The sequence below is a fragment of the Orbicella franksi genome, chromosome 6, assembly GCF_964199315.1.
Source record: "Orbicella franksi chromosome 6, jaOrbFran1.1, whole genome shotgun sequence".
Taxonomy (NCBI): Eukaryota; Metazoa; Cnidaria; class Anthozoa; order Scleractinia; family Merulinidae; genus Orbicella; species Orbicella franksi.
Window position 1 is genome coordinate 31861978 of NC_138150.1, and position 70128 is coordinate 31932105.

At 39.2% G+C, this 70128-nt stretch overlaps 6 protein-coding genes across 10 annotated transcripts in view; 4 read left to right on the top strand and 2 right to left on the bottom strand.

The window, feature by feature from the left end:
- LOC145490392 (transcription factor SOX-9-like) overlaps positions 1–7328 on the top strand; it is a 9438-nt gene extending 2110 nt beyond the window's left edge. Inside the window, exon 1 of the mRNA XM_081469520.1 lies at positions 1–7328. This exon is cut by the window's left edge and continues 2110 nt beyond it. Coding sequence (XP_081325646.1) covers positions 5351–6685 — 1335 coding nt within the window. The 5' untranslated portion in view covers positions 1–5350 and the 3' untranslated portion in view covers positions 6686–7328.
- A 13948-nt stretch (positions 7329–21276) lies between these two features.
- LOC145490395 (N-alpha-acetyltransferase 60-like) lies at positions 21277–27782 on the bottom strand. The gene is made up of 5 exons (XM_081469526.1): positions 27553–27782; positions 25783–25912; positions 24834–24930; positions 23935–24169; positions 21277–23410 (listed from the first exon to the last, which is right to left on the bottom strand). Exons 1-5 carry the CDS (start codon positions 27654–27656, stop codon positions 23266–23268), a joined length of 711 nt encoding a protein of 236 aa, XP_081325652.1. The 5' UTR covers positions 27657–27782; the 3' UTR covers positions 21277–23265.
- A 134-nt stretch (positions 27783–27916) lies between these two features.
- On the top strand, positions 27917–30574 carry LOC145490393 (putative polyglutamine synthesis accessory protein MT0602). Its single transcript, XM_081469521.1, has 3 exons — positions 27917–27987; positions 28123–28230; positions 28508–30574. Exons 2-3 carry the CDS (start codon positions 28135–28137, stop codon positions 29630–29632), a joined length of 1221 nt encoding a protein of 406 aa, XP_081325647.1. The 5' UTR covers positions 27917–27987; positions 28123–28134; the 3' UTR covers positions 29633–30574.
- A 78-nt stretch (positions 30575–30652) lies between these two features.
- LOC145490391 (coiled-coil domain-containing protein 57-like) lies at positions 30653–42092 on the top strand. 2 transcript variants are annotated; one of them, XM_081469517.1, is made up of 15 exons: positions 30653–32012; positions 32953–33068; positions 33580–33715; positions 34170–34463; positions 35211–35350; positions 35487–35645; positions 35794–35956; positions 36528–36894; positions 37249–37446; positions 37940–38040; positions 38159–38359; positions 38723–38846; positions 39416–39601; positions 39810–40085; positions 40389–42092. In XM_081469517.1, exons 1-15 carry the CDS (start codon positions 31644–31646, stop codon positions 40859–40861), a joined length of 3303 nt encoding a protein of 1100 aa, XP_081325643.1. In that variant the 5' UTR covers positions 30653–31643; the 3' UTR covers positions 40862–42092. The 2 variants fall into 2 exon arrangements, with proteins under 2 accessions (XP_081325643.1, XP_081325644.1); XM_081469518.1 differs by having other exon boundaries at positions 39810–40079; positions 40389–42091.
- A 14-nt stretch (positions 42093–42106) lies between these two features.
- Positions 42107–50995, bottom strand: LOC145490394 (uncharacterized). 4 transcript variants are annotated; one of them, XM_081469525.1, is made up of 5 exons: positions 50357–50995; positions 45240–46039; positions 44177–44374; positions 43407–43464; positions 42107–43052 (listed from the first exon to the last, which is right to left on the bottom strand). In XM_081469525.1, the coding sequence occupies exons 2-5, from the start codon at positions 46018–46020 to the stop codon at positions 43019–43021; spliced, it is 1071 nt and encodes a 356-aa protein (XP_081325651.1). In that variant the 5' UTR covers positions 46021–46039; positions 50357–50995; the 3' UTR covers positions 42107–43018. The 4 variants fall into 4 exon arrangements, with proteins under 4 accessions (XP_081325651.1, XP_081325649.1, XP_081325650.1 ...); XM_081469523.1 differs by having other exon boundaries at positions 45240–49069; positions 49101–50995; XM_081469524.1 differs by having other exon boundaries at positions 47692–50995.
- Positions 50996–56166: 5171 nt separating this feature from the next.
- On the top strand, positions 56167–65342 carry LOC145489358 (nuclear distribution protein nudE-like 1). The gene is made up of 8 exons (XM_081468321.1): positions 56167–56419; positions 56515–56668; positions 56846–56994; positions 58339–58384; positions 59317–59407; positions 61115–61404; positions 61766–61866; positions 61994–65342. Exons 1-8 carry the CDS (start codon positions 56310–56312, stop codon positions 62061–62063), a joined length of 1011 nt encoding a protein of 336 aa, XP_081324447.1. The 5' UTR covers positions 56167–56309; the 3' UTR covers positions 62064–65342.
- Positions 65343–70128: the final 4786 nt, after the last annotated feature.

The window sequence follows — 70128 nt, forward strand, 5'->3', positions numbered from 1 at the left end:
TTAGTTTTATACTCCATTGCGTGTCGTTTGTTAAACTCTCTTGTCGGTGTTTGGAAATGTAATCAAAGTTTGATTCATTACTTAAAGATCGAGGTTGATTTTCGGAATTTCCCAGACGAAAGAGTGCTCATTCAGCACCAGACAGTACTTTATAAAATATTAAATCAGCTTGCTAGGGTTATAATCACCTACTGTGTACAGGTAACTAGCTTATGGCTTATCATGAACGCGCATTAGAGTTTTTCATTAGCTGTACACGTAATACAAAACCTTTTAAGCACTGATAACCTCGTGTTATTTCCTTTTTAAAATTTTAACTGGCAAATTTAAGGAGTGAAGTAGTGAACCTAAAACTTCTCAGTAAAACTGAAACATAACACTGTATAAGGCGAAGAAGACTTCACAAGTTGCAACGAGATAGTAAGGAGATTATTGACTTTGGTCGGGAAGATCACTATATAGTGGGTAGTTTCTTTCCTTCCCGTTCCGAGATAATCCATCCCTGAAAGCAAATTAGTGTAGTATTTAAAAATGAAAGGCCTTAAGTCAAGAATTATTATCATACTTTCCAACTCATCCATACATGTTTTGCATTTCTTTTCCCAGCCGGGAAATTTTTACCCTCTCTCGCTCTGCAAGGCGTCCTAGACCGCCCAAGATTGAAACTTCAAGGCCCATGATAAGTCAATCAAGCATCACAGTAGGTAGCAAATTATCTGTCTTATAATCAGATTTACGAGTTTCCCCAAGGTATGAGTAAGAATTCCCCCGGTTATTTGCCCCCCCCCCCTCCCCCTCCCCTCTTATCTTCCCGTCGAGCTTGATATGAAAGGTCCATGTATAGCAAAACATGGCGAAGACGTAGCCCTTAGATTTATTGACCCGTCTATCTCATTCAATAAGAAAAAAGGTCCGCACCGCTAATTAATATCTTCCACGTGGAAAAAAAAAAAAAAAAAAAAAAAAAAAAACTCCGCAGCACATCTTCCATGTAACTGCGAAAATTTAAGTGTAGTATTTTGATAACTGTTTCTCTGTTCTTGCTGTCGTTTTTGTTGTTGCTGATTAGTTTACCAGTAATCTCATTTCCTTGCTTTCAAGTAACATCTGTTTCAGTTGTTGAATGAGACCTACAGTCTGTGAGTACATACCTTGCACTAATCAGTAATTTTACAAAAAAAAAATAGATTTTGCAATTCAGGTTACGTAGGTTACGAAATCTCATTACAGTCCAGTAACGATTATCACACACATTGCATTAGGTTCAAGCTGTGATCATTGAGGTCTCAGTAACTCTCTTTAATTCTTCAGTGTAGAGGTGGTTTCACTGATCTAGCTTTTTCGACTGTGTCTGGGTTTAGCGAACTCTCCGGTTAACACTTTGAAAATTTTATATATTTGATATCTTAATCCTGTGTTCTATCAGTGCTACTGTTTCATTTCGGTGTTATCTTTCATCACTTCAAAATACCAAGGCATTAGCAGACGTTATAATAACACGAAGCACTAATAAGTTGGACTTTGTTTCTCTCTACTTGCGAGAAATTTTTGACACCAGTTTTTCATTCCTTCTGCTGCCAATGTTGCGACTGAAATGTTTGTGACAAGTGTAACATAATTCCCAAAGAGGTCAAGAGGTTTATTAACAGGTTAATAACGTGCTTCTGAAACGTGAAATTTGGAGAATTTCGTTGGAGAATTCCGAACGTGTGAACTCAAACAAGTACGTAAGAGCAACGAGTTTTTTCCGCATTAGAGCAAAATGATCGAGTGGAAACGTTTGCAAGCTTGTTTCTAATTCAGTGGAACGTCTTTGGAACTACAGATACATTTGCGTGTTTGCCGATACATATTTAAGAGAGGAACTACCTTGCATAGCAACTCGTTATCATAAAATCTTAATTAAAGAAGATTTGTGTGAAAAAAAAAAATAAAAAATAAAACCCCGAACTGAATTACAGCTAGAGTAAATCTGGTTTTGTTATTTCAGGAATATTGACCTCGCAACTCTTTCTAATTTTACGAGCTTCTTTAGGGCATTCCCAGTTTTTTTTTTTAACGTTAAGCTTTAAAAAAACCAACAACTATTTATGATGAGGAATTGAAATTTTTGTTTCTGAGGTGGAGGGTTCTGAAGTCGCGCTCTCTGAAACGGATAATATCAAGGATTTTCTAAATTCTTTAAGAGTATTAACGGTTGATATCAATGATGTTAACCGATCAAGCATGCACTCAAAGAGAAACATTTTTGAACATTTTATCTGTTAATTTCAGCTTTGATTATAACCAGGGAATTCTACTCCTCAGGAAAATTTTTAGATATTTGTCCTAAGAAGTGCATGTTATTATCGCAATTGTAGTACCGACGATATGGTGATAAAAAAAGTTAATTGTCGTGATATTCAACTTATTTCCCTGCTACAAGCGTGCAGAGAGTTACTCTCTCACGAGGATCACTGATTTTCGGCAGTTTGGAGTGGATACCCGCGGTATAAAACTCTTATGCAGTCGAAATTAAGCACGAAATTTCTAGAAAGTCCAGACTAGACAGAAAATTAACACCTAAAAAAAAATGGGTGCACCCCAAAATAGCCGCCCACAGCGCGACCTGTAGACTGCAAACATCGCAGCTACATACCAACCGCAGCCCAGGTAGCGCAATGATCGGAATACACAGCGATTGGCAGACGTTTTATGTCTTTTGAGGCTGTGTGTGTACTTGTGCGTTTGGTTCTTGTAAATCAGACAGATACCTTGTAACTCAATGGTGCTGAATTTATGCCTGGAAACCTAATCGTAATCGGTAATAGAGAGAAACAAATTTTAAAAAAATGCTTAACACTACTCACTTCTTGATTCTTACTGCAGCGCACGAATCATTTTAATTTCATCTACCTTCAACATCTATATAGAAGTGAATTATTCTTTTCAAGAAAACTTCGGAGCTGATAGCTCTCTTGTTGCCAACTAGTTCAAGTTGTCTCCCTTCGTGGCCTATCGCAAACAAGTTATCAACTGGCTCACAGGCAGGCTGCATTTGATATGGTGCTTTTAGCACCTACAACCAAACTTGTTTTAAATTATGGCCTTCATTTCTGATGAAAATATTAAAAAGCACCATAGGCATTTTCCTTGGGATGTTTACTAGTTTTACAAAGGAAACATCAGAAGACTTAGTTCTAATTATGGTGGATTTAATCCAGGGGTAAGAAGCCACCGGAAATACACCCCCGTACTCTGATTCCCCCCGTGCCGGAAGTGCGTCACATGTCCCCGTTTCGAAGCACGTTTCGCTGTAAAGTTTGTAAACAACTTAAAAACATTGGGGTCGCGATTTCCTTGCTCCAAAAATAGTGTGTACAAAAAATATATTAAACCACGGCAAATATGCAACTGAAATTTGGAAACAGCTTGGTACTAATTGTCACACAAGTGACTGATAAAAATGCTCTCGGTATCTCTTTTGGTGACCTTAGAAAAGTAGCACTTTTGATAAACAATCAAACAAAAATGCGGTTACGCAGTGATAACACACTCACAGGGACTGCGTTTAAAACAAACATAGGTCCCGGCTTAACCCTGACAGCGGTAAAGATATTTTGAGATATTTCGGTTCGTGGTCACGTCGACTTGATATTTCATGACCACAGTTCTTCAAGCGTAGCTGAAAAGTTCACGCAGCGTTGGTCCTGGCGGTTGTTATCTATTTATTTAGTTGGAATATTTTTTGGGCTTATAGCACTCCCTGGATTAGAACTGAGAGCAGATATATCGCTAGAGACCGCAACACCATGTGACGGAGTATAACATGACTTCAAGACTAGTATCGGACTGCAAGTGTGCGGTATTACATTTCGGAAGTAATGTCATTAGTGGTTACAAATGCGTCGGCCGCGAGCCCCTCGTTTATGCATGTGAGACACAGCAAGCACGCGGCGATTCAATATAACATTCACGCTCATCGGTTTGTTTTCCAAATCTTACCCAATTCATTTTTCGTGATTTTAACCCGCGTTATCTCCTCACAATCTCCGTGTAATCCAATCAGTCAGTTATTATCGCTTGTTGCTGACTCTCATACTGTACCAGCTCGGCCTATCTTGATTTTGCCGCTGGAACGTGGAGATAATGGTGCGATGGCCTTTGGGTTATTTCGGGTGGATATATGTTTCCCGTCTAGTCTCGGTCTGACCCCGAAAGCATCTGCATTTGCTCTTAGCTCGAAATACTCGCGAATGTCGGAATAAAAAACGCAAATGAGGTTTGGCGAGGCGAAAAAGGAATTGCTCTCGACGACATGACGTGAAATTTTGCGATTTAGCTTATTCACCGTTCGTTTAGTCACTCGCTTGATTTTTGCTCTCTCCTTGACCCCATCTGGGGTTTATTAATCTTCACACATGCAACCGTTAATGGCGTTGAAAACGAGACTCTGGTTACGTCGGGTTTGGCGATCTTTCTGAAATACGTTGCCTTGTGAACTTGTAATTTAATTATGCCCTGCTAACAGGACCTATTTTCCAGAAAGATCGAAGTGACCTTGCTCGCAGGAGATCTGAATTATGGACGATTTTATCAAACGGTTCGTCTAATTATCAGCGCCCTTATCAAACACGCGCGCACACTTCTTCTACAAATTGATATCTCCCACGAGCGCTTACGACATTTGTTCCAGCTAAGATATTTGTCGCCCTTTCCTGTTATTTTCCTCTTTTGTTCTCTACCCTTTCCCGAACGCAAATCCTTTTTTCCCAGCTCCTACGCTAAAATGTTGTCTCGAAAAAAGACTGTCGAAGTCGCATTTCATGATCTCAGACGGTACCAATGCAACTGTAAAAAAAAAATATCTCCCGTGGCTTAACTTGATACTGTTTAAGACTCGCCAAAGATCACACCACCGTGTCGTGCCAGTGGATGGCAAGCGTTTGATTTGAGACGGGAGAAGAGCGCGCCAGCTCTGTCAACAGTACGGCGCGAGATAATTATAGAGTGCGCGCACGGCATGTAGTTTATTTACTCTCACGGAATTGCTGTAGCAGCGTTCGAGGCCTACGTATCCTGCGAAAAGGAAATGAGTTCCAATCAAAATTTTCCTCGCCTCCAGAAAGACAAAAAAAGATAACAGAGTTGCTGAGGTTTTGAAAGTAACACTTCGACGCCCACGTGCTCTGAGATCCCTTGGCGATGGCCAATAACAGAGCTTAGTTAAGTGGTTTCAACACACCTACATCCAGCGGGTGTTTATGTCCTTGACACGAGCCATCTGATTGGCTGCGGTTTTCGGCTCGACCAATCAGCGAGAGAGGTAACATAATATGTTGTCTCGCTTGATTGGTCAGGATATTATTATATGTGTGTTTTGAATATCTATACGCCAATATACGAATTGGCACGAAGTTCGATTTTTCGGCTGGAGAATTCTCAGTCCTGGTTTGAAAGCGTTAGAAAACAACTGATTGCGGTGGTAGAGATCATGACGGAACAAACGAACCCCGAAATTAAGAAGAACGAACCGGACATCGCTCAGGCGAAGAATATGGATTTAAGCAGCGCCATCGCAACTGCGGTAAATCATGTCTTAGATGGCTACGACTGGTCTTTAATTCCGCTGCCTGTTAGAGTGAACGGAGGCCATAAACACAAGCCACACGTTAAGAGACCTATGAATGCCTTTATGGTTTGGGCGCAGGCGGCGCGGAGAAAGCTGGCTGATCAGTACCCACATCTTCACAACGCTGAACTGAGCAAAACATTAGGAAAACTGTGGAAACTGCTGAATGATGCGGAGAAGAAGCCCTTCATCGAAGAAGCCGAGAGACTGCGGCTGAAACACAAGCGAGAGCACCCCGATTACAAATATCAACCGCGGAGAAAGAAGCAAAAAGGCAACGGCGGTCCCGATCAACCGGAGGCAACAATCTCAGCCGATGATCTGTTGAAAGTCCTGAAAGGCGATACACAGCTGGTGCCAAAATCTGGATGCCAAGAGGGCAACTGCGCGAGCCCAGAAAGCAGCTTAAGCGAAGAAGCTAGCAGCCCGGGCTCCAGCAGTTCAGCAACTTCGCCTCCAACTACCCCCACAGCCACGGTCAAGTTGGAAGGTGGACTGAAGTTCTCCGAGGCGAGCGTGTCAGAGTCTGACATCCCAGGTCCTCCATCCAGCTTTCCTGCCTGCCCAAAGAAAACAGAGCAGAACAGCGGCAACAGCGCGATCGACTTTCACGTTGAAATGGGCGACCTGACCACAGATCTAATGGTGGACACGACGGAGTTCGATCAATATCTGCACTCGTATACTCAGCCGCTGCTGTCCACACCACCTTCAACGGCCTCGTCCGTCACGTTTTCCTCTCACGGCTTCACCCAAACACACGGAGCGAACAAGTTCTTGTCGAATAATAATTCCGTCTCATCCAGTTACACGGAGTTTATGGAACAGCTACAAAAGCTTCCCTCGTCTTACCCTCCGAACCAAGTCGCTCCGTCAGCCCTGCAGCAGAGAAACCAGCCTGAAAACGGTGCCTTTCAATTCCCGTTCGGTGAGCCTGAAGTCAGTGGTAATACCTCACGGGCCTTCGCGATCTCCAATGTTCCTTCTATTGTTGTTCCTGCTTCAACACCAACCACTACCGCACAGAACCCACAGTCACCTCCCTCTCGTCTGCACACACTCGTTTGGAAGTGAACGATTTCAAGGATCAGGAACATTATTGACGAATTAGCTCCTATGGAGCGAGGATTTTAATTTAACTTGCTGCCATGGGCAGCTTTCAGCTAGGAGAACAAAATTTCGCATGGCTTCGATTACAGAAGCTATAAACACGCTACCACACACGGTTTCTTGTTAGCGGAATCGAAGCGATGTGCCTCGCAACCCGATTTTACTAGAACACAGCTTATTGTAAAATTCACGGAACGATTCATGCGCTTGAAACCGAATATTATTTTATTTGGAGCAGAATTTTACAGTTCTTGTTTTCCCTTTCCGCGAAAAGCCAAAAAAAATCTCTACATGCCAACTTTTGTGTCTGACACATCATCTGACAGGCGGTAGAAAAAGACCAGGTCGCAGTGTGTTATGTTGCAACAGAGCTACCAAGTTCTTAATTTATAGCGTTCCTCTACATTAGAGTGCTTGCCAAATGAAACTTGATTTACGATTCTATCCTCATGTAAATAAGAGATCGATAGAGATGATAGCTTTTGTAAACGTCTTGCGGTAATAATCAGAGAAAAAAAAAATAGTCATTCCTGTTGTGCCTTGGGCTGAAATCGCGTATTTGATGTTTCCATTTTTTGGCCAATAAAATTATTTTTTCACGAGATAATGTTAAGTGTGCTTGGTTTGTTCCTTCGGGCAGTGGGTTCCCTTTGGATTTACTGTCACACTTGGATGCCTCCCACTTCAACAATGGACCTACAAGGCAAATGTGTGTTTAAGAATTTATACAACAGTTCCAGTATCTCTGAGAATCAAACTAAAAGTAACTGGCAGTTCAGGGGGACCAAACCTAAACTTTTAGCCGGGAATCGAACGAAAAATCCCTGAGAAATTATGTAACTTGGGAACCAGATGAATCTGCAGTAACTACAAGTTGGCACATTAAATTGGCTTTTTGTACGTGCCTACAGTTAAATTTACATAACAGTGAATCAGGGTTATTTTTGACAAGTTTTTCTAAAGAATACAATGCATTAACAACGCTCTGACTAAAGTTTAAGCTGCGCATTTTGGCCGTTTTAGATCTTCACTCGTAGAAAATATCTTGGAACGGATATGAAGGCGAAAAGGTGACCTGGGCGTCATGGCCGGACATCAAGATGTGTCAGTCTTGTGTTAAAATTTCTAAAGCAACGCGCGGTTCGTTTTATTTGCAAATGATTAGAGCACAACAGGGAATCAAAAACAAATGCATTGGTTTATAGGTTTCTTGAGAGCAGTAGTGCTAAAAAGTGATCTTTGATTTTTTATGCAAAGGAGCGATGTGCAACTCAACACCGTGAAGGCGGAGTGAAATTTTTCAAAAGGGCAGCGAACCGGAAATTATAGTGACCGGTGTTTGACATAAAAAAAATTATCTTCTCCACTCGTGAAGCTTGACACTTGGACTAAGTAAAAACAACAGAGTTTGCCCGACACAGATCAAAACTAACCGTAGTCGCAGATAGAAATCTACCCTTAATTAAGACGAGCAAAAACGGGAGGACATACACAAGACGCAAGCCGATACGATGCCCTATTCACCCTGCCAATTTTACGCATTGCGATAAAAAATGTGTCATTATATTTGTCTGGTCTTGTCTAGGTTCCACTGCGACTTGAATTACCAATGTAACAGCTTTTGCGGACGTGAATTAACTGGGAAAAAATGTATCGGTATGAGAGTGGTGAAAATCCCGTGTCACGAAAAATAACGCTGAAGCGATCTGCAGTATATCGTGCTTGTTTCAATCAAGTTACGTTCGAATTTCAGTTTCGAAATCACGAATTCAATGTGTTGTCACGAATGTTTTGTGAGACCCCCAAGAGTGTTTCAGACAATTCTCGGCAGCATCCGTTCGAGACAAGATATTTATTTCTCATGCTTAAGAAAATCAAACTGAGAACTGGAGGAACCTGCGAATTGCTTCGCCACTTGCACGGTCCTGGATTTTTCTCTTCAAGAATTTAGTTTCGCCTCAGGCAAAAAGCCGGTTGATTTAAATAAATAATATTTTGTCTCAGATTTTTGTCTAAGGCTGATTTCACGGAACATAGTTTTTTCACCGCTCGGGTTATTTTGGTTTGTTAATGTACGGTACAAAAAGAGGTGGTTTAATGTTATTTAGACTCGACAGTTAATGGGTTTTTTTGTCAAGTAGCTCGTAACTTTTATGGGCCGTGATGGGTATTTTGAGATTTATAGCTGTTTGAAGTTTGAAACCGTGGACCGAAAGGGCAGTTGACACATATTCGATCAAAGTCACTGAGCATTGGGTAAAAGGTTAAACAACTACAGATCATCAGCATACCCTATTCTAGTCAAGTAAACATGAACGAGTTTGTTTGTCAAGTGAAATTCTGCCTTTCTCGTTCATACTGTGTCAAAAGAAGATTTTAAAAGGTCGATGTGGAAATTGAACTGTTTCTAGTTTTGTAGCTTGAGTACGGTCGAGATTGACCTTTCAAAAATGAAGAACTGTGCAGACCAACTGCAGGAGTTCAAAAAATCTTACTCAATCTAATATAAGATCCGGTTTGGGGAGCAAAATAAAAGTCATATTGAAATATTGCTCTTGAATCAGGTGACTGAAGGGGAGACGGTTCAAAATAATTATCTATGTGGCGGGATTCTTCTATAAAATCGCTATCTTCGTTTCTGTTGCGAGTGGTAATCTAAGAACATATCTGACAGTTTTAAGGCATCCTGCAAATGTTTGCCCGTCTCCCTTTCTGAAAACAGCACCGGAATATCACATCGTTAAATTTAAAGTGAGTGATCATTTGTCAAACGAAAGCTCTTGAATTTTGTTACACTATTCAGCTAGGGACGTTCAGCATCAAATCTCTTAACAGCATGAATGACTGTGTCTGTGGAATGACGTGTTTCTGCACATGTCGTTAGCAGGCTGTACCTAAACACAAATTTTATTTTTTGGTCTGCAAACCGATGCAGCGAATTCAGCTTCAAAGCAGCCGAACTAAAATGCGGGAAAGAAAGACACTTGAATATGTTTCCTTCCGTTTTAGAAATGCTACAAAAGGATTAGCAAGTTAACACGATCGCGTGATTTTCTAAAGGGCTTGAAATTTTTCAATGCAATTTATATCACTTTAAACTCATCTTCCTCGTGGGAAAAATCATAAGCCCGATTACTCCTACCCGCCAGACAACACGCTATAAAATCATTAAGTTATTTTTAGTTCTGGGTATTATTATTATTATTGTTATTATTTTTAATCCGATCAAGGTCCTTTTTTTTTCTTTCATTTGCGAAAAACAGACCAGGCATAAAAACAACATTCACTGTCATTTTCAGAGCTTGAACACGCGCTCTCGAGCTCGGCTATATAAATGAGTTCTCTCTCCGTATGTATTGCACTTCTCATTTTCTAACTGACCCATAAGAATGAAACAACCGATGATTGCCTAGTTAAGTAACTAAACTCTCTTAATGAGACATGTAGAAAATATTTAAGCAAACATTGAGAAGATTTTTTGATGTTGAGCGTGGGACTCAAAGCGAAATAAGTTCCCTTTTTTCCGCTTCCATTTTTCCTTTCGTTTCCTTTCTCATGTTCAGGTGAAATAGATCGCTGAATTTCATCAGTCATGGAGAAAAAAAGTAGAAACATTATTTACGGATAACATAAGAATTCAGGGTCATCTTCATTGATATACTACACTCCTTTTTTTATCAGAAGTACATTTTAGAAGAATATCGAGACTGAAATTTGCGAAATTTAAAAATATCTTAAGAATAAACCCGAGGCTGAGATTTTAAAAAGAATATAAGTAATGAGCGTTGAAAGTTTGTAAATACAATACAATTATATGTTTTTAAGTAAGCTGTATAAAACTCTTCCTTTCTCTGAACGGCAAAACTGGCCAAAAAGTAACAAAAACAGAAGTAGCCGTATGATCAATGCTAATAACATTTCTGCAAGACGTTATGTGCCTCATAGGCTGGTTCCAGAATTACTTTAAGATGATTAAGATGATTTCAACAGAGCATTGGAGCAATAATGGCAAAAATTAAGTTACCAAAAAAACCTCATGGTTGAATACAACTGAGAAAAACTTATCGAAACTTCAGCTCTCAAGCTGACCCCGTGAGGGAAATTGACTTGAAGTTATCAATATTTCAATTAACACATACGTTTCGCGCTAGTTAAAACCGCAATAACACACACATTAAGCCTTCTTACGAGGTTTGACATTAACTTTCGAGAGAATGCTTGAGAATTTAATGGCGGGTCGCTTAGAGAAATGAACTAAAGTGAGTTGTTTTGAATAGTATTCCAAAGTTACCGTGCTATGAGTAGATTTTTAATAAATAATTTTTGCATTTATTGCTCGAACTTGGAACGGAACCCGTCTTAACACCATCCAGACACCAGATACTTTCGAAAACAGATATGTCATATGCTTTAATCTAAGAATAGGGCAACGGCAACGTCGCTAAATGAAAGGTTTGATAAGGAGAACAATGGCTGTGCACGTGCGTTATAATTCTTGGTACATTTCTTTGCCTTACTCTGCAAAACAACAACGTCAAATGACCAAATTCTGCGTTGCCTGGAGAACGTGAACCACAACGGCTTATTTTTAAAATTCTTATTTGGAATTTATCGATGTGTCCTAGATTCAGTTTCGTGATAGCTTTGACAGTGATAAACAAAGTAAATGGCTTTAGGTACCGCGAGATTCGGAGGTGAAATATGAAATTATTATTTAACAGACGTTGTCTTCGGCGCCGTCGTGGTTTATTAAGCTCCCTAATATTTACAATAATATTTTAAGCCGCTAAAACAATAGTCTTATAAAAAAAAAGAGTGTCTGTAGCCAGCTTGCTTAGCTTCTGTATCGACTACCGAGCTCTACGTGTAACCATAGAAACACACACCTACACTGTATTACGCGTCAGCCACATGAAACAACTACGGAGCTAAACGAACGATCAGAACAGGAACAAGGTAAACGAACTGCGAAGACGATGCTGCTACACTGAATTATATACATTACTGTTTCTATGTCTCAGTATTGAACCGTACTAGTAAAGTTCATGTCTAGTACAGCTGGCAAAACAAATCACTAAGAAAGAATTTCCTTCATCATTTCAGTGTCGATTCCCTACAATTTGTCATGTTCTTCGTGTATATTGGTTCTGGGAGCTAACGCTAAAAGAACTATGAAATCACGCTATTTTATGCGATTTCGTTACATTCTGATCTTGGTCACGCCATTTTGAGTGATTACTCCCAAAACCAGGTCACACTATTTTATGCAGTTCCGTTACATAATGATCTTGGTCACGCTTTTTTGGTTGATTCTGTTACAAGCAAACTAGGTCACGCTATGTCATGCAATTCTGCTAGACTAAGTCATGCTGTTTTCAGTGATTCTGTTTACATACGAAATTAGGTCACACCATTTCTTGCGATTTTGATCTTGGTGGGTTAGGAAGGCTATTTTATGTGATTTCTGACATACTGACGCATGCAATAACATCTTAGGCCTCGAGTTCGTAACGCAACACTGTTTTAAGATGATCCCATTAGACAGTAGGTCACGCTATTCAAGGCGGTCACATTGTAGGTAACGCTGTTCCTGGCATCCTCTCAGTCACGCTATCTTTTTGGCTAATCATTTACAATCTGATTATAAAGGTTGATAACCTTCTATCAAACGCTTTTTTCTGTAATCAGCTCTTTAAACGGCTAGATCACGATATTTTGAACAAATATGTTACACTCCGCTCTGGATCACGGGATTTTGAGTTCTTCTGTCACGCTATCATTAGATGATGTCCTTGCAATCTGATTGTAAACGGTAAATCAAACTATTTAAGGTGATTACGTCACAAATGGTATTCATAAGTGATAATGTTTAAATTTGCTTATATTCGTTAAGTCACGCTATCTTAGACGAGACTGTTACAGTCTGCTCAAAGTCACGCCATTTTACTCGATTTTGGTACAAACCGGTTTTATAGAGTCGCGCTATGGTTTTCAAAGATGTCGTTACAACCTCAGTTATAAAGGATAGGTCACGCTATTTTAGTTTATTTATATTTATATTTTTAATTTTATTTCAACAGTACACTGTTAACAATTCTTTTTTCTCTTATTAAAGTACAGACCAAAATATAATTTATATGCACGCTACTAAGGTCAATACTAAAAAATAACGCACACGCACACTACAAGCACACACACAAAAAACTAACGCTAATTTCAGACTTATTTTATATCGGAAAAAAGTTTAGGATATACTACGCACAAAAAGCTATATATATATAAATAGTACAAGAACTCGAAAAATAAAACAAATATTACACCTTATGCTATTCAGTCACAAACCTGTAGGGTCGTCCTTATGTTGTTTAGATGAAGGGCTTCGCTACGTTGTTTTTAAGCTATTCTGTCACAAAATGTCTTATTGCTTCACCTTGTTCAAGAGAAGTTCACGCTATTTTTGGCTTTCCTGTTGCAATCTGCCTTAGGTAATGCCATTTTGGCTTATAGGATCACCTTCAATGGTGTTTAGGTGAAGGGTCAGCTCACGCTAGGTTTGGTTTTTCTGTTACATTCTGCCCTAGGTAACGCCATTGAAGGCTATTCTGTCACAAATTGATTGTAGATGCTAACAAAGGGTTGGTCACGCTAAGCCTGTTAGGGTGCTTGTGACTTTTCTAGGTGATATCGCTACAATCTGCTTATAAAGACAAGGTCACGCTATTTTAGGCGCTCTTGTCACAATCTGCCCAAAGTCAGGTTATTTTAGGTTATTCTGTGGCACAAGTTGGTCTTGAACTGGCCAGGTCACTGAAATCTGAAACAAAAACTCTGAAACTATAGAAGCACGTAGAGAAAGATAAGATACTATGGAAACCACAGATAAATAGCGTCAGAATGAGCTACAATATTGTCCACATGGACAAACTGAGTGCCAAACGCATACCTTGATTTGTGTCGGGTCAGTTTCGTGAAAAGAATAGTTTAGTGAAGGTTTAATTTAGAAGTAATTCAGGCTCAAATGTTAAAATACATTTTTAAGACTTGGACAGTTGCGTGGCTTCTAGTGCTCAGAAACCACCTACGTTTTCTGTGAAGTTCAGATCTGACAGCTCGAGGAGACTGAAGTACAGTTCTTGCAATCTCGCTACAATGAGCACCTCTTTGTATACACGACTCGCTGATGAAACGAAATCCAGACATTTTGAAAGGGAGCGTTTTCTTTACCTTCTGAAGGGACTTCTCTTTCCATAATGGCTTTTCTGATCAAAGCTCAAGAAAGTAAGTCTCCTTATTGGTTTCCATACATTAATTTTAATGTTGGTTCTGAGAACTTGTACGGCTACATCAAGACGGTGAATAAATATCTCCAAATTGTTCATTTTGCCATATTCTTTCTTTTTAGTTCTCTTTGTTTTAATGCAATGATATCGAAAAACGAAATTCATCTTGATTACTCTTGGGAGTAACATCTTTCTTACATTATATCTCATTGCCCAAATATTTTCACAGCTAATCCATGGAATTAATCCATACTTTCCAGAAGAAATCATGTTCGATGGCTCCCAGAGCTGTATTGATAAGCCATCAATCAAAGTTCAGTTGATGATTTAAAATATTATTTGGGTTATAAAATATATTTGAAATAAATAAAAAAAAAATGCCACACCTTCTACGCAAGTTCTAAGAATCTCCCTAGATTCTTACTGGCCTTTAAATTAAATTTGAATATTGAAAAGGAAAGCAGAGGAAAGTGATGATCAATTGTAGTCGTTGAACACAACCTTTAATATGAACATCTTAGTTATAACAAAACATGTCAAGACAAAAACGATTTTGGCTGTTGGTTCCTTATTCTTGTCACATGGCAAAAAGGCCACATATTCCGCGTTGGCCTTTTCAGCAACCGTTCTTCAAAGCGGAAATTTTATTTCGTAATTTAAGCTCTTTTTCGACCTTTTTTGCGTGTAGAAATCGTATTACCGATGGTATATTGCTTCGTTTACCTCACGAGCGTATTTTTACGAAAACAAATTTGATATTAGTCAAGAATGAGAACAATCAACGAAAGATTAATGGCACTTGGAAGTGTTCTAGAAAGTCTTATGGTTTCCTGAACTTTGGTCATAATTAAGGCCTCGTTTTCTGGTTGTTTCTTTAATAGTCCCACAAAAGCCTTCGTGTTGTGGGTAAGAAATTTTTGAACAACTTTTTCACTTAAGCAACTAGACGAACTAAAAAAGTAGAGTAAATCAACTTGACAATTTGAAATCTCTGCGACCTTGGAAAATGTTACACGAGGCGAACTTCCAACCGGAACTTTTTATTCTGCACTGTAATGCCAACTCCAAAAACAGCCTAAATGTAATTTTCCGACTTCAAAGTGAAAAACCATCACCTATTTTGTCTTTGGTCTTTAGTTGTTTTTGTCGTAAAAAGAAGTTACTGCAATGACATTATTGCAGAATCCGGAGAGAGAGAAACGAACTGTTTTGACTGTGATTTTTTTGAGAAAGACAAAGGAACAATACAAGTGAGACAAATATGTTCGTACCTCGCTAAAAACAATTCAATATATCTGGAATTTTCTCCGAAAACCTGAATCGCATGAAAAAGCTCAAAGTATAAAACCCACATTTTACACTCGTAAGCCAACGTCGTGCAAAAACTCCAATATTAAATACTTCACAGCGTACAATACCCATTTGTAATTCCGCTGTCAGTATATTAATAAACTGTTCGCTGGCTATTTTAAACCTTAGAATCAACTTAAAGGTTTAACAGTGAGGACAATTATTTGCTTTGCGTACCTTGGGTCAGAGTGATGTTGCAATCAATTCCCCTCTCAACAGCGTTGATAAACTTCCCGTTAAAGAAACTGCATGTTGTAAAGTTACATGTCGCACGCAGTATAAAGCAAATAAGACGTGGTGAGTCTGAATGCAAACGCCGCTAGCCACTTTAACGGCATTTGCCGCACATTCTAAGCCATTGGGCGATCAGCCTAAGATTTTTCGTCCAAAGGGAAGTCAGTCGCTATCGACATGTTCGCTAAATAATACTTTCTACCACCAGTGGAACAACGAATGATGACAACTTATTCCTCCCACGACGGAAATTATCCGCAGAAAAACAAACGTGGATTGGCCGTTTAGTGTATATAATAACATCACTGACATAACTGAAATACCGCAAAAGAAAGCCCTTATTGTTAGTCCGACCATCAATAGAAACTTTATTGTACTCCGAGAAGCCAATGTTGCCATGGTAACCACATTCCAAACCAAAGCTGCCCACGCACCGTTGCCATATTTGGAAAAATCTTGACAGCACTTTTCAATTTCCCGCGCCTAGTGGTAACAGTTTTTAAACTTTTCTCAGTTAAAAATTAGTGAGACGAACTGACTTGGAAAGCCTTTGACACTTGCACTGTCTTTTTCGTGGCTTTGAGGATCGCTCTCGAGCTAATCTGCTCTAAGGCAGATTGTTTGTTCATTACAGACTCGAATATATTTAACAAGGATTGTTATTTTAGCATTTTTGACATTTGTTTTCCTCAGCAGTTTGCGAGTGTGTTTCCAAAACGTAACTAATCATTTTTTTCCCGCCAAAGCTGGGGATAGCTACTTTTTTGTTTCCTTTCTGTAGACCAGAAAATGCTTCACCGAAACTGTGACTGCTATTCACAAAATAAGAAAAAGCAGTAAGACAACAGGTGGGGTTGGTTAACACGAGCATTCCACGAGCGCCCCTGAACAATAAAAAAATCGTAGACTAAACACTGACTTTAGCCGATAAGGAACAATGGTTTCAAGCTTATTTTATCTTTCGGGAGAATGGACCATTGAGAAAATTAAGAGGTTGACAGTTTATAAAGTGTCTGATCTGAAGTTAGAGAGTGTGCGTATACTAAAAGGGTTAGTGACAGTGCTTTGTTTTCCAATGTGCTACCTTGTTGGGAGAAGGGGCAGTATTCCTGAGGAAACCTTGAAACTGGTTGTTACAAAGTCATTTTCATCGAGAACAACTTCCTCTAGTAAAAGCTTACAGTATCCGATACTCATTTGTGTTCTATGGAAACATATCTTTAACACACTAATCAAAACAAACTAGAGTTGATTGCACAGTACTAACATGCCCCTCCATCCTCATTTTTCTGTATGACTAAGGTCCCCCCCTCACGTTTCTTATAAAGATTTCCGCCTCAAAGATGATGTCTTTGTCAAGAAAGCGTCCAGTTTTTTTTTCACTTGACCTAACTCATGCTGTAGCTGTACCTTTCATTAGTGAATGTTTACGTTTTGGCATTAGCCACGATAATGAAGAATGCAACTGAACACAAAGTGTCTTAGTATTGCTCAGCTATTGGAAAAATTTTAATCTTTTAGGAAGTCTGCCAAGCAAAGAAAGTAAAACTTAACCCTTGCCTTAAATAGTGAAACGACGGGCTCCTCTCGCTCACAAAAAGATGTTGTGTTCTCATACGAACCAGATCACCAGTGATAACAGGAATTGAAGAAGTGGTTCCAAATTGCTTTTAGGCATAAATGTGTGCTTTTAACTTCATGTGATTGTAGTTATAATTAAGTTTCTGTAATAACGCGGTTGCGCAACAACCAGCAGTGTTGAGAACAACCAAGTTAAATTTTTTTTGCCAAGACTTTTCACTGTCCGTAATAAACAGTGTCCGCATTGTGGAAAGGTTTCTTTGGTGAAGCAAACTTCGACAAGTACGCATTGCCAAGTCCATTTGTTCCAGTGGCTTGACCAAGGGAAAGCTTAAATTACTGAGGAAGAAAATCACTCACCGTTGGCCAAGTAAATCGTTCTACAGGCGTTCAGCCGGCTTGGCGGGCAAATTTCGTCACATGTGCAGTGGCGTGTAAACGTATTCAACGCGGATGTAAATAGCTTATTTGCTCAACAGGCGACTAGCTAACCACAAAACAGTGGAGCGGACCAACGGCGAAGTTAAGACTACGACTCGTTTGTGAAAACTCGGATTCTCTTAGTGAACAATAATGATCTTTCGCCAGCATATTTCATTTCAGGATCGATTACAAGGAATTTTCTGTTAACAATGTTCCTCTGTTTGCTCCACTACAGCCTCTTTAAAAGTGAATTGCTCCGACTGGACAGAACGTCGCCCTTTTATGTAATAACCAACCAAAACTTGTTTAGAGGCTTATTAAATGCGTGTAGTTATTCGTAAAAATATGCCAAATTTAGAGACTGGCATTCACAGAGGGAAATTTAAAAACAACTAACCCCAGTTCGAATACGTTGATGTTTCTTTTTCGTAATAAACTTCTAACGATCTACTACTTTATATATGCCTCGGCGAAAAGCCTTCATATGGTATAAAACTCAAGCATACCTTCTTAGCTCTGCCAGTCGTTGGTCGATGCAGTGGGAATTTGGCCGGCCATAACTCGCTGTGAGTTCAGTTCTATGTTACATACCTGGTATGTTTTGCTCTTCTCGGGTCGACGAATTCGAACAAAAAGCCTTTTAACACGGGGAACCTATATAGCCAGGCCTTGTTTTCAGGGCCCTAACTCATGGGAACGAGGTAATGGATTTGGACTGAATGCTACTGAGTGACTGGTTTTCTAGAACAAGATTTTCTCGAGAAGTTTTAAGTTGAACCTATAGTTGCAAACAGCGAGGTTGTCTTACGCCCGCCTCTATGTACGATTAAGATTTGGCATGGAGAATGGCGAGGACAAGCGTCCCTAACTTACAGGTATTAAAATGCTTGATCATACATGCTACACATGATTTCCCGCGTAACAAGCGCGCGTTTCTACTTCGAAATTCATTTCCGAGGGTGTGAAATTAGGCAGTAATTTGAGTCGCAAAAAATGCAAGGAAATAACGATCCAAGAAAAATTTCGTAGTGTAACAGTTTCTTTTTTAAAGGCATAATTTAATTTTTATAATCATCCCCTTCCTTAGTTACCACTGAGAACATCCACTGGGGAACTCCTCGAGGATTTCGATACGTTTCCAGAGGCCGCGATCTTTTTGGTTGAAATCAAGACTTCGAGACTGGGAGAGATCCGGAGGTGGGGCAAGCATGTTTAACAACTGTTTTTACAATTAAACGCATATGGACTGTGAAACTACAACCAGGATTTTCTGGTTTAGTCACGTTCGGTCACCGCTGACAAACTCAAGGGCGTAAACAAGAGCGCGGAAGAGAACTGAACGTGGGACAATAATGCTGTCATGGAACTATGAAGTGTCTTTTGCGCCCCTTTGCGCCCCTTTGCGCGATGAGAAGAAGTAATGATGACGATCACTTTAAAGTATGATCAAACATGTGCTCTAAGTACGCCATTCCACAGTGACTATTAACCCTTATATATAGTTCACCACTAAATTTTCTCCGATTCTTATTGGTTTTAATTGATCACGTGACGCGATAGTGTTCATCGGCGGAGTGGCACTATCAGCCCATATTGAGATGGATAGTATTCGTCCGTAAAAAACTTTCTGTTAACAAGCGGGCGAATGGAAAAAAAGAAATTGAAAGACGCAATTTGTCTGTTTTCTTTTTCAAATTTTACATTTGACTTAGACGCCAAATTATTATCATTGAAAACTGTTGAACTGGCGCGCGGAAGAAAATGTAGTGGTGAACAATAAAGACAGTGGAGTGTTTATAAATGTCTCAGAACTATTGGCCTGATAGTTTCCCCTAGACTAGCATATTTGGCCTAGCATATTTGACTAGCATATCAAATTTGGCCTCGAAGCTTCGCTTCTCGGACATCAAATTTGTGCGGGGCTACTACCAGCCGATACTTCCGAGACAGAAGCACTCCATTGTTTAAATAGTCTACGACAAAACCTGTTTGAAATATTTGCATTGAAGGGCCTTTTAAATAACTTGTGAAATCCCGACCCTTTGATATACCTGATGCCTGAAAAAAGAAAAATTTTCGGGCGGAGCCTCCCCGTATAGGCCATTGTAGAGAGGGGCTCACCCTCCCCCCCCCCGGGCATATCGGTACCTAGAATGATCTAAAAGAGGGACATTTGGGGCTCCGAAGTCCCTGATGAAAGTTCTCTCATTTGCAAAATATTCCCGGTTCTTCGCGAGCCACTCCCGGGCTTCCAGAAAAATTTCGTCAACCTTTTTAATTGGATATATGACCAAGAGCCTTTGGCATAATCGGATCATCTGTATGCTAGAGATAAGTTATTCGTCCAGATGAGCCAGTTCTGAAATCTGCAAACGGCTTCATGTGGCTTCCCAGCTAACACCGCTTGGAACTGGCTAGATCCCGATACTTCTGCTCTTTCTGGATGCGTCAATACCAAGATGGAACAAACCATGGGACGCTTTTCTTTTGCTTTTCAAGCACGTCACGGCAATAACCTTTTCAGAAGGAATAGCTCGTCTAGACGTCGACACACGACCCTTTTTACGCCCTCTGCGCTAATACGATTAACTAAGTCATTTTTCTGGTTCCGCAGAATTCATCATTTGCGTTCAGTTATTAAAGATATCAGTAACCAGTTCGGTTAAAATAATTAACAATTATTCCACGAGCGTCGGCGCTGTTATAATCATCTCATATCCAACAAACGCAAGTGGAATAATTGTTTTATTAAAACGCCCGCAAAATATAGAAAACAAAAATAAAATTAACATAGAAAAGTCCCAAAAAAAGTTACACGCACGCTTACCATATCGGTACCATGGCGGCTAAGCCAATTAAACCTCTTGAAATGTGTTATCCATGCAATGATCCAGTTTTTAATAATAAGTTGTACTTTACTCACAGCCTATTTAAAAAAAACAACAACAACCCAAGGTCTTACTCTGAAAACGCATCAAATGTTTTCCACACTACGACGGAGGATTTAACAAACGCAACAATCACCGGTCATTTTGGATTTGTTTGAAAAAGACTCAGCCAGGGAAATCACCTGATTATAGTGACGTCATCGTTTTCGAAAAGCTCCGTTTTCCAAATGTTTTCCGTCCAAACGAAAACGCCGGAAAAGCCGGCGTTTTCTGATTTCTCCGGTTTGAAAACCGTTCTCGAAAAGCTCCGTTTACGTGACGGATTAATTTGAACGGTAGGCCTAACCGTAGAAATATAGCGGCATTTTCAAATTCCTCCGGCGTAATGTTCACGCGGCCTTAGCGCCCTTGTTAACAAGTTTGCTCAGACGGGTTGTGACTTCGCTCGCGAGGGTCAAGACGTATTTTTGCACAAACTTCTAACCGCACTCGACAAGTCAGCTTTCCAAATTCGCTACAAGTGTTTCCCAAAATAGTATGAAAAGCAAATATTGGAATCGCAGGCATACTTGAAAAATGTACTGCGTTCTTTTTTCGTGATTTTCAGCAGTTTATTTCACGGAAAACTTGTGGACTGTAATGCAGTTTAAACTAGAAAGAACAAGCAGGCTATCTTATGGTACATCTGACTACTTTCTATGACTATATAAAAAAAAAAAACAAATGAAAATAGGAGGAGTTTTTCAGAAAAAAGGAGATGGTAACTATGAAGTAGGGAAAAAAGAAAAGGAAAGACATGTTGACGACCAGTACATTACTTTATTTAAGAAAAAGAAAGAAAACGGCATGTATTTACATAGCCAGTTTAAAACTACGTGTTTGGGAGAATTTTAAATACGATAATTACAGGCTATTTGTTATAGAATTTGCATAATTATGTAAACACATCGATTTCTCTTCATCACAAGTAATGCAACATATTTACAATGGCGTACAGAACCTTGAAAAATATTGAACCAACCAAAATATTCAGGAACTAATGTACATTAAAAAATATATCACTATTAATAAAATGAAAGCGAGGAGTAGACGACACCAGTTTGTCAGATCAACTGTCTACTGTTCAATATTCCATCTTCAGGGCAATGTTCAGTGTTCATTATTTTCGATGACAAGTATTCATCATTGTTCCTGCTTCAGATATTCATATGTCTAGCCTTCCTCAAGGATTTTAAGCCAACCCTCGATGGAATATATCACAAGCACGAAGTAATTACATTTAGGTAGTTTAGCTAATATACAAAATTATCTTTACAAAATAAGCTTTAAAATAAAAGTACAGTCAGTGAAAATTATAGAAAAACACTAAGGTGATAACAAACCTTACACAAATCAAATCAGAAATAAGCAGATTGTTTGAATATGGCTTCCACGCCATACTGTAGTTCCTTTGCTGTAGAAGTGAACTTAACACCCCAGTGGGTAAATAAATACCTTATCACACGTACATGTACAGTAGTCCTCAAGATGGTCCACTTCTAAATATCTTGTGGTCTTTTACTCTGGCCAGTCAAACTTAATAGAGGGCAATGGTTAGGAACCCAGACAAAGTATCTTTGTTGAATCTGTTTTTGTTCCAGTTTTGATCATACACAAAACACAACAGAAAACAATGTAGTTGCTCCCTTCTGACGGAGGAACTTAGCAGTAGAAAGGTTTTGGTTAGTCATAATTCATGCATAGTGTATGAGTGTAAAACAAGGATTGTGCAAGGTTGTGGACATTGCAACATGAATCTTGGTATCTTGCTCCTGTGAAGTTTTGCAGACTTCATAACCATTCACCTCTGTTTACGATGCACTAGTTGAAAAAAATTTCAGCTCAATATGGTGTGGAGTTGACTGTCACTCATAATGAACAAAAGGTGCATATTGTTTTGAAAAAATAAAATGTAATAACTTTAAAAAAAGAATTTCATTGCAAACCTTAGCACATAAAAACAACTCCTATTTACTTTAACTTAGTAAGCAGTGCTTACAAAATTATTTTGCAAGCAAAAGACTGATTCAGAAATATTTTCTGAAAGATGCAAAGGCCACTTTCTCATATTCTAAGGCTAATATATGGTTCCTTGAAATTCATCTGTCTTGGAAACGTTTCAACTGAGCTTGAAATATCCAAATCCTTTGTAATAGTCACAAACTCCCCTTTTCGCGTGATTCTTTCTTTTTTTCTTTCTAGTCTCAATTTGCTTTAAAGTCTCGGTCATATTTTCAAATAAGGATCTCAGGCTTCTCAGCCTCTCAGCAAGTCTTGGATTCCACCATTCATCACCCCTTCATCTCAGATGTAACATTTTTTGTGAATTAATTCAGTGGGATAAAATAAGTATTGGAATACCAAAATTCTTCTTGCTCTCATAAATCTTGACAATCAAAAATTGGACGGGATAAAATTTTGACTGTATATTTACAATCTTCACAATAACCCCTGGAAAAATGGACCTCACATTCCAGACTATGAGTTGACTCTAATATTCTTGATGATAACAATGTTTTGGTTAATTGTGTCAAATACTAATTTCGATATAACAAGAAAGATGTCATTTTACAAGAAAGATGTCAGTTCCATGAGATTCGTTTGTTTTTGTCACAACTTCAATGACATCTGAGTTTACACTGTACATCAAGTTTCCTATTAAAAGTGAATCCTTACTAATAATTAAAATTGCTCAGACTGTTGATTATCTCACTCATTCTTGCTCCCAGAAGGTAACCACACCATGATATCACATGACGCGAACACATGAGTCCCGTATGGACTGTATAGGTGCAACCCACAACAGCCAATGATAGCAACAATTCATCATATATAACGGCAACTTGCAGAGACGCAGCTGGGACAGTTTACCTCCAATAAATTTCAGGGCATCAGTATGTCAAGTTAAGGGCAACATGATATGAGGCAGTGCAAATGTCAGTTAAAAAACTCACAGACATCATTTTCATGTTTTCTACTGACACTACAAGTAAATGGTAGGTGTAGTGGGAGGTCTGTGTTCAAGCCCTGGTTTGTGTTGTGTTCTTGGACAACAGACTAAACTCTCACGGCATCTCTCTCCACACAGAAGGGGAAAAGGATACCAGCAATTTTTGTAGGAAAGTACATGATCAAGTTGATCAAGTTTCCAAACACCTTAAATTTGGTCAAAAGTACTTAAATTGTAGCACATTTATATTTGTCAAATCTGCGTGGAAAATGTAATGAAACTCTGTCTATCATGAAACTTGGTAAATTGCTTCATGTAATAACTTTGAAAATTTACTCATTCAAATGTTTTTCCATATACTGATTTTAGATACATGTAATCATAGTTATGATCAATTAAACCAGTTGGTCAGATACAACTTAACTCCAAATCCCACATAAAACAAACAACACAAATTTCAAAGGATATGCAAGTGTCCAGGGAGGCTCGCCTCCATTGATATAAAGCACGTAAGAGAAGCCATCCTTGTGCATCCCATCAATAGCGTAATACAAAGGTAGGTAGCGAAACTGCCTGAAATGTCTCTTGTCATAAAATTTCATTGCAACTGAGTTTGTGGTTAAAACATGAAGATAGACAGCTTTGCAGTTTTGTCTCTCGGGTGTGGTAAGGTGTGAGAGTAAGCTGTCTAATAGAAGAGACCCTGAAATATAGAGAAGAACTTTTTACACCTGTATGTAGCAATTGCTCATGCTCTGTCTATAAGCCATGCAATTATATTTATGACTAAATAGGAACACTGCAGTGGCCAAACATTCTACTTTTATTTAGCCTGTGTAGTAAGCATTACCTTACAAAGAGCATTTTCCGCATTCTGGACACTTGCAAATCGGAGCAAGAACAAAAAAAAATCAAGAAGGCAGGGAGTGATGATTTTTTTTGTTCTTGCTCCAATTTGCATGCAGCCAGACTGTGGAAAAATCTCGTTGTACAGGAATGCTTGCTGCGTAGCCTAACTTTCATTTTTCTTTAGCATTGCTACCATGGCAACTTGAATGGGGAATATAAGAAGGACAGCAGCATGCATACAACCCCAAACACCCACCCCCTCTCCCATCAATTTTTTAGCCCTTCTCACAGATTGTCTTTCTCGTGCCACGTTTTACCTGATGAACTCACAACAAAACACAGACTTTTCAATTACAGTTTACAGGCGACTTCATGTTTTCTACTGAATCTCAAAATATTTCAATAATGCTGTATTGGTTACATTAAATAAGATTAATCAAATTTAAGTCATCCACAACTGTTGATATAAATAAGAAAATCACTTTAGAGTCTATACATTTCAACTGATAACTGGTTACCTATTCCATGTCTTCTAAAAACTTTGACCACACCAATGCTAAGAATATAAGCTACTTGGGTGTCATCACTGAAAGTGAATGAGAGAATACCAGCATCCTACAAGACAAAAGAAAAGAATTCACGATATATAAAGCCTATTCCATACTTTCAAAATCAAATTTTACACTTAAAATACAGGGGCAAAGTGCCCAGGGGGGAACTCCCATATAAAAGAAAAGATGGGGGTGCTTGTCGTCCCTTTTAGGGGTTAAAAAAGCTGTTTTGTACCTCATAGGGTGTTCAGTCTCAAAAGGTCCACAGCATGAGCTTTTGTGGTACCTTTTAGGGTATTGAGCAAAAAAATCTATGACAGGAGATAAAGTGTTGTTTTTGAAGAAATATTGCCACTCTTAGGGGTGAAAAAGTTTCAAGTCATGCCCACAAAACAGGATCTTGGTAACTCCTGGGGATTCTTTTCAAAATTTCTGATGAGCACCCCTGTACTGTCTATATGGGAGTCACTCCCGCCCCCCCTCCCAGGGAAAAGCCAGTCCACACTGTCATTGTTGACTGTATTGTATTTTTTGTTTCTGTAGCATGAATATGTACATTTCAGAAACACTGTCACCCACTGGTATTTTATCACAGGGCCCCAGGAGATTATTTTGCTATGCAATGTACGAGATTTCATGATTGTTATCAGAATTTGAAGTATCCATGGCAACTATATTTTGATTGTCATGTTTTTCCAAATTTTGAATTTTCTTGTTTTTATTAACTAAAGGTAACTCTGACTTACAAATGAGTGCAATACTTTTACATTTTTATTCAGGACCCTTTGGCTTCTTTTTATTTATTATTTTGACTAGTCTTGAGTTGTCTCTAGTGGTTTAAAAGAATGTCATAATTTTTTGCAACTTATTACAACCTTTTCCAAACACACGCAGTTAATTCCATATTTTATTGTACCTCTTTGTTGCATAAAGACTTTGTCTTCACTTCTGCTACAAGCAAACCAATGATATTGTGGTTCAAGGTGGCTGCCAGCGAAAAGAAGCGGGAACTTGATGTTATCTCCTTGTACCAAACATCTGGATACCTGTGCAGGATATATTGCAAATAAAATATTCCTCATCACTTGCTTTGGTGAAACAAGACGTCTTAACATAGCAAAGCTGCACTATCAAACTCCACATACCCAAGTATACATTATAATAAGATGATGTAGCAAAGTAAACCTCACTTCGTGAGAAGAATGTTATTTCCATTGGCAGTATCACATATATGAGTGTTAAATGAATGAAACAATTAAATCATGCTTTTAGCTGTGCATCTTTGAGTTATAGACACTTTGGAAAATTTGGAGTGCACTCAAGAAAATAGAGTTGTATTTTCTCAGCTGTGCTTCAACCCTCAAGCAACTCTCATGCTTCTCTCATGTTCTCCAAACTTCCTATGCGCACAATAACTCCATGATGTACATGTACATGTACACTAAAGCATAAATCAATTGTTAATTCACTCTAATTTATCAGTACGCCACATGGAAATTCTAATTTTCTTATGAAATCAGCAGATCATGTGGAACTTTGTCCCATAATTTTGACTTTTGTAGTTTTGCTCCCATCATCTCATGCAAAAATTATACCCAACTACCATCATAATTTACACTTGCCTGAGGCTGTGAATGCCGTCTTTGAAATCCTACATCTTATTTGTGTCTTACACGATAATGCTAAGCAAGTTGTAATTTTGATGTACACAAAACAATTTGTGTCCTAGACTTACCCCAAGTGTGTTACACAAAATAAAGTTGCACTATCTGGATCAGCCTTATGGGTGCATTTGAGAAATATACTATGGTACTTGGAATCATTATGATGCAAAAAATGCCTGAAAGTCTAAAACAGGCTTCCCTCTTGCTCATTATTTAAATGAAAAGCTTGCAAAGCAAAAAATATATACAAATATGAGGCCCATTGCTTTTTCTTCTGTGGTGTCTTACTGATGAGATTCCCAAGATAACATTTTGTTCTTGTTAGACTGGTTTACACTTAACTTTGCATTTTCACCAGTTTCCAACGCAATAGTTGTAAACACCAAGGCTGTCAATTAATTTTCAGTCGCCTGTACCCTTGTTCTCCACACCCCTGAACACGTATCACTTTAATTTATTGTTGAAGTCAGAACGTATACATGTAACAGCCATATTTTGACAGTTCAGAGCTAACTTTAAGCAGCAAGGTCGTTCATTTATTGAAGCGTAAGCTGTCAATCAACAAAGCTTCATGTGACCATGACTTAGCAACTGTAACAACTGAGCGCTTGACATAATTTAGCAGCCGGCGCATGATTCTAAAAACCGTCTACTTTAAATTACACTGTTGTCTTCAACTCAAAAAGCTAGGGCCATTAAACCTCTGCTAAAATTTCGTTCGTTAAAAAAACAGTGTTGTGGATGAACGTTTTGCTATTCAGATAAACTAGACTTGTCAAAACACAAGCCATCAAGTCTGTTCGTGTTTAGAATAGCTAGCACACACACACACACACACACACACACACACACACACACACACACACAAAACAGTACACATGTTCTCGACTTGCTTCGTCCTTGAAGTACTTTTGGCTTTTTAGATCTAATTTTATTTTAGCAATGAGCTTAGTGCTGTGCTTATTTTGGTAATATCCAGCTAAAAGCTCCTGTTCTGCATAAAAAATAAAATCCATACTCACTCGATAGGAAACCATTCGCGGCACAAACGTTTGACTTCCTCCACATCGTTCGGGCATAAAAAACGCACCTGAACATCGTTTAAGAGCCCCAGCTTGATTGTCATTCAACTTTTTCGCAGCAAAATGTGCACAATTTAGCTTTAAATATCACAGCATTTGACAGCAATCTGGTCCGAAACTAGCAGAAAAATTCGCTGACATTTCCATTCGCGAGCGCTTCCGCCATCTTGAACCGATCACAAATCTGAGGAAGCCTGGATCGGCTATTAGTCCTCGGATATCCTCGATAATTTGTCGGTCCGTTTCGGGATTATATCGGACAGTGTCGGATAACAAAGAAATTTAGACTTCAGCCCCTTCAGCACTCGGCTTACTAAGAGGTAAAAAAGCTTCCATGTGCAGTTACCTTTCATTGTTCTTCAAAAGAAAGAACTGGTAATTACACAATTGTGTTGTTTTGTTGACTTTTCACAAAGGAGCAGAGATCACGAAACTCTCCAATTTGAAATTGGTTTTTATGTGCCTCAGGTCCAGTTCAGTAAGCTTAGCTTATATTGTTTAATTTTACAGGGTCTTATTTGGATGGGATCCTCGAAATCCAAGCTACAGATTTCTAATTCTGAAGTTTTGAAAGAGGCAAGGCAACTGCAAGGTGTTAGTTCTCAAAGCTTTTGTCAGGTAAATAATTATTTCATCAGTTATCACAGGATTATCACTTCCATTTAATTATAAGCTTTATAAAGCTTAAACTAAGGTTATTCTTAAGCTTAATTAACTTAACCTAGCTTAGCTTATTAAACATGTGCGGTTTTCCACTAGATTCCATCAGCTGAAACTATGATTTTCCTATTAACACAACCCTTGTTTCTACAGAGATTGTATTTATTTTTACAAATTGAAATAAGTCTTGTGTTCACGAAAAGAAAGCTGAAATAACTTGCTCTTCAACTTGCAGGCAATGACTGCTCCAATTTCTTTGTTCATGGTGGGAGATGTTATGTTGGGACGAGGCATTGACATGATCTTAGAACACTCCTGCAACCCTGTACTCTATGAGAGCAATGGTCTTGATGCAAGAGACTATGTATCTTTAGCAGAAACACAAACTGGACCTCTTCCTGATAAAAGTGAACGGCCAGTTGATTACGTTTGGGGAGATGCAATACAAATTCTTAAAGAAAAGAAGCCAGATCTAAGAATCATTAACTTGGAAACATCAGTGACAACAAGTGACACACCATGGCCCATGAAAGGAATCCATTATCGTATGCATCCAAAGAATATAAACGTCATCCAGTCTGCCAATGTCGACTGTTGTGTCTTGGCAAACAATCATGTTGCTGACTGGGGATTTCCTGGTCTCTTAGAAACTCTAGACACCCTTGAAAATGTTGGTATCAGATTTGCTGGAGCAGGACGTACTTCTTCAGAAGCAAAATCACCGGCTGTTTTTCAGTTTGCAAAAGCAGATACCACCAGAGTATTGGTCTTTGCTGCTGGTCACTCCTCTAGTGGAGTTCCTGATTCTTGGCAGGCAAGAAAGAACAAGGAAGGAGTTAATATTCTTGAGTTTTATGTGGCAAGCAGAGCAGTAAACAAGCTAAAAGAACAAATTGAAAAGTACAAAAGAGATGGCGACATCATCGTTTTGTCAGTTCACTGGGGAGGAAACTGGGGCTGGAGTGTTGACTCTTCCTTTATAAAGTTTGCGCACAAAGCTATTGATGAGGCAGGGGTTCATGTCATTCATGGGCATTCATCACATCATGTCAAAGGCATTGAGGTGCACAATGGTAGACTCATTATTTACGGATGTGGTGACTTTTTGAACGACTATGAAGGAATCACAGGTCATGAAAGCTTCCGTGATGATCTTGCTTTGATGTACTTTGTTGACATAAATCCAGAAACAGGCCTCTTGGCTGGCCTCAGAATGGTGCCTACTCAGATCCAGCACTTACGAGTTAACAAAGCCAAAGAAGAGGGTATTAACTGGCTTGTAAAGACTATGTCAAAAGAGTGTAGGAAATTCAACTGTGATGTGAAAAGAGTTAATAATGAAATCCATTTGGTCTTCTAAGTTTTGGCATATTAACCCAAGATGGGGTTAAGGAAGCATCGTGGAGTGTGAATCAGAGTACCAAAATGCTCTGTAAAAAATACATTCCAACTGCATCTAAAATTATTTTATAGAGCTATTTGTTGACTTTTCTATTTAAATGCTTTTCGATAAACTATTTAGCAGGAACGTAACAGGTGGATTCATTAAGGCCTTTTCCGAGCATGCTATTTTGCAAGAAGTAAATGTTAGTGAAAAATATTTAAAATATATTTACAAGTATTCTTACGAGTGAAAGGATGGTACTTGGAGAATATCATCCTTTGGTCTTGATGTCACTGATCAAGTGTAATAGCTGGGTGACCAAGAGTCAGTATTCTCGCGGTACAGCCCTGAACAAGCTTGGTCAATTTGAGGTTTTTAAGCAAGTTTAGTAATATAAATTTTTAAAAAAATACAGCCTGGTCAAATTGTGAGAAAAGTGTGAACTAGAAATGAACTTATGAAGTATCGAGATTGTATCCTTGCATTCACTTAGATGGAGAGAGCTTTTTTGGGAGAATGTATTTTGTATAAATTTTAGAGCACAACACAAGATTGTTGCCCTTATAGCCATTAAGCTTGAACCTGAGGACTAGATCCTGAACTAGGGGCACCTGACCTTATGGCCCGGTGGGGGGGAGGGGGGTGGCACTCCCAAAAAAATTGGGTGGGGGTGTGCGGCACACTTCCCCAAACCCTTACCCTATTTATGACAAAAATCTGCGATATTCCCTACCTTATTTATGACCTGACCAAAAATTTGAAACCCTATTTATGACCTGACCCTTAAATCAAAACCCTGTTTCAGACCTACATTATAATTAGTTCCCTAGTTCAGACCAATGTTAAATTACCATAAACATAATTTGTGAAGGGCTTTTGTTGATTTTCTTTTCAATAATGATGAAAAAGTGGCCTCTTCTTAAAACCATACCCTATTTATGACCAAAATGACCAAAATCAGCTAAAATCGATACCCTATTTATCACCAAAACGGCTGAAAAACCATACCCTTTGGGGCCGCACATACCTATATAGCCCATATAAGGGAGTACCTCCCCCGGGCCTTATGGCAAGGTACTTTAGTCTCACAGTGCCTCCCTATATTTTAACGTAAAATGGATGCTAGCAAAATTTGTGTTTGACACTGAACTGCAGAGAGGAACTTGTGGTTTAAAAGACTAGCAATGTACCCCTCCAGAGAAACTGGAAGTAGTGCTATGGGTAGCTGTAGGTGGCAAAAACGTCATAAAAAGGCTTTGATAGCTTGAAAAAAGAAAATGATGTCTTTGATGAGGGTTTGAGTGTGCAGAATAAACGGAAACATATTAATTTGGTGTCAGAATTGCATCACTTCAATGTGTTGCCATTGGAAAGTAAACCTTTACCTGAGGCAGAAATCCTTCCTACACTTTGAACTCATGTATGTTTACAGCCTTGAGCGTTCTCCTTTGCCATTTCACTTCCTCTCTCTTTAGGAGACTCTTGGTCATGGACGCTAGTCACTTACATGCAATCATAAGCCAGGGATTTTCAACCGAAATATTTTTTGCGATAAGGGAGTTCTGCCCTGAGTTGCACACTGATAGGTTTTTCCTAACTACATGTATTCATTTATGCCTAAACCAATGTTTTACTATTTTCAGTATTGTCATGGATGCACAGGAAGACGTTACGAAAAATTTTCTGAAAAGTTCATGTCTGAGTTCGCATGCCTCCTGGCGCCTTTTAGATAGAGATTGGTAACAAGATGAATTTTACCGCGCAGTTGCTAGAGGTTTGGGCCTGAGTAACTTTCGGTGGCAGCAGCAATGGCGGCAGTTTTCAGTTGTTTTCGTTACATTTTGTTTGTTTTAACTCTTCCATGACTGTAAAGCGGATTTATCCTCTTGAGATTCCGTAGTCAATACTATGAATCTCTGTACAAATGTAAGTTCAGCAGCCATCGCGATCACTGTTCTGACCGACAAAATACGTTTTGTATTTTCATATGGCGCATATTTCAGTGGAGACATCGTCTTTGCAAAAACTAGTTCAACAGAAAGAAAGTGAATGGAGAGAAGCACAAGAACTGCGGAATAAGTCGCTACAGAGTTCTCTTAAGGAAAAAGAACGACAGCTCAACAACGAGAAAGTACGATTTAGGAAGTTGAAAGAGGATTTTGAGTACAACTTGAAACTGTTAGAAGAGAGAGACCAGGAACTTCAACGATATGATGCGTTGTTTTCACAAGTGAGAAACATCAACAGTTCGAGAGACAGTGAAATCAGTGATCTGAAAGTACACTTGGATGACCTCAGGCTGAAGTTGTTACACGAGGAGAAGGCTAAAGAAGAGTTACAAAGGCACTATCAACAGGTCTTAAATTTCATTAATCTACACCCCGGCTTTAAATTCTCCATTATGCTGATTGTCACACCTTTCTTTGTGTTGTTGTGCAGCAGTTGTACAACTGGACACACAATGCAAGGCTGAATTCTGAACTCAATTCTGATTGGCTTGCCGCATGCCTATTTGTGAAGTTATTGGCATGCAATCAGATTGGTGCCCAATTACAGCTGTCCAGTTGCAACATTTTGTAATTATTGTACTCATACAGTATTACTGGACATGTATACCATTTGTGGGTTTATTATGCACACTTAAATGGTTTCTTTTTTTATTTTTCTGTTCGTTATAAAATTGATGGAATATATCACTCGCTTTTTTCCTCTATAGAGATTCTCAAAGATTTCCAAACTTTAAAATTTGTTCTTGATATGAGTAATTCAGAGAGTAAGCATGTTAATTTAAAATTTGTGGAGTTGCCTTCTTCCTGCATACTTGGCTGATTTTGAAATCACAAAATATTCACTGACCTGAACTCCACTAGGCCCGTTTTTAAGAATGCACCACACATGGTGTGACATACCACACTATATCTAGATGACACAGTGTCCACTTACAACAATCAAATTACAAAGAATTTTAAACAAATAGACAGCCAATCAGAGTCAGAAATTTTTGATAACTCTGTTATTGAGGCAATTGGACTGGACAAACTGCAGTGAGAGAACCTGGAAAGAAACCCTTGAAAAAGTTGCTTTAGATTTGTTTCTGAGTCTCTTTGGTATTTACATGTACACAGTTTATATTACATTCTTTTGCATTCACAATCAGAAGTTTTACCATTTTAAGTATCTTATCTCTTGTCCTGCAGTGTACTTACTCCAGTTGGCAATAGATTACATTTTGTATATTGGTTTCTATTGTACTGTACTTTCCCATGATGTAAATTATTTTGAATTGGTGATTATAGCGCTTGAGAGAACACCAGCAGGAATTAAACCAGTTCAGACTCGACAAAGAGAATGAAGTGAACAAGGAAAGAGAAGAATTTGAGTCTTTTAAGAGAGAGCTCCAGGTTCAGCTGAGGTAGAAAATAAAATTAAACAGTAAATCATTTGATACATGGAATAATGACTACTTTTTATTGTAATTATTGTAAAACGTGTACCGAGAAAAGTAATATGACATCAAAGAGTGCTTATAAGGCCATCCAATACATGGTACATTATCATTGTTTGTTTATTGTTTATTGAATTCGTCACCAAAATACAAAAACAAATCAATACAAATAGACAAACAACTTGAAATAGGCAAATAAATAAATCAAAATAGTACAGTACAGGATGCAACTGGAGAAAGAAACAGAACTAGGTTGATGCTTATTTAGATGCTTATTTTGGACAGGGTGCTTCTTTTTAATTGTTTTGTATTATTAATAATTCATAACACCCGAGACCTGGCCAAATAGAGGCATATTAGGTAGTCGCAACTTGCCACTTCTATAACTATTTCACAGTTTTTGCACTGACCTGTATTCCCTTTGGGTGGGATCATATTTGCATGCCTGAAGCTTGAATCTTGTCTCTGAATTTCATAGGGCAGCTGAGGAAGATGTGGAGGCTCAGAGACAGGAGTTGATGGCTGGATTTGATGATGCGCAGCGCAAGAGAGAACATGAATTTAGAAAGAAAGCAGATGACTTGAGTAATTCCTTACTAGCTAGTGAATTAAAGGTTAGGGTTGTAGTTTTTGTGCTACGTGGTCAAAGTATATTGGCTACCTGTGGTATGCTCTGTGTTCCCTTCATCAGACATGGTCTTTATTTGGGATTAGATTAAGTGTAATATGTTTATGAAACAGGACTACATGTTCTCCAATTTTGAAATAACTGGATGAAAAAAAAAAAAAAATTCTGAGGACAGCCAAAATTGGACAATGCCACAGACAAAGGATAATTTGTATCACAGAGGAAATTTTTTAGTTTCACTTATGAATGATATTTAATTTTCTCTAATTTTCTACTGTTACAGTAATCTGCATCATTTTACATGTATTTTTAACTTTCATCTTCAGCCTTGTAATTAATTAACTATGCTATAAGTAACTGTATGCTCTGTGAGGAGGCCTATACACCTGTAATGGACTGATATGAAGTAGAGATAGCAATGCCACAAATATTATTTACAGGTTAAAATGCTCACAAAGGAACTAGAGCTACTCAGAGCCAGCGGAGAAAGAGCAAAAGACGAACTGGAAGACACAGAAACAGTTGTTCATGATCTTGAAAAACAGTTGAAGCAGAAAGAATGGCAGTTAACAGATGAACAGAACATGAACAAAGCTAAGGTGGCTGAATTGGAAGCAGAAATCGAGCAATTAAGATCAGCAATGACCAAGATGCAGGAGAGATTTCAACACAAACATGCTGAGCTGGATCGATATGCAAAGGAGAAGGAGCAAGCCCTTGCTGCAGCTAAAGAAGTATGTGGACTAAAATAAAATTAATGTTAATGGCAGTCTAAATAACATAAATTTCAGTCTTCATGGAGGCGCCATGGCTTCATGGTTGGTGTGCTTGACTGCGGATCAAATACATGTAGTACAGGTTTGAGCCCTGGCTGGGGATGTGTTGTGTTCTTGGGCAAGACACTTTTACTCTCACAGTGCGTTTCTCCATCCAGGTGTATAAATGGGTATCAGCAAACGTAATACTAGGGGGGTGGGGGGTAACCCTGCAAAGGACTAGTATCCCATCCACTCCAGGAGGGAGTATAAATACTCCTAGTCGCTTCTTGCTACACTAGCTACACTAGAAACTGGAGATATAAGCCGGTCTGATGGGCCACTTGGCTCATTTGCAGACCTTTTCTTACCTAAAACATTCAAGAACTAAGCTGGCTGGTGACAGTTTTCAGAGCTTTCCAGCAGTTATGGTTTGATGGATCAATACTATAAGTCTTTATCAACTGCTGTTACAATATTGGTATCACTCGAATGCCCAATTATTGGTGAACAAGTTGTGGTCATCGTCATGGCATAATAGGTTACCATAGCAACATTACAACCTGCTAAAACACCCTTAATTTTAGGTTTAAATGTTTACAATTCGAGAATGGTTCAGTGAAGCCCACTTTTTTTACATTTATTAAATATTAGATAATTTATTGAAAGCATATTAATAATATTTTTACATTAAGTTTACACTATTTACCCTGGTGTGTGGTTTAGGCCCATGGTGAGCTTGAGAGAAGTCTAGAGGAAAAGATCCGTGTGTTACAGAATCAGCTAGAGACTGAGCAAGTAGAATGCCGCAGACTTCAATGGGCCAACAAGGATGCTGGGAAGGAGAGAGAGCTGGAAGTTCAGAGGTAGATGAAATGTCTTTTCTTAGTGGTATATAACTAATACTATTCTCTAAACTAACTTATAAACAGTAAATGACATTTACATTTAGGTTTATAATGCCTCCCATTTATGTTTGATGACTGGATTGTTTGCTATCAGGTTGTATGGAATCATGGCTGATCTAGAACACAGGCTGGAGAAACAAACAGCTGACCATGGCCGATCCATCGTTGCTCGTGACTTGGAACTAGAAGCATTGAGACAACAAGAAGAGAAGATGAGATTGGAAATTGTGCAGCTTAAGGGAAACACTGACAAGTTAGTGCTTATAACTCATTGTACAGTCATGGGTAAAAGGGTCAAGGGTAAAAACTATTTTGCTTGAAAATTAGTTGGAATAAGGTACATGTACCTTTATTATTAGCTACAATGATAATTTCTGTTGTTTCTACTTTTTCTCATCCAGATACAAGAAGGAGCTCACAATGGCCATGGAGCGTGAATCTTCCTTGGAGCAATCCAGGGCTCAACTTGAAGTTGATTGGCAGCGGCGGTGTGAGGATACTGAAAGAGAGGTGTACATGAAGCAGGAACAACTGCTGGCTGGTCTTACCAAGCAGAGAGATCAGGTATGATCACTTCTGAGAAATATGCTCATGTAACTGAAAGGTTTTCCTACGTTATAATTATTCTGTTTGTTTGCTGACCATGGAGCAATTTGACTGGATACCATAAGGGAATAATGCAGAGATAGCAGAAATTACAACTTTGCACTATCTGAAATGTGTGTACCTTACAGAATATACATGGATCCATACCCACTCCATATAAGGTCATTTTTCAAATTTCAAAGTTCAGAGGGATGGAAGTGCAGGGGAATAATAATAATAATAATAATAATAATAGTAATGATGATGACGATGACAATGACGACAACGATGATGATGACGATGATGATAATATTAAAAAAAATGACAGCACAACTTTCCATGAAATGAACTAGTGCGCTTCAAAACGAGTTCAAAACAAAAAGTCTTCTGTGAGAGGGATATCGATATTTTCTGAAACAATGCCACTAATTAGACAAAAACTTTGAGACTCTATGTCTTCACAAGTTGATGATCTATCACTCAAACACTCTTGAAGTGTCTTAAGAATCATGGGGAAAAACATTTTTAATTATTATTTCGCCTTTATCAGAGTGTGGCACTTGCCCAAGAACGAGAACGTGAATTAGCTCAACGAGATGATCTGATTCGAGTATTGACTCAGATTAGAGACCAGGCTCTTGCAACTCTTCAGCGTCACGGACTTGCCATTCCTACTCAGTTACCAAACAAGGAAGAGCAAGAAAAATCATATGCATACGATGCTGGTGATCTCCAAGACCTGCCCCCTGAGGAGAAGGTCAAATCCCTTGCAGAACAGAATGACAATTTACGAGCTGTGATTAGGCAAATGCGGCATGACATGGAGAATCTAAGCAACGAGTTAGCTGCGAAGTCCCCGTCAGTTATGGTGCAAGGCAGAGATGGTGAAGAAGGGACCTCAGTACCACTGACCACAGGTACAGCAGCCTCAAATAGTTAGAGTTCCCAATCTTAAATCGATATTTCGTTTAATTGTATTAATTTTTTTAGGTCTCAATTTATTTAAATTTCAGTTCACAGAGGTAGGTAGTAAACTTACGTAAAACACAAAGAGTAAATAAGAACTTGGAAAAGTTAACCTGGTTCCAACTGGTTGCAGGTTACTTGTGTTCATGGTGAGTTTATGTTACATGTGTATAGTTGAAATACAGAAGTATGAAAGTTTCTTGCTGTCATTTGTTATCATATCATTTTTTATTGTAAATAAGTTCTTATTCATGAAAGTTGAAAGTTTCGTTATCATGTTGTATTCTTGGTGCTTTTCTTAACAGAATATGTTGAGTCACTGGAAAAGGAAATCACAGAGCTAAAATCAAAGAACAGAACACTGAGACAACAGATTGACGACATGTCACAATCAGCCAAACCTCCAAGACGAAGTCACAGGGAAACAGCACCGTCACATGGCGGCATTCAACCACAAGATCCATTCATACAAGCACACATCAAGGAACTGAATGGAACAATTGGTAAGAATCCGGTACATCACCTATTGTTGCCAAAGTGTCAAGCTCCTTACACCTACAATCTCAAAGGTGTTTTTTTTATTATATAATAGATAGTCCCGTTGGGTTTCTTCACCTGGACACCCCCCCCCCCCCCCACCCGCTTTAAAACAATAATATCCTGCTGTGGTTACACGGTCTAAAGTCAGATCCTGTAAACTTAATGTACACGGCTTGTGGCTACTTAATTTGGATAGAATGTTGATTAGTTATAAGCCACTCACCGCAATTAGAGTGCAAACTCTTTTTCTGACGAAATATGGGCTTATATTTCACAGTGAAATTTGTGGAAGACACCATGGGAGGTCCAAAGAATCTTTTGGGTATGATATTTATACTGCATAGGGATTGAGGCAGGGGACTAAGATAAACACCCGGGGGAACTCCCAGAAAGATTGGGTGGGGATGTGCGACCCGCAAAAAGTTCATTTGCCGTTTTTTTGTTTATGTTTATCAGGTGCTTTACGCCAGGAGAAGCTTGAGCTGTCAGCTCAAGTGAAGAAACTCCAAGCTACAGTGGACCATCTGCAGGGATCACTGAACCAAGCTCACGAAGAGGTAACTCTATAGCCCACAGAAAATCTAAATGACGGGAAAATAAACCAGGCGAGAGATGGAGTGGTTTAGATGAGAGAAGATTGAAATCTGCTCTTAAAGAATTGTTTTCCTTTGCTAGGTTCGCCAGAAACAGTTATCAGTGGATCAGGTACAGTACGAACTGACAACACAGAACAGACGAGCTGCTGACGAGCTTACTGCTCTGAAACAGCGAGTAACCGAGCTGCAACTACAACTGGCACAAACCAGGAAAGAGGCGGACGAGTACTTCAAGAGTGGATTGGAAAGGAATGCCGAAGCCACGTCCTTGGAGAATCAGGTGACCTGTTAGAGTAGTTTTTAATTTCTAGTTAGACAGGTTAGTGGAAAGCCAGCGATTCGAGAAAATACATGTACAAATCACTCGATTTAATTTTGTGGTAAGGTCAGCTTGTTCTGTATTAGTTAACAAACAATCAGTTAAAGCTATGAGTGAAATAATTATTGAGTGGTGAAGAGGGATAACGGAGACCTTCAAAGTGTTTTTTTTTTTTTTTTTTTTGCATAGTGCTTTTATTTAGACCTACTCGTGTAACAAGCCAAAGATTTGCTTTGTTTTATCTTGATGACTTGAACCTTTGTAACATAGGTGTTGCCCGTGTCTGATATCGATTTGTGTCTGGTATTACTTTTCCCACCTTAGCTTTCAACTTTAAAGGTTGAGCTTGCATCGCAAGGCAGAGGGGCTGTGTCGTTCAATCCTGAAGCAGCGGTCATCAGACAGCTTCAAGATGAGATTTATCGTCTGAGAAAACAATTAACATCAGGTAGGATATTAAGTAATCTTTGCTTCTTCCCACGTATAATGACAAGTCTTGAACCCTGCTATGTTCAAAACTGCGAAGTGAGTGAATCCTGGTAAATTTGCGTTTGTCACGAATGGAGTTCTCCGTACAAACCCTTCATTTCCCTTCATTAAACGTTTCTGAAAAACACTGAAACTGAGAAAGTTACTTTTTGTTTTGGTTTGGCAGCTCTCGTAGACTATAATTCAGTGAAACAAACTCCTTAAAACTGTTAAAAATTGTTTTAGTGTCTGAGTAAGAAGCAGGATTCAACTGTTTTCTTAACCTTCTGAGACAGTTTTATATTTTCATACACTAAATTCAGTTGTTATGCGCTGTGTAACTTTGGATGTGATAGACAAAAACTGGTAGTTTGGTCAACTTAGAGAGATAGCCACATTCAGTAACGTTGTGTCGCGCATACATTGTTGGCAAATTGCACAGAAAATGTCCTCGTAATATACCCGAAAAACCCAGTCTTAATTGCAGCTCCTAATATTTCTCTTTCGACCTCAGAAATTTTTTTTCTATTTCGTTTCTGTTTCAATAAGGAATTCAAGGAAGCGACAAAGATTTCCTCGACTCAATGTCCCTTGCTCAACCACCGACATCTGACCTGGCGCGGCTACACGGCAAACTACAAGTGGCGGCGCGGCGCATAAACCGGCTTTCTCAAGAGAAAGAACAACTTATTCAGATGGGGAACAGGCTTAGAGCTGAACTAGCAAAGTATACTGGTAAGATAATGGCCCTTACTGGCAAGTCTTTGTGACTGAAAACTCGATGAAAGAATGGAGAACATTCTGGATATTCTTAGTCGTGGGCCCAGTTTTGAATAAGCGCCTTCGCCTTAGATGAAAGCAAAACTTAAATCATGAGGGCTTTTTAGGTGGAATTATTTAACAGCATACCTAAACGCTGTTAACTTGTTATTTGAAATGTCAGGAGACCGAAGGAGCGCTCCCCCCGGTGTCATTTCTAGGCATCCCTCGCAGCCCCTTGTCAGTCGAGGCCCTTCAGAAAAGACCACCGCTGGAAAGACCCCAGAGGAGATGAAGGACCATCTACAGAACCAGCTCAGTGCTGTGGAAAAACTTCAATACCAGCTTACTGCTCACGAGCTCCAGTTTGCACAGCGCATGGCTCAAAAGGAGCAGCAAGCCGCTGAACAGATCAAGGTCACAGTGGTCTCAAGTTCTAGTGATTCTAATGAAGGTGAAGGTAATTGCTAACGCAGCAAGCGTGTTATTTTCGGTGGTGATGTTGATGGCCGCAAGGTGACAAGCGGGATAAAAATTGATAGCGGCAAGCGCCGTAGGCTCGATTTCCAGCCGTTTTGTGAGCCCGCGTTCCTTGTCCCACACCACGTTGGGAGGAGGATAAACAACCAGACTCCTAAAACGGCTGGAAATCGAGCCTACGATCGCGGTGGATATGCTCCAACCTCTTGCTCATGTAGAAGACGGTGTGATTTTGTGCATCCAACTGGCTCTCATTAAATTTGTTTGTATTTGTTGGTTTCAGACGTGAAAGATCCAGGGCCTCACTTGCAACCCCACGACACAGTGTCACTTGTTGCTAATACAAAAGACAAAGAACCAGTAGATGATCACGTGACCAATCCACCGACCAATCAGTTGACTTCTTCGCCTGCTAACGATCAACCACTGTTTACATCGTCGTCTGAAGGCCAAGCCTCGTTGCAAGAAATTTGGAAGATGTTGGACGAAGAGGAAAGTTTCCAAAGCCCCACTCCAAGAAAAGCGCGGTCCAGTTCTCCTCGGCGCTCTACAGTCTCGAGGGACCTGGAACCTGATTACATTCCCACGCGCGATTCCCCAGAGCGCGACGTTTTCGCGCTGAAAGGAAGACGAACGGAAGTTCAAACACGACCCGCGAAACAGAAGCCAGGACTATCTAAAAAGGCTGCTGGAAAGGCCAAGCTCACTCCCACGAAATTAAAAGTGAGAAATTATAACATCAGGGACGACGGCTGATCAAAGCAGTTTGCCATTACAATTTGGATAGTCGATGATGAGTAGACATCTCGATCGGAGAGCAAGCGAAAGCATCATCAGAATGGTTTCCACACAACAAGAGCCATCCCAGGTGAGACAAGGCAAGTTGATTGGAAGTTATCAAGAGATGGTGTGCTGTTTTCTTACAAGGCGACAAGGCTCGGAAATACATAGCAATGGTTTGCCCTGTTGACACGTGACTTGTGCATGTGACTGTCACGTGAAACTTCCACGCGCTACACGTTTACACACGTCATGTAACGAGACCCATAGAGACATACAGAATTTTTGTTTGAAGTATTCTAATTATGTTTAGAAAGGTCAATTGAGCTTCTCTTGTTGGTAACCAGAGGACCAGAGACAAACAAGTTTGTTTAATTTATGTCTACCCACTGACTGTTTGCATTAGCCTGTGAACCTTCTCCAGTAGGGAGGGGAACAAAATGAAATTAACGGCATAAAGATATTACATAGCTATCACTTGCTGTCAAAATAAAGAGTAACCATCGCCCCGATGTACCAATGAAATCTCATAACTGAACTAAACGCAAAGTATGACAATCACATGGGAGAATTTCATCTGCAATTTTTGGACTCAATGCGTCAAGTAAGAGTTGCAAAGAGACGCCGTGTAATATCTTTTATGAGCCCTGCATACGGGGCTTTCAAGCGGCTTGACTCTCGGGAACTGGGGAGTAGGGTATACAATCAGATTTCTCTACATCATGGTAAACAACATTAATCTTGGAAAATCTACCGAAAAATTAAAAAACACCACCAACACTGAAGCGTGCTGATTGCAAGAGAAAGGTTTCTTTACTATTGTTGTTACTTCTTACACTTTACAATTTTAGCATAAAACCGTTCTTATTTTATTAATGTTCTGTTTTTATTATTATTATTATTATTATTATTATTATTATTATTATTATTATTATTATTATTATTATTATCGTCCTCACGTAATGTTTGCTCAGAGTCCTTAGGGCCGAGACCAAACCAAGGTCCTGGGGCACTAGGGGATAGCCAGTTTTTAGCTTGATAGCACCCTCCTCAAAATGTGCGCTGTACCTAGCAAGGTTATCTTTTGTAGTTCACTGATGCTTAATTGGCCGGGAATTCTTCCAAGATAAGTTTCTAGTCCCTTTTTGATAGCTCCAAGTGCTCCAATTATTATTATTATTATTATTATTATTATTATTATTATTATTATTATTATTATTATTATTATTATTATTGTATTCACATACAGTACCGCGCTCTAAATATTTATGAGAAACGTTATATAACAAATTTGAACTGTTACTTGGCTAACACACTGTTTCAACATTTTTCACTGGGGACCGACATGTCAGGTGACGCGTTTACCACCAAAACCTTTTATCGCCTTACGACGTTTTTCTAGGCTACGAGTAGTCAATCTTTCACTTAGTCCGTCGTGCGTGACGCGAAAGAAAACCGCGAGAAAAAAATGGCCGCGCGAAATCCTGGAGGAGAGCTCCTCGCCTCGCTCCTGGCCTCCAGGATTTCGCGCGGCCATTTTTTTCTCGCGGTTTTCTTTCGCGTCACGCACGACGGACTAAGAGAAAGAGGGACTACTCGTAGTCTAACGTTTTTCCCCCCTCTGTGATAACTTAAGATTCAAGTCATTCATTTAAGCCTACTCGTACAGTGCGACCACTTGAAGTGGGGCATTTGAAAGCACATAAAAGTACGGAGATCTACCAAAAGTTTATCATTTTCGGATTGGCTAGCATCGATCGCAAATTTTGAGCGGTTTCTTACATTTTCGGTGTGGTGACTCCTGTGAGTTTTCAAGCTGAATGTTTTATTTGTTAATTATTATAAATTGACACTAAGGACAGGATACGTGGCGTATACAATGCGGAGAAATCGTTAGTTTACAAATTCAAGCTAGAAATACTTTTACTTGCCTAGAGTAGATTTTTAAGTGGTCGGGTTCGAGAAGTGTGTACTTTAACGCTCTTTATCCTATCCTAAGTAATTACCTTTTAAAAAAAGGGTTTTGACACTACAAAACATGAAATCTATATTACACTAATTCAGGCTCCGTAATTAACTTCATCCTCTGTCCACATCCTTCCTTCCTACGAAATCAGACCCTGGTGAATTCCATTAAGCTTTCAACCCCGAACATGTTGATGACAACCTGCAAATAGAAAACATAATGAGGGCTCGGCCTTGATCATAAATTTATGAGTGACGGCGTTGTAAGCTGCTTTAGTTAATCTTATTGTTGACGCCCTACTCGCGGCAAAGTGTCCTTTGCTTCTGAACTTGGTTTCGATTCTGTAGCTTACAGGTGCTCGGCCAATTTTCGTTGTGGCGTTCAAGGAATATGCCATTCTTATTGTACAGTCAAGCTAAAGCAGGCATTACATCATGTTACCCTAGAAACCATGGAGTGTCGGTCTGTGTTCCTCTTCTTGCATTAGATTGACGTTTCTATATCGTTACGTAAAGAATTCGCGAGCCTCGCCAAAGTTGTGCAGAATAAACTTACATGACGAGCAAGATGCTGACGGCTAATGTGGGGATGGAACTTCTGAAAGCTTCTTTCCCTGAAGAAATACAGAAGAGAAGTCTTATTAAACTAAGCTTCAAGTGTGTGCTAATCGAGGATATGCTTTTATGTTTTTTCAAGCAAGTGGGTTCAGATTTGTAGCTGACCCCAACAATCTGGGCAAATTAGTTCAGTAAGAAAGGAACCTGGGGCCCGTTTCTCGAAAGCCCCGGAACCTTTTCGGGCCCGTAAAGCCATTTTTAGTTCATCTGTATCTAAAAACGGAGAAGTGTATACGCCTGAAACTTCTTGTATAAAGGGAACCTCTCTTCTTATCAAGAATATGTGAATAAAACAGCTCTGTAATAGTAAGGTTCGAGATTTTGCTATGGCTTTACGGGCCCAAAAAGTTTCCGGGGCTTTCAAGAAGCGAGCTCCAGGCTCTGAGACAGGCGCTTCTGATAGTTCATTGACGTAATTACCGACTCTCAGAGGATAAAGTTGAGAGAGTTAATCCCTCATGTAGGCCTTATTCACAAGGTAATTCCATTGGGAGCTCCAGGGGGTCTGGAGATAGTCAATTGTGTGAAGCAGTTCTCGGCCACGTGGACAGTCCAAGCGAACACATCCACGCAACGCGCGTGGCAACATTGTCGCGGAAGACCTGGGTACCATTATTTGAATAGAAGTTGAGAGGAATTTTCTTTGGAATATGGCCTATAGGGGGGTATTAACTATCTTACTCTAATGAAAGAGATCCGGGAACAAACCTGAGATTGGACAATGTTCCTTGCATTTAACCACCTTTATTATTGAAATGTTGTGTTTGGAACAAACGTTGCTTTCCAGCGTTTTTGAGTGCGAGTAACATTGGCGGCTCGCTGTCACGGTCCCGCCCTTCTCTGAACAATACTCCTGACAATCACTTGAGTCGACAGACCAGTCTGTCCAGTTTACGGACATTGAAACTGTAAAAACCAAAAACAAGTTTAACCAGTCATTCCCGACCTAGCGGTGATCAACTTCACCATTAAAATAAGGGCAAGAGCAAAAGCGAGAGCCAGATTGAGAGCACTGGGAAGTAGAGCATGCAAGAGCAATAGCAAGGCCAGTTTAGCGCCAACTGTCTTTTCGCGCTTCACCCTCCAGGGCCCAGGTCGCGAGGGCTCAGCCCGAGAAGACCGCTGGCACTTCAGACTAATAAATCTTTTGCTTCCAATCGTTTATCTCTCCCTCATCGCAACATCACCAAATTACCATTTGCGCTCTGTTGTGTAGTAAAAAATTTAAGTCTGTGGTCAGAATAAACGAAATCGTTCTTTACAGTGTATTTTTCACGGCTTTCGACAAAAATTACAGAATTTACCGCGACACTGTTTTCACCATGCACTGCCATTTGTTATCCATAGCGACTGGAAGCGTCAAAAGGCGTATGTATTGAGAACCCATTACAGGGGCGGATCTAGGTGCAGGGTGCAGGGGGTGCGCACCCCTACCTCTGAGATGAAGTCTTCTTCTTCGCATTCGCTTTTAAAATTTGTTTACCTCATCAGGCAGTTACGCCATTCCTCAGCGGTGGACTCCCTCCTAAGAAAAATCCTGGATCCGCCCTTGTATTGAAAGTTTTCGGGGTAGGGGATATTAGGGTAAAAATTAACGGGATATTAAGATCACATAAAACGGGATATCGAGTAGGAAAATCATTAACTTAACCTTTGCAACCGGTCAGGAATTAACGGGATAAGGGATATGTAGGCCAAAAATTAACGGGATGTGGGATACTCAGTGCCCCCCAATGGGGCCTCAGTCTTTGTTCGAGTTATCGAGCGATACCTGAAGGTGAAGTTGTCAGCATCTGTATGATGGAGGATGATCTCGTCGCTGTGGGTTCAGCAGCTGTTGGAGCGCTGCTGTTTTGACGAGAAGCCGAGCTTAACGAATAGCTGGCGGTCATTGACTGTGTCTGACGTGTCAAAAACCCAGAGGGACTCGAGTTTGTTGCTAGCTCCTTTGAGGAAGTGACATGAACACTGCTTATCTGCGACCCTGTCTGCGTTGCCTTTCCAGAAACATGAACACTGCTCGTCTGCGACCCTGTCTGCGTTGCCTTTCCAGAAACACTGCTCGCCATCAGCGGTTCCGATGACTTGGCGGTAACGCTGACCTCCTGTGACGTTGATGGCGACAACTTTACAGAATTAGAAGGGCCGCTTGTCTGGGCCGCTGACCTCGATGATGTAGCAGCTGAAACACCAATCGTTACAGCAGACGAATAAGAGACTTCGTTTGTTTCTGTTGATTGCTCCGTTGAGGAACTGACAAGAACGCTGGTCATCGGCGACTTTGTTTGCATTGAATTGCTAGAAACGATGTTCGTTTCCGGCGTTTCTGATGACCAGGGGGTAACGCTGCTGCTGTACGGCGGCACTGATGAAGATAACACGACAGGCGTGCTGTTTGTCTCCGCTGGTGTTACCGATGATGAGGCTGAAACATTTGTCGCATTCGCAGAGCTGACAGAAATGTTGAGAGCAGTTGTACTTGAAGATCCTTTCACTGTTGTGATTTGAGTTATTACAAGAGTAATCTGGAGAATCCGCAGTGATGAGTGCATTTTGATTCTTAGGTAGGGCCTGTGGGAAAAGAAATAAAAAAGAATCTGTTCAGTTGGCGACCGAGCAAATTGAACTAATCGCTATGATGGAAAGTACCGTTGTCGCGCCTAGCACTATTTTTATTGATCTACGGTAGCTCTTAATTGGAGACGGAGTGGTGATTTCTTTTAATTTTCCGGTATAAAGATAGGAATGCGATATAACACTTTACAACTGAAAAGTCCTGTAAAGGGAGCTTCAATGAAATGCATGTATGTAACTAACGATACTGTAATTCATGAACTGCAACAGGGGAGGTTCTCGTTGTCGTCGGCTCTTGTTAATTCCAAGATAAGAGAACAGACCACATAATTTACTCTTCTTATCTGTATTTTCTCAATGTCTTAAAAGTCTCACTCACTTGTAGGGGGGATGGGGCGAAGGGGGTTAATTGGAATAGGGGTGTGGTCATGACAACGCCTCAGCTGTCCCGTTTCGTTATATCGCAGTTGAATGCCTTATTTCGAGCCCGTTTTTGTCGATGTGCGATGTGCTGCAACCACTGCGTACTTTAGACTACGTGACTCGAATGGATCGAAACTAAACACATTTCTTTTTTTGGTCGCATGCAAAGTTCACCGACACATACTTTTCAAGTACTCTCGGAGTTAACAAGCTGCTTTTAATCACTATTTTATTGACAACCTTTTACTCGAATATAAATGAGTCATGTTTTTGCATTATTTTTCTCAGAACTGAATTCCTGTATGAAATTCTGGGAAAACTTTCCAAATTAAGGCATATAATGACCGGCAGACAAATAGTTCCTTTTTCTTTACAACTAAAGGTACTGTAACCCAAGAACCTGGAACAGAAGAGGATCTCAGCCATTGTCGTAAGCTCTTGCTCATTCCAAGACAAGAGAGCAGACTACATAATTCACTCGCCTAATCTACTTTTTCTCAGTACCTTTTAAAAATTTCACTCACTGGAGGGGGGAGTCTATTGGAATAGGGGTACGTAATACAGGAAAACATTCAGTGTTAAGGAAAGTGCTTAATAGAAATGGGGCCTTACTAGAGGGAAGGCACTTGATTTCTGCCGTCTTTTCTGGTTGCTTCGTCCCGAGAAAAACCAGAAGGTGAACATGCCTGCCTCCCGCCAAGGCTTAGCGCGGTCATAACAAAGTGAGAAAACGTCAGGGGACTGGGTTGAATGCGCAGCTCATTCCGCCAAGTTTTTCTTCATATCGTAAAATAGGTGAGAAACGCATCAAAGGACCCAAGAACTCCAAGCTTGTTGTTTATGAACATAGCGCATGGTGGTAATTAACAGAGCACAAAAACGGAGTTTATGTCTAGTTTGGCCGCTGCCAGTTTCCGGTTCGGTTTGTACCAGGAGCTTAAAGGACGCAAATGCATTTACACCGCAATTCAGAGCAACTACTCCATGAAGACGTCTAAATACAAATATTTCTTGAATGCTCACACTACCATCATTTGCGTGTTCCTACAACCACTTCATTTTATGACGAAATAGAACACTTTCTCTTCCATCTGACAGAAAGCTGGACAGTTTCTAAATTAAATAGAATCGGTTTAGGGTAATGATCAATACGACTGGAGTGAAAGATTTGGTTCTTTCGACAACTGAAGCCCTATATGCGTGCTATAAGAACTTGTTCACTATACCTTGAAAAAGTCCCTTGCACGGCCCCAGTTGTCCCGTTTCGTTATATCGCAGTTGAATGCCTTTTTTCCAGCCAGTTTTTGTCGATGTGCGATGTGCTGCAACCACTGCATGTGTACTTTGGACTACGTGACTCGAATCAGGAACGAAACTTAACGCATTTTTTTTTAGCTCGCGTCCAAAGTTCATCTATATTCAGTTTTTCAAGTACTCTAACCGACAAACTGCCTCATCTGTTAATCACTCTTTTATTGACAACCTTTACCGGAATATAAACGAGTGATGTTTTTGCATTAATATTCCGAGAAGTTCCTGTATGAAATTGTGGGAAAACACACTCCAAATTAAGACATAATGACTGGCTGACAGATAGTTTGTTATCGTCTGTAAAACCGACAATTGTGGTGTTTTTTCGTTACTATAGTGACTCTTCCCAAACATTCGGTCATAGTTTGAACAGGTGGGCTTTCTGGTTTAATAAAACTTTCTGGTTAAAATTACCGTCGATTACAGTATTTTCACAATATTCAAGAACTTAAGCTTTGTACGTTATGGATCGAGCTTTTAAGCTGCTTTTTTCTTTTGACCAACTGAAAAAGTGAGGTTTTGCACCGCCTTAGTTGCAAAAACAGTTGAAAAGGAGAATGACGTATCTGTTTACTAAATATGACTCCGAGAGGTTCGTACTAAAAAAGTAAAACTTTCTCTCAAATTGACGAATTCCGTACCAATAACGAATGCATGCATGGAATATTTAAATTGAAGTCAACTACCATCTAAAAATTCTGTAAAGTTTAAAACTAGCTAGCGCGCTAAGCCCCGGTCAAAAAGCTTAATTCTACTTGAAAATCTCGTCGGATTATGCTAAACATTTATTCCGCGCCTATACTTATTGACGTGGTCTTAAACTTTTTCTAGAACGTTAATACCTACGAGGGTAAAGGACTCCTTAAGTTAGTTTTCATAATGCTTTAGAACCCGCTTCACGGATCGAACTCCATTCAGTCTTAAAAAATATAAACACGTACAGTGGTAAACTCAAGTGATAAATACATTTAGAGCAAAGTGCAATAAATAACCATTTTCACGTTTATTCCGGCGTCTCCCGAGCTCTAAAGTAAAGGGTAGTTCAGCAGAGCCCTTTGTATTGCGTCCAATTCGCTTTTAATTTGAAACATTGAAGCACTGGAATAAAAGCGCTTTGATAGTTTGTGCAAAACTTGAGAGATTTTTAAGCGTTAATGCCATGGCTAAAAAGTGATTATTTTTACATCTGTTTGTTCGTTATTCGTAAAGACGCTATTAAACATGATTAAAATCTTAAAGTTTCAAAGTTGCCTCAAATTGTAACGACATAACTCCGACAGATTCCTCGGTCTCCTTCTCACAGTATCTATCTGTAGTCGGTTACAACTGCCGTCTCCGTCGGTGAAATTCTTAATCTTACATTTAGATTTTCCCTGATATTGAAATTCAGGATGGCTTCCTCGAGTTCAGACAGCATTATCTTTCTTGGATCTTCTGTTATCGGAAGCCGGAATTACACTACTTTCAGCTTTGAAATCTTCATCCAGTCTTCGTCATGATTTGAACCCTTTCAGTTATTTTACCAGCGCAAGCAACTGGTCGCTTTAAAGCGCAATTTGTTATTTCTGTACTGCGCAAAATGACCTCAAAATTTGGTGACCATTTTCTTCAAAACAATGACAAAAATTAATTACTTGTGTGAAAACGATTCTAAGACGTTTTTATTGAAATTTTGGTTTTATTGAAATCTCAGTTACCTCAGGTGGTTTAATACAACTATAAGATGTACTGCCACGAAGATGCCGCGTACAAGTTGAATTAACTTTTCATCTGACATATCGACGGTTAAATTGCAATATCTCTCAGTTCAGCTGCGGCCATATCGTTTTGAATTAGCGCAGGCTTTCGTTTCGTTGCACTCGGCTAATCAAATCTTGTACGACTGAAGCCTAGCTGAAAACCTTACAGTGAAATTCTACGACGACTACAAATTTGTCAAGCCCTTTGCACAGACGAAATATGCAACTTGGCTATGTTTTTGCACCCATCTGTCAAGCTAAATGACTGGGTGAGAAAAATTGAAACACATAAGAAATTTGCATGTTTTTTTCCAAACCGAAATGTTCCATCTTTTTATCCTTATTGATTCCAACTGGTCCTTTAACTAAGTAAAACGGTACGTACACAAGAAAACAAACACAGGATAGTACCTCTTTGAACATGCAGATTTTATACCACCACTTTTCCAAGCGCTTTCGCTGTCTTCTAATACAATGCCCGTTTTATTTCCCGTGCCGCGACTAAAAATATTGTTGCAGCTAATTTCAGCTTATATTTGCTCCTTATCTAAGCCTGTCGAAGACGCTTTTTAAACGCTTGAGGTGTGAAGAACTGCACCTTTTCGGTCGGGTACAAAAACCATCGAAAACTTGAACTCGCTGGTCCGTACGAATGAAGAAACTTTTTCGCCACAAAAAAAGTTGTTTCCTCGATTTAAGAGCATTAATAAAATAGTTGATTACGGCGAAATCAATATACTATGACATTGTAATATCATACTGAACTTTCAGTATTATGCACATATTCATGTCTTCTTCATTTTACAGAACCATATACAAATCGTGCTCACTACGATCTTACCTCTCAAAGAAGCAAAGTCGTTCTTCAGTAAGAACTGAGATAGAAAATCCTCTCCTTTTTTAACCGTTTGGTCCGCTCGTGATCTGATCGTACAAATTGGTTATTTCTTTGGCTTTTTTAGAGCATAAACTTACGAAAAGGACTCCGGTTTAAGTCGCAAAATTAACTTCCTTGGACTCCCTTCTGACCATCTGCTTGATCCGGCAGCCGGCCCTGAATGCTAAGCAGCAAGTGGAAATTTATTTCACGTTTACAAACGGGAGGCTCGGCTGTATATTGTGACAAGTTATTCTTGCACGGCTACTTACATATTGCCATGAGAAACTGTCACTACATACCGCATTTGATTGGCTTCAGCTGTCTCTTACAAATGGGTTTGACAACTTGCTTAGACGTTGTCAATTCTGATGTATAAGTAGTCTGTGTCTTGTTCTTTTGTTCCGGCGTAGTCTGTTTGAACTGGATTATGTTTTTATCTTGTGGCCAGCTTCGTCTATATGAAAGAATGGCTGGAAAGACTTCCTTTGATACAAGCGATAAAGAACAAATATTACCACATGAATAGAATTTCGTATCAAGGTATAAACTCAACCCTAAGGTTAACGAACATTTGTTACTAAACTTCGTTTTTTGCCGACAATAACACCATTTTACCATAAATCATTATGCATAGTCTTATTAAATTATGAATTCTGCTATTAATTCCCTCTCCTTTATAACTACGGATCTGCATCTTTTGAAGTTAAAACAACTATAATTCTTTTCAAATCGTTGTTTAGTATGCGTGAAAACATGAATGTTTACATAGGAAAGTGTATTACAATGGTCGTTAACAAAGTGACGAACAGAGCTGCAAAGTGAAGAATAGATTTTTTAAAATTACACTACGTAGCACATAGCTCGCTTATTAGTTCACTTTTCACTCTCCGTTTTTTTCTTTTTTCGAGAATTGATATTTTAAAAAATCGCAGCATTAAGCTCCGATATTAATTTAAAATAGTTTATTTTTGCAAACAAATAAAGGTGGGTTTACGCCATTCAAGTATCAATAGGACAAATTAAAATAATCTGTGGGATGTCCCGGTTAACCTCCTTCGCCATTGTCAAACAATAAATGTTGTTAGCAACAGGTATATCAATCAAGAAGCTGTAGCGAAGCAACATTGCATAGAGATTATGAAAATGTCGGAACAATAATAATAAAAAAAAGTTTGTTTGAGTTCTATTTCATTCATTTCCTTTATGTATTTTACTAGATACATTTATGCCCTTTACCGGATGCCAAAGTCCAAAATCAACGAACCATGTCGTTCATTCTAAAGTGACTGAAGAGGAATGAGTTCAGCCAGATTAAAAATAATGAATTGTTCGATTAAGTCTACTCTTGAGAAAAGAATCTCTTTTGAACACCCCAAAGAGGACAGTGAGTGATTACGAAGTGGAAAAGGCTCTAAATGAACACTTTACCTTTTGTTAAATTAATTGTTACATTTATCCTCTTAGCAAAGCGTCTCATTATAACTTATTCTTTTTAATTTCATTTCGCAACAGTCCTAATTAAATATCTCACTCCGTTTGAGTTACTAAAACCAACAGCGAGGACAAGAATGAAATTATCAGTTTGGCAAATTTCCACAGCCCCGACAAGGAGTTCTGACATTTAAGACCGAACAGAAAACTTATTTTTGACAGTGTTTAAGGGGGTATGGTTCCCTAAAATATGGCGATGTTCATGAAAAATTCAATTTCTTGGAAATACAAGACTTAAGACCCTTGAGGACTTGTCAAAAACATTTTGAAACGATCTTGCCGAATTTCCTTCCAGATGAGTGTGAAATTTAAGGAAAGTACACAGTGGTATAAGTTTTTTCACGTGGCAACGGCCATAGCAACCACTGTTTACTATAAGAACGTGACCAAAAATATAGATTATTTTTAACTTATATGAACGAAACTATTTAGAAAAAACTTTTAAGACATGCACAACTCGATTGGTATAATTATTTGTGAAAAGCTTTGCCTCGAATTGCCATCACAGGCTCATTCATTTCCCTTATGACAAGAAATATTTCCCACAACTGCGGTAACTTTTTACAAAATAGAACAACCATTGCACCGCCTCCCCCGAGATCCAATCTGCACCCCCCCCACTATTTGTGGCTCGTTAAATGCTTAATACTTCGTGTAAGAAACTTAAAGTGCATTTTTCTCAAAAGTTTACTTTTGTACCGACTGACTTCGCGCCAACATTTCTACTTTGCAAGGTTTTTAAGTAGAATTTCTGAAACTTGGGGTCATCAAAGACCAATATAATAGTGTCGTGATGATATAAACCAAAAAAGTCGTAACATTTTAAGGTCTGTCACGTGACATGAGATGATTTGTCCACTGGGTGTGGTAAAAAATAAGGTTATTTCCAAATAAAGCTGTAAAAAGCACTGAAAATAAGAGTTAACTGTCAAAACTTAGGTTCATATCACAGAACAAAACAGAAACTTACATGATATGCTTATTTGACAGTCAATTCTTGTTTTGTAAAAGAGCAGGAAGTGTTGGCGTCAATACTATAAAACACTCTTCAAAAGGCTGTGGCTGGTTTTCATAGCAACCATTTTGAGTAAAACTCTAGAAATTTAATTTCTCTTCTTGAGTGCAATAGCACACAATTGATCTTTCTTCACCATATTTAAACAAACGTTTTGGTCCATAAATTAGCCGAAGTTTATACATAGAAAAAAAAGTAGCCACACTTTTTAAACCGACCCTTTGAATTTCCGAAAGGAAGCCAGGCCCGTTTCCAGAATCTTCTCTTCTCCTTTCTCTGGGAAAGATGAGAAAAGAGCCTGGCAACGAATAGCCATTCTCGTCCCCAGTGTCCACTGTCTCTCTTGGCCGATGGAACCTTGCCACGAGGAAAAAGGTGACTACTGTCGAGCGAGCAAATAGCTTGATGAAAATAAAACCTCAGAAGGAAGGTAATTTTTTATTTCGGAATATGACAACGTCACACGAAAACCGGCAATATGAAAGGTGAACTCGGCAGTTTTGTCTTGGTTTGCACTAATTGTCTTATAAATAAACCGTTTCATGTATCAACGAAAATTTCCTTAGTAGGCAGAAGCTTCGACACTGCACAACGAGTAAGTGACAGATAAAAGCTTCTTGTTCAGCCTTCCCTTAACCATTCATATCGTGACATGGAATAAAAATTTTGGAGAAAATTAAGCTAACAAAGTTAACCTTCTAAATAGGAGATTTAACAATTTTAAAATAAACGGACAAAAACCGGCTCGTACTTTGTTCTTTGGAGCCCTGTTTATAACAAACAGAAAAATAATGACCGGTTGGGCTGCTTCAGAATTGTTCGTACACAAGTTTATTACAAGCTCTGCCGGCAAGCAAGCAGGTTTCTCGCATTTGCAAGGTAGTTTTCCCGGTTGTTATTGTCAATGTCAGTTAAAAGCTGTAATGGAAGGCCATCTTTCAGCGGACAAGCTACGAAAGCAAAAATAAAACAAACCTTAAGTAGAACATCGTGTGCCTACCACAAGAGGTCCGAAACAGACCCGGAACATTGTACCAGTTTTTCGTTTTAGCACTGTTATATCCAACAGTCTATTGATATTATGATGAGAGATCCGTTTAGTACACGGTTTCAGAGGGTTTGCGCTAAATGGGAAGTTAAAAACTTGATTCCCCCTTGGTCTTGAATTAGAATTTTGTGTTGCACTAAATTTGACGTTTGATTGGAACAGAGCTTAATGGCCTCGCCAAGATATAGTAGTCAGCATCGATCAACTTCCGGGATATTCTGGTTGATATTTTTTGGCCGGCGCACCTCGACCGAAATTTTCCGCTCGTGAAAACCAAAAATAGTCTTCCGGCCTTAAGGGAGTAACTCCCTTGTATTGGTTGCTTTTCATTGACTGTTCTCACACCTGAGACGGTCACTCTTCCCCTACGTTGTCCTGCAGTATCTACGCCACATCATCCGAAACAATGTGATACCCCCCCCCCCGGCGAAAAGCGCTATTGGGTAGTAAGTAAGTAAGTCATACTTTATTTAGCCAGGGTGGTCCATTTAGCATCATGGCTGGTATCCAGAGTGCCCTGGTAATGAATATTGCAATCATAAAAATTACAAATATACATGTATATATAAATTATCTAAATCGCTAAAATAATTCTAAAAGAGTCGAACTTAAGAAATTAGGAAAATTAGGCTATAGAAGCTAGGGTAGAAGTTGTTGAGCGTATCGCACGCTTAAAATACACACCACTTGTCTGTTCAGATATCAATATATTCCAATTTTAGTACATGCTCTCAAGCTCTTTTCACGGTTTCGGAAATCAGCCGGTATCGAGCGAACCCTCACAAGCACCTTTTACATTCCGACCGAAATTTCCCATACAGGCCATACTTTGGATATAGCCAATGGTTCTTTAGTCTCCTTGAGTCGAAAGAACTTGATGAAGCTTTGATACACACAGTATATAGTAGTTTATAGATGTTCGGGAATTTGTTCCACTTTGAAGTTCGGTGAGTGCCCGACAATCCAACATCACTGCATGCCGCTCGGATGAATCCGGCGAGAGGGCCAGGTATAAAAAGCTGAAAAGACGCAAATTTTGCGCTAAATGAAAAGCCAAACAGAAAGCAGAGAAGATCGCACATTTTACGAACCGAAAGCCAACCTCACGAACAAAGACCTGATTAGCGGAACTTTCTAAGAAACATAATATATTACTATCAAAGCAATAAAATCAAAGACCCGCGCGCGCTCGCGTGTAGTGGCGCGCACTTCCGTTTGTGTTCGTGGGCTTTTGGTATGTTAAGGACCAAGCTTTCGAGTGTTCCGGTGAGATACAATCTTGTAAGTTTGACTGCGTAGATGACCGATAAGAAAAAAAGTGCTGCGGGAAATAACCTAGATATCATGTGTTTTCAGTGTAAACTCGTGCCTATTGACACTCCTGATTGACACGCTCGGTGTTAATTTCAATAGCGAAAAAAGTGCAATAACACGTGACTTTACGGCTGATCGAGTGTCCTTCCAACATTCCAAGAGCTTAGTTGCTGATAAACCATATAAATGCCTGAAGTGAAGTGGTTTACTGGAGGAGGAGAGAGTGTTTGATTTCGTGCTCGAGACTTACTGACACGCGATCGATGGACTAACATCCCATCTCTGGGGTAGAGGGTGGGGGGAATTAATTAGCACGGGCCTAATCACCTACTCCAGCACCGGTTCCAATGAGCTGCCAGGCTTGGGAGCAGACAACTAATCCCTGCTAAAATTTTGAGGAGCTTTTTGTCAATCAAATCTTTGTCAATCAAAAAGCGCACAGTATAAAATCCTTTATTCAATCGCGTTGGGTTGAAACATCTTTGTAATTTAAATAGCATTTTGTGCCTTCTGGGAAGTTCTTTAGAGTAATACTTACAAAGATCCTCCGAAAATTTACCTTTCTCACTCCTCGCTGATTTCGAATCATAAGTCAACTTTCTTTTCCTTTGTTTGATGTAATTCCGATTGTAGACCGACCGAAAAAACACCATGAATTTTGACACGACCAGTGACAAAATTGCTTTTTACCCGCACCATGCTATTTACGTGGAATTGTGAACATTCAATCAACCGATTTACTTTACTTGTTGTGTTTGATTGATAAACCCATTAACCCATAACAAATGTCACGTTTTTGGTTTCACTGAGAAAAGCGTGAAAACACGCGAGGCATTTTATCAGCACAGCCTTCCTTTTATATCCCACAATGCATCACATCTTACGAGTTGACGTCATCACGGGAACGGTTTGCATATTTCGTTGAAAGCTTCGAGACATAAACTGAGTTTTGGCTCGATTGAGCCGGTTTTCTTGTTCCTTGTGTCGTAGATTGCTAGAAGGTAAAATTTTTTTGTACTTCGGGGTGAACACTTCTTGCCGTCCTTATGCGACAGCCGGGAATGAGTATTTCTACGGGCGATAAGGAATTGGAATTCGCCGACCCGAAAGAAGAGGCGACATACTGGAAACAAGTAGCCGAGGATTTAGAACGAAAGTGAGTATTTCAGGGTTACATTCTTCGATGACAGTCATACGATTTTAAAGGGGAAGTGATGAAGGTCTAATTTGATCATTTCTTTTGGGAAAAAGGTTGCAAGAAGCAAGGGATGAACTCGACGAGTTTCAAGAAGGTAGTCGTGAACTGGAAGCAGAATTGGAAACGCAGTTAGAGCAAGCCGAAGCCAGACAGCGGGAGCTTTTAGCGGCAAAAACACGGCTAGAAACGGAGAATGAAAGCTTAAAGGTAACTCGAAAATATTAGCTTTAATGGCGTAAGTCTCATTCCGCCAATTCATCTGTTGTTTAAATGAAAGTTTGTAAATAATGCAAGACTTGCTTCGTGGACGCCATCTTGCCTGTTGATCGAGTCGATGGTTTGGTAGATCTGTTTTAACTGTTCTGTTTTCTCTCGTTTACACAGGCGAGACTAGATGCGAGTCAGAATGAATCCTATCTTACAATATCGTCTCTTCAAGATGAAGTTGCTCAGCTAAAAGCTGTTCGAGAAGAAGTCCAAAAATATGTTCGGGAACTCGAACAAGCAAATGACGATCTCGAGCGAGCGAAAAGGTTTGTGGCAAGATTGAAGTCTGTTGTTCGGTTATTTTTGCAGCTGAAAAGTATAGCTAACAACAACATTTACACCTCAGTTTGGATCATTTCGCCATTTCTTGTTATGTCTTTATATTATTTTTTTGCGTTGTTAATTGCATTTGATGTTGCACCGGTCACCTCTTACGTGAAATGTCCCAATGTGGCTCCACCGAGGGTTGCAATATTCATGTTATTACACTTTCATTTGTACTCTTTGTAGCTAGCCACATAAAGTATGTCTTTTTTCCTCGGCAAGGTGTTAGTAATGGTCAATGACCTGCCAGTGAGGGTAATTTACTGCAAATATCGGGTAAATTTGTGTTTACGAAAAGTACATTTCTGGCATGTGACAATCTCGCGCGAGGGTCGTGCTTTATTCCGGAGGAAATAATCCCCGTATCAATTTCTGTTGCTATGCACTAAGTTCACATAAATTGGATTTAAGTTTTCTCGACTTATTTAAGAAATTTAAGCATAGCTGACGCCAATTACTCCCCCGAAACAAATTTTTTGCTCTTTTATTACGACAAAGTGGATCGTTCAATAATAGCGTGAAACTGCTTTACATGAATTTCGAGGATTAATATTATGTTCGTTTGACCTGATTGTATTACAAGGGATGTGGGATACATGTTCATTCGTCTATAAGCTATTTTTAATATTATTTCCTGTGCCTCTTTCGGAGTGTTTTCATGTTGGACTTTCCGCAATAAAGTGCTAAGGTATCTAACCTTGATAAATTTAGCGAAAATTTTTACAAGTCTGTTTTTAGTAGCAAGTGTGGGAACTTTAATTGAAAAACTCGGCGGGATGAAAGCAGTGTTTACTTGTCATTGTTTTCTTTTTGTCTTTGAAAAAAAGTGCAGTTTGTTTCTAGGAAAATAGAATTACAGAACCATGGAGGCTATTGTAATCTGTAATTGATGAAGTGAGATAATGGAAAGACAACATTGTTTGTGGAAAGTGCTACAATACTAAAGATTGATTCCTAATTTTGGCTTTATTTTTATTGGAAAAGGTCTACATGTTTAATTATTTTAGAGTTTCTGAAGTTTTTTCATGATTCTCACTAGTGAACGATTTTGATTTAGTTGCATGATCACTTTGGGCTAAAAAAAAATATGGACTGTGAATGCTGAGGATTCTTTGAGCAGCTGACTTTCGGTCAGCTGCACCGTCAGAAGTGCATTTACCACATTTACTTTGTTGATTATTATATTCAAAGCTTTTGAAGGTTACAAGGATGGTTACTATGTTGTTGATCATTGATGTACAATGCCAGTAACACTAATATGCAATATTGTACCCTTTTCATTTTAGGGCAACAGTATGCTCTTTAGAAGATTTTGAGCAGAAGTTGAATCAGGTAATTAAAGCTATATTATGTAATTTCATCTAGATGCGAGACTGTGCCAAAAAATATCCAAAGACATTACTGGTATTGCACAAAAGTGTTGCACAAGTTTTTTTTGAGTCCAACCTTGTATTTTTGAAAAGTTTTAGATCACTTTTGGCAACCATCTATTTGGCTACCAGTTCAGTGATTCCTAAGCAACACTGTCATCTGCTTGCAGTTACACTTTTTGACATGAAGTACATGTAAGCAGAAAGACAAGGACGTTTTCGGTTTCTCATTATGGATGAGACATTTTTGAGAGACGGATGTGAATCAGAAGTAGAATTTTCTCTTCTGTGGTGTGTGTTCTCGAAATTTCATTTAAAACGTTAAATTGTAAATGCTAAAATGAGAGCTTTTCAACCCATGCCATGCCGTGCCATGAAAATGAGACAGAGGGAAGATATTAACTTCTGGTTGACATCCATGGCTCAAAGAAGTCTGTGTTAGACTCTCTATAGTTTTGTTTTCATGTGCCAGATCACATTTGTCTTTGTGCTCGCCTCACGTGGGCACGTGTACTGGGACATGATCAAGCTTTGTGTACTGGGAGGAATGAGCTACAGTGGCCTTATATGGCCATGTTGCACTGACTTACCCATTAACAACTGTTGTTTTTTTTTAATTCTACTCAACAACTGTTGTTTTTTTAAAATTCTACTCATGCTTCAGATCCTTTATGATTTAACAGTTGTACCTTGAATGTTGCTATCTCATTTTTTGTCTTTAGTTCTTTAATAGTTCTGGAATTTTTACATTTTATGTTATGTTTTGATTTATACTAAAGAAGGGATTATGTGCACATATTTTCTGAAATATTTCCTCTTAAATAAGGGTGATCAAAACTTGGCTTATATTACCCTGAATAAGTGGTAACCAAACATTCTGTTCGTATTTTTTAGGCTATAGAAAGAAATGCTATTCTTGAAAATGAATTAGATGAAAAGGAAACACTCCAAGAATCGGTACAAAGACTAAAAGATGAAGCGAGGGGTAAGACAATAATAGTTTATTAAATACTCCAGCTTTAGTTAATCATTGTTGTCATGCAAAGCCATTTTGCAATCATTTTTGGACTTTCAAGCTTTAGTGCAAAGCTCAAGTGGACCTCAAGACATGTTATGTCAACGTTTGTTGGCTATAAATGCAAATATTACTTTTCTCATGTGAAAAGCCCAGTTTTGGAAAGCTATTTATCGATGTTCTGTGAAGCCAACCATGACTGTGCCCTCATTAATTATCAATGTGTTCTTTCTTCTAGAATGTTTCTACATCATGTGCACACTATGCCTGACTGTACTTGACTAGTTTTAAGTATCATCTGATACAGAGATAATATTTCATGTTGAAAATGCTTTTGAATTGTGATATTAGCCCTTTAAAATATATTTTGTTTATTTGTGGATATGATACTGTTTGATATTTCCGCTGCTACCCAAATGCCTGAAGGGTTCATTCTTTAAGAGCAGTTTTGGAAAATTATTTTACAAGCCAAAAACATAGTGAGAAAAAATGCAATCAATTAAATTATGATCAAATAAAAGAAACATGATCAAAGACTTTCATTGTTAGGTGATGTTTCCACAGTATTCTGAACAATTAAGTAACAAATGTATATCTTTGTTTAAGGTATATGATGTACAGGCTGTTATACGTTGATCAAGTTTATCTGTACATTTCAGGAGTTTTTGTAGACTGGAACATCCCCTTACTACAGCTAAAACTTGTTTGTTTTTCAGAGAACCCAGTTTGTACTGTTTTGATTCTAAAACGTCTTCAAATCAAACCATATTAAACCACAGTTGTTTCTGTAAACTCATGACACAGTCAACTGCTTCTGTTTTGTCATACCATTCAGTGTGGGGCTCCTTTATAGTTTTCCTTGCTGGCTTTCTGTCGAGTAGTTTAATGTTCATAATTTTATGAAGTAAAAAGCACAAGGAATGTTGTATAGTGTGACTGGCTTTGGTTTTAACCAGACTGACAAGAAATATATAAATAAAATTTTTTTTTTCTGTGAGTAGCAAGAGCAGACTAAAGAATACAGAAATTGTCTCAAGACTTTGGAAAGAGCTTGGCTGGCAAAATTCAAAACCAAAGCTACTGATATGTAATTGACGTCTGCTCTAATATCTTTTGACTATTACATGTAGACTGGACTGTTTTTTAACAAATTAAATGTCAATTTTGCCAAATCACGTGCTGAAAATCCCATTGGAATCCTGTTATTTCCAACTCTCTAGCAAAACAAAAGATAGTTTGAGATGCTGGGGGTTCAAGTTAGCCAATAGACAGTCACTGAAAAAGTATATATACGGTATATCCAAGGGTGAATTATAGGTGCTTGTCATAGCAGGGAGTTCGCTATAACTGAGCTCCAGATAGCGAGGTTTACTCGTCTCTCAAAACGAGAGTCTTGTCTCGCGAGAGGGTGGTAACTGTAAACTTATGTTACATGTACAATTATAATATTAAGGTTTTTTTGGTCTCTCAGTAAATGAATCTCTTGTAATCTCTTTTTACTAATATTGTGCACCTTTTTTACCTATTTTTACCTTTTTAATCTTATTTTTACTATTAATAGTTTCGTTTCCAGGACCCCTCTGATAACATTGTTTAATACATGTACACTGATGGGTCATCCTGTTAAAATATTTGTTGTTATTATTATTAAGATGTCAGCATGATATTTCTTTTCAGATCTCAGACAAGAACTTGCAGTTAAAGAAAAGGAGAAAAAGAAACCTGGTGAAGGATTAGAATTCACCAAAGATAAAGAAAATAACAAAGAAAACAAGGAACCATCAAAACCAGAGGGAACTCCAATGAAGACAGACACTGTGATTCAGACCTCAGACCCTCTTGTGAATTTAACAACTGCATCTATAGGAACCTCACCGCTTCATTCCGGCTATGGAAATTCACCACTAACACCATCTGCACGAATATCGGCTCTGAACATCGTGGGAGATCTTCTCAGAAAAGTTGGGGTAAGTCATGTTAAATTGTTATGCTTGTAACAACCATTCATTGAATATAATTAACCCTAACATTTTATTCTTGCTTTCTTCAATTTGCTTTGGGATTTTATTTTTAATGTGCTGATGAATCGTTATGTTGTTGGGAATGACTCACTCAACATACTTCCTTCTTTCTTCTGGGAGAATAGGGCCATTGACGTGTGTCCTCCACTCTGCTCTGTTTCTGTTGTAGGGAATGGTACAAACATGTATTAAATGTTCATCTCTTTCATGTTATACTCTTTCTTCTCTCCTCTTACATCTTGTCGTGCAAAGAAAAGGGTTGTTTGATTATAGCAATGTTAATTTTTTTATTTTTCGCTCTATCCAGGCTCTTGAATCTAAACTGGCTTCATGTCGAAACTTTGTCAAAGATCAGCCTCGAAATCCAAGAGGATCAACTGGGTCGAGTAGCCCCTCTGACTCGCCAAGGTAGTACATGTTTATAATTAAATATCTTTTTAAATGAGTAAATTACTCAATTGACATATAATGTAACAAAATTTTCAATTCTAATTGGTCTTCCTATGTAACGTTCACATCTTTGTTGTAATTTCAGACCAAGCAGAATTCCCAAGAGTAATTACCAAAACCCAGGAATGCAAGGGCTAGTCAAGGTTCAGGTTTAATAACAGAAAACGTGTGTGAGGAAAAACAAAATACGCTTATATTGCCACACTGAGCTGTGTTTTAGAGCATTCTAAACATCCCAGATGTGTGCTGGTGCAGTTGTGCCTTGACCCAAATGAAATTTGAGCCAATAATGTTTTGAAAAACAGCTCAATTACCCGAGGCTATACCCTTAGGCTAAATCAGGTCTTGTTCACTTTCGATTCATTACAAAAATGAATTAAAGGTGTAGGTCGTTCATGGTGTATAATGTTGAGCTACATCATTTCAATCCATAGTTTTAAATTCAGAGTAGAATTTGCGTCCAATTTGTACAGATATTTTGTATTGCTGTATTAAGCATTTTATTGTATCATAGATTCAGATTCAGGTAGCACAAGAGAAATTCTACATTCATTTAAAAAGGTGACCCAGAGACATTTAAGAATATTTAATAATTGTGCAGAATTACTGTATGAGAGCAAAACTCTGCAGTCATTTAAGATTTCCAATACTTCCAAGTATTTATTTTTAAAAAAACTTTTCAGCAGGTGAAATCTGGAAAGTTGTCGTACCTGTGCATACTACAATGGGCAATATGGTTTTGCAGGATTTTTTTTAATTGTCTACACTTTTGTTTGGACATTAGAGCTTTATCAAGTAGCAGACAAACCAAATAAATATATAAAATCATCCATCATTGTCGATTGGTACATGTGCATCTAAGCAAGAGTTGCCATGTCTCTAATGTAAGCAATGACAGTTGATGGCAGCATTATTTGATTATCTAAGGTAAAGATTGAAAATACAGGCAGAACACTAAATCTGTTTTCCCAACTGAAGGTCAACTGGTGTTTGTAGAGTCAAAGAGAGTGTGGTAAATCTGGTGTTTTTATTCTAGTGAACTACAACCTGGGTTCACGTTATTTAATAAATAAACCGAGTTATTGAAACTGCACTGTGTAGTATTTTCCCCTTTTCCACAGCTGCAGTGAACATCTAAATAAGGGTTGATGTGTGTTTCCAGTCTCATGATTTAGCTCAGTTTGAACTCCTTCTGGAGTTATCATTATGTGTTGATTAGTACGTAAAATTCTGCAATTCAGTTTTGTATATGTTGTTAATGTGATCTAATTTAGGAGAGAGCTTTTTATATTTTTTAAAATAAATTACATGTACATGTAAACAGCCACATATATATATATAAAAAAATATCTTTTAATTTGTGTGATCACTTCGACATCTGATTCATATTTCAAATTGAGACCCATTTACCAAAGGCATATGATAGATGGCAATTGCATTTATGCTTTGAAACATGAATTTTCAGGTTGAAAGATAACAGACGAGGTAAGATAAGATAGGATAACAAATGAACAGCCTTAGCTTTAGAGTCTACAATTCATTTAAAAGCATAAATCATGCCTTTGGTAAGTGTATTTTGTGTTTGAAATAAAGTCAGTTAATTAGGATTAACTACAGTTGCCATGAATTGACATAATTGCGTGGCATTGGTTATTAAATATTAAGGTTACAAGTCAATAATGACACTCAACCCTCTCACTCTAAATGGGATACTGTTGCCACTTGTCTATCTAGGGAGGTGGCCACTGTGCAGCTTATGAGTGTGCAAGGACCAGCACCAGGTATCCATATTAAATAAAGAGAAAGAGAGAAAGAGAGAGAATTGACTGCATGTCATGTTATTCCTTCAGCTGTAAAAATAAACCCTGGTCTGGTTATCAGACAGTATTATTATTAGTATTATTGTTCACTCGTTGCAGTGATATTCTAAAGTAAACTGTATGAGTGTGTTGCAGACTAAAGTTACCTAACTCACAAATATCCCTTGATAAGTACAATAGTGCCTAAATTATTAATTATTTTTCTTAGTACAATCTTTTGGTGATGAGACAAGTCACATGAGTTCAACGTTTCATAGATTCAAGAGGACAAAGTATCGTAAAACAGTTAATTTTAAACAGTCCCAAATGTAGTTTTTTTTTCTTTTTTCGGTGTCTCCAGTTCTTGTCTACCCCTTTTTTTGATTATTTTTTGTCTGCTGTTGAAGTAATGTCACTAACCAATTTTCAATATACACCAGTTTTTTTTAATAATCCTTATCATCCTCCATAATGAGTGCGATGACTTGTTCACAATATCACTACCAAGATTGTGCTAAGTTCTTTATCTGGATGTAATAAATTTGTTATATTCTGATTACCATTGAGCGATTTTTCCCTTGGAAAGGCCAGGAAGAATTGATTAGGCAAAATAATGGAGAACTTACAGACCTAATGCACTTTGGTGTTGAGTCCTCAGCAACACTCCCCCTTTTTCTTGGTTGCCCAAAAACTCTTTGAAGTAATAAACATTTACTGGCAAGAACCTTAAGTTTTGGAACACTAAAGTGTCTTGCATTACTGCAAACAATCAAGTCGATAATACTTAGTTGTTAATATACTACATTGGTGGATTGGGTGTTACCTCATCCCTTATCCCTGGGAAAATTCAACATCTGTCATTCAAATCCTCAGCTTTCAAAGATATTCCAATAAATATTTCCATTTGCCGGAAGGAGGTCAAGCATGCTACCTCTTCCTCTTCTTAACTGGGTGTTTTAGGTCCGCCTGTATACCATGTGTTCAATCAATCTTCCTCACTTTCTTAAAGTAAGCAGTAATAACCTTGAGTGAATTTTAAATTAGTGTAACAGTTAAAACTCCTCCACTTGTTCACACAAACGGTGGAGACCTATGCCTGAAGCAGCCCTATGGGTTATGAAAGTGTGCCTGCATAGAATTTATATATGCCACATATGCCCGTGCAAGATCAACAATGTAACTTGTATTACTAGAAAAAGGGACAATTGTTAATTTATTGAAATGTGTTGGCCTTGATGATGCCTTGCAAAGAGTGACTTAAGTTATCTGAAGAGTGTTTGTCCATGCTGTCTTGAGGTTTATTCACCAATAAATAAGTATAAACTGCAAAATATTGTGATCTGGTTTGTCTAGCTGACGCTTCTCGGAGATCACTATACAGTTGAACATCTCTTGGTCAACTGAACCGAATGTTGAAACTCGGGTGGTAGTTGGTCTGATTGCAGGGGTACCAAGTTTCCTAACTTCCATGCTAACCCATGTAATTATGAAGATCTGACCCCCAAAGAAACTGCAGGGGTTTTTAATCATTGCCGGACGCCGGGCAAATTGACCGGCTGTGAGGGTGATTTTGCCCGCCTGGTTTGACCATGCAGAGGAAAGTCTTCCTTATAACAAAGTTCAGTTAATAATTTTTGCGCACCTGTGAAAACCAGCCTCCCCCCCCCCCCCTGCTTAAAACATGAGTGAAACCCCTGAAACTGTCGCTTTAATGTCGCCGACAAGTAACCGACAGGCTGCCGACCGGTTACCGACAGTTGGCCTAATGTTTGGCCTTCTTCGATAGTTCGGGCGCTAAATGTGGCAGTGAGCACAGCAACTTCAGAGAGTTTACATGCCCATCCATAAGCGCAGTTTTGGAGATAAATAAGATAGTTGCAGTGCTGCGATATTTTTTTACCGATCTGTTCTGGGCCCGGGGGGGGAGGAATCCCATATAAAAAGGACGGGGGTGGTGGTCGTACTTTTTAGGGGTTAAAAAAAGCGGTTTTGTTACCTCTTAAGGTATTCATTCTCAAAAGGTCCACAGCGGGAGCTTTCGCGGTACTTTTAGGGTGTTGATCCGAAAAAATATGAGAGGAGATAATGTGTTGTTTTAGAATTGACACCTCTAAGGGGTGAAAAAAAACTTTCAAGCCAGGCCCACAAAACATGATTTTGGTACCTCTTAGGGGTTCTTTTCAAAATTTCTCACGAGCACCTCTGTCCGTTTTATATAGGAGTTCCCCACTGGGGATCTGTGTCCCAGTGTTGTGTTTTTGGGTCCGGCAGTCAAAGTAATAACCAGTTGGACCTCACTTACTGTGCCAATGAAGGCTTAACCCCTTTTTGTAGAAACTAATCCATCGACTTGTAACCCTCCAGGAACTTCAGCATTCAGACAGATTTCTGAATTTGCCTGAGAGGCAGTCGGTAAGGAAGAGATTTAAAATCTTAGCCACCATTGAACCCAGACTCCTCTAAACATTAGAATCCGGTGCATCACATGTATGAAATGCCCGCAATTACTACTCTAGTCCTAAGTAATAAGCATCTTAGATCAACACAAAACACAGTTTGGATACAACTTCTAAACAGAAGTCACTGATTGGTCAATTTAGTCATTTCGGTTAATTGGTAGAGATCATTTAAGCTTGAGAGGATAACTTCCTAATAGTAGCTCGAAATGTTTTTTACAAATTATATATCAATCTAATACAAATTAGGATACAAACTACAGTTACTCGAGTTTCACACTTGAAGCGATCATCAGATCATTAATATTATTTGTGTATCAATCTAATCATGAGAAAGGTTATGAAACGTATACGTACAATTCGTTAAAATCATTTTCCACGACATACTTGTGTTCCTTATTTATCAGTGAATGTTCTGGACGTTCTGGTCAAATTTCCTTTCTTCATACCCTATTTATTCATTTAAAGAGGAGGGATACTATCGAAAAACGAATTCGAGTTTTTGTCCTCTAAAGATTTATAAACACGTCATGTACATGCCTTCGAGTTATACCATGAAAATCTGGCCGCAAGCCGATGAAATAACAGCTCCTCGGCTAACGTCAGGCAGCAAAAAAAAAAAAAACACCTGAAAGAGGGTTTTCGGGCGAGAGCTATAGTGTTACAGTCACGTTCTCCCGGCCTATTTGAAGTACTCATACAGTGATACAAGGACCTTAGACCTGACCTGGCCTATAAGTAAGTTTGGGACAACTCACTACTTAGTTAGCGACCAAACACTTTATGGACATGGCTGTTAGACGCTTAATGAGAATTTAAAAAGTCCTTGATCCTGAATCTTGAGATCTACCGATCAAGTCCATTGGAATGTGGGAACTTACGGTAAGGCTCTAAGAGCTCTTATACCACTGGGTGAGTGCTTCCCAGCCAGAATTATCTCATATTTCTTTATGCCACCCCCTCCCCCCCCTCCCCCCCTCCCCCCCATCCTTTCTAAAGCCTGGTTCTCATATGCTGCCGGCACACCTGGGGCAAGTCCTGGGATGCTGTTATGGCATATGTGAATATTTATCGCCGAATCATAATCTGTCCCAGGCATTGGCCTGCGGCTTGCCAGTGAAGTTGAGCTGAGTTCAACTTCGCAGCAAACCGGAGATTGTCGGCGATTGTCGGCGATGAAAATATTTTATGTGAACATCATCTGCGGACGCAACGTACTTCAGTAAGACGATTCGATCCATATTTACTGCTGGAATGGTTGAAAATTGCGCGCGCCAATTCGATTAGCATTTCGCACCAATTCGAGTACGTCAGCGATCCATCGCAGATGCGCCGGGGACACACTGGAACAGATCGCCGAACGTTGTTAATTGCAACCGGCGACTACCTCGCAGGTGGGTCGGCGGGATGTGAGAACCAAGCTTTAAGTCTCTGGCCTCAATTTCGTTTTTCAGCAGCTCCTCCCACCCCTTCCCCCCAAATTACTACACGAGAAAATGGCTTGTCTTCCAAATCTCCATAGGCCCATATCCCAATCAATAAATTATGAATGTTTCCTAGTGAAACCTTGGTGGCTTGTTACTATCTTTTATTAGAAACATTATTTTTCTCGCTAGCTCGAGCGTGATGTAAGATTAGTTTTCAGTTTTTCTAAAAATGTTAGATTAAATAATGAACTTTACATTTGGCAAAAAATTTCACAGAAGTAGCCCCGTAAAGGTTTAGAGACCTTCATTTTCATCACGGCATGAGAGTTATGCAACAAGTGACGTACAAGGATGTTTTGGCCGCGCCAATATGGCCGCCAATTTTGGGCTTAACCAGCAAACTTCGAGCGGCTCAAAAAGCAGTTTTCGAGTACCGTTCGCGAAAAATAGTCAACAGTGTTCGAACTTTATTATTGAGCAAAAATCTCTGAAAGGAAAATACGTTTTAGTGACACTTAAACAATTAGTTTATCAGCTGGAGATTTCTATGAGGTGATGGCTGATGAAGCCGAAGGACGACCGTCAGCCACTGCACTCGCTCTTTTGGCTGATAGTGTAAAAGTCGCTCAGCCAATCAGGCCATTAATACAATTAGCTCTCGTGTTCAAATTTGTGATATAAAGTTACATTACTACCTACTTAGTATACTAGTCTAATAATATAGAATTCTACTACATTACATTGATGACCGCCATATCTGTTGTTACGGTCTAACTTAGTTGTGGGTATTTAAAATGAAATATTCCTCAATTAGTGTGTTTGGGGCAATGACTCCCGGGGGGACTCTCATATATAAAGGACGGGGGTTGTCGTCGGAAATTTTCAAAAGAACCCCTGAGAGGTGCCAAGATCTTGTTTTGTGGGTGTGGCTTGACAAGTTTTCACCCCTAAGAAGTACTTGATTTTCAAATATATCCTGTCATAAAGTTTTTTGGGGGCTCAATACCGGCCCTAAAAGGTGCCGCAAAACTCCTGCTGTGGACCTTTTGAGGCTGAAAACCCTTAGAGGTACCAAAACTGCTTTGTTGACCCCCAAAAGGGTACGACAAGCACCCCCGTCCATTTTGTAAGGGAGTCTCCCCCCGGGAGTGACTCTATTCCTCTAGAACAAAATTTTCTTGTTGACAGCAGATTGTTTTTGCTACTTCAGAAGTAAAATCAACAAAAGACAAAGAGCGACTTAACCGCCTGTAAGAAATTTTGTGTGCCAATAAAAGAAGCTAGAGAAATTGAAAAAATACAATTGAGTTCGCCTTTCGTCTGACCACAGTTTACATGCCAATTCGCAAGCAAATTGGCAGCGACTACGAGCCGGCTACATTGAGCGACTTGGAGCAACATTAATTTTTGTTGTTTGGCTATATAACATATGTCTTATTAATCGCGAGCTCGGTCGGTCGGTCGGTCGGTATGAGAGAATCTTGACCTCGGTCGCGAGTACAGACCTCACTACGTGCGGTCTACTGACGACCTTGGTGTGAAGATTCTCCCACAGACCTCCCGCTTGGTTAATAAGAACTAGTTATTGATACTTATGCCTGATCGTACCTTTCGTTACGCTTCTGCAGCATATCAGGCTCGTTTGGTCGAGCCGTGGTTCGTAGTTTGGTGAGATGTAGTCTACAGTGGCCGATCTAGGGGAGGGCCCCTCTCATTTTGGGTAAAAAAGGAAAAAAACACAGAAAGAAGAAAGGCCGGCAGGGCAAGCAAAACAAAACCGGGTCCCATCCTTAGCTCAAGGTCTGGATCCGGCACTGGTCTAGAGAAAATATCCATGGCGGACCCAAACGAGCCTGATACACCAGGAAACCAGCACACGAAAAAGTAAGATGTTCCATTCTCATCATCTCCAGTTTTCACGCTCAACGCTTTGAACGCATGGGACTATAACCGTCCTTTCTGGCAGCCAGCGCAAAACGGCCTGCATTTTGACTTCGGCTTTCCTACGGAAGTCCGAGTAATAATCTCAAACTACCCAAAGGATAAGCAGTAAAAAATGCAAAAAAAAATTAATGCTTCTGTTAACTTTTAATCCTGGGTTAATCGGCTTTCGAACAACCCTGCCCTGGTTGTTATCAACTTTTTCTTTCTTTCAGGAGTGAATGATGAAAATAATGTTTGTCTCCGTAATATGACGCAACAGCCTTAACTTGCAAAACAAAAAGGGTTACCTGTAACTAACAAATAGTCTGCATGCGAGACCTGTAACCTATCAGGCTGGAGCTTAATTATCTCGGTTTCTGTAACCTGAGGCGACTAGGAGTATTTCTACTCTTTCCCCTACCCCCCACCCCTGGATGGGATGCTAGTCCATCGTTGGGTTCCGGTACCCATTTATACACCCTGATGGAGAGAGGCACTGGGCGAGTAAAGTGTATTGCCCGAGACCACAACACATGCAATGTCCCCCGGGGGCCCCTTTCTCGAAAGCCCCTGAAACTTTTCGGGCCCGTAAAGCCATTTTTAATCCATCTGTGT

What these genes read in the sequence shown, in the direction of transcription:
- LOC145490391 (XM_081469517.1), top strand. Translation starts at nt 31,644, where the DNA reads ATGGCGCATATTTCAGTGGAGACATCGTCTTTGCAAAAACTAGTTCAA. An exon ending in CCCTTGCTGCAGCTAAAGAA is followed by an intron (nt 34,464 to 35,210) that starts GTATGTGGACTA and finishes TGTGTGGTTTAG; the next exon opens with GCCCATGGTGAGCTTGAGAG. An exon ending in TGAACTAGCAAAGTATACTG is followed by an intron (nt 39,602 to 39,809) that starts GTAAGATAATGG and finishes TTGAAATGTCAG; the next exon opens with GAGACCGAAGGAGCGCTCCC.
- LOC145490395 (XM_081469526.1), bottom strand. Translation starts at nt 27,656, where the DNA reads ATGACAATCAAGCTGGGGCTCTTAAACGATGTTCAGGTGCGTTTTTTA. An exon ending in CGCGAATGGTTTCCTATCGA is followed by an intron (nt 25,913 to 27,552) that starts GTGAGTATGGAT and finishes TATCCTGCACAG; the next exon opens with GTATCCAGATGTTTGGTACA. An exon ending in GAGCCTCCCTGGACACTTGC is followed by an intron (nt 23,411 to 23,934) that starts ATATCCTTTGAA and finishes AACTTGACATAC; the next exon opens with TGATGCCCTGAAATTTATTG.
- LOC145489358 (XM_081468321.1), top strand. Translation starts at nt 56,310, where the DNA reads ATGCGACAGCCGGGAATGAGTATTTCTACGGGCGATAAGGAATTGGAA. An exon ending in ATCTTCTCAGAAAAGTTGGG is followed by an intron (nt 61,405 to 61,765) that starts GTAAGTCATGTT and finishes CGCTCTATCCAG; the next exon opens with GCTCTTGAATCTAAACTGGC. An exon ending in AGCCCCTCTGACTCGCCAAG is followed by an intron (nt 61,867 to 61,993) that starts GTAGTACATGTT and finishes TTGTAATTTCAG; the next exon opens with ACCAAGCAGAATTCCCAAGA.
- LOC145490393 (XM_081469521.1), top strand. Translation starts at nt 28,135, where the DNA reads ATGGGATCCTCGAAATCCAAGCTACAGATTTCTAATTCTGAAGTTTTG. An exon ending in GTTCTCAAAGCTTTTGTCAG is followed by an intron (nt 28,231 to 28,507) that starts GTAAATAATTAT and finishes TTCAACTTGCAG; the next exon opens with GCAATGACTGCTCCAATTTC.
- LOC145490394 (XM_081469525.1), bottom strand. Translation starts at nt 46,020, where the DNA reads ATGCACTCATCACTGCGGATTCTCCAGATTACTCTTGTAATAACTCAA. An exon ending in GCTGACAACTTCACCTTCAG is followed by an intron (nt 44,375 to 45,239) that starts GTATCGCTCGAT and finishes TGGTTTTTACAG; the next exon opens with TTTCAATGTCCGTAAACTGG. An exon ending in GGAACATTGTCCAATCTCAG is followed by an intron (nt 43,465 to 44,176) that starts GTTTGTTCCCGG and finishes GTATTTCTTCAG; the next exon opens with GGAAAGAAGCTTTCAGAAGT.